Source organism: Beta vulgaris, chromosome 8 (genome assembly GCF_026745355.1).
Source record: "Beta vulgaris subsp. vulgaris cultivar EL10 chromosome 8, EL10.2, whole genome shotgun sequence".
Taxonomy (NCBI): domain Eukaryota; kingdom Viridiplantae; phylum Streptophyta; class Magnoliopsida; order Caryophyllales; family Amaranthaceae; genus Beta; species Beta vulgaris.
The window spans coordinates 3,746,678-3,802,879 of record NC_079209.1 but is presented as its reverse complement, the minus strand read 5'-3'; the positions used below and the strand labels follow the sequence as shown (position 1 = coordinate 3,802,879).

At 36.5% G+C, this 56,202-nt stretch overlaps 6 protein-coding genes and 1 non-coding gene across 15 annotated transcripts; 5 read left to right on the top strand and 2 right to left on the bottom strand.

Moving 5' to 3' along the window:
• The first annotated feature begins 5,180 nt into the window (after positions 1-5,180).
• Positions 5,181-14,211, top strand: LOC104900704 (CASP-like protein 1C1). Its single transcript, XM_010688196.4, has 3 exons — positions 5,181-5,618; positions 12,156-12,258; positions 13,822-14,211. The coding sequence occupies exons 1-3, from the start codon at positions 5,464-5,466 to the stop codon at positions 14,053-14,055; spliced, it is 492 nt and encodes a 163-aa protein (XP_010686498.1). The 5' UTR covers positions 5,181-5,463; the 3' UTR covers positions 14,056-14,211.
• A 3,028-nt stretch (positions 14,212-17,239) lies between these two features.
• Positions 17,240-20,915, top strand: LOC104900835 (probable 2-carboxy-D-arabinitol-1-phosphatase). The gene is made up of 7 exons (XM_019251127.3): positions 17,240-17,614; positions 18,756-18,907; positions 19,070-19,189; positions 19,283-19,382; positions 19,680-19,819; positions 20,237-20,316; positions 20,419-20,915. Exons 1-7 carry the CDS (start codon positions 17,461-17,463, stop codon positions 20,543-20,545), a joined length of 873 nt encoding a protein of 290 aa, XP_019106672.1. The 5' UTR covers positions 17,240-17,460; the 3' UTR covers positions 20,546-20,915.
• Positions 20,916-23,007: 2,092 nt separating this feature from the next.
• On the top strand, positions 23,008-32,123 carry LOC104900703 (callose synthase 11). Of its 7 annotated transcripts, none has more exons than XR_008967380.1 (4): positions 23,008-28,547; positions 28,759-28,842; positions 30,742-30,829; positions 31,840-32,123. XR_008967380.1 is itself a non-coding variant. In XM_057391280.1 (2 exons), exon 1 carries the CDS (start codon positions 23,194-23,196, stop codon positions 28,516-28,518), a length of 5,325 nt encoding a protein of 1,774 aa, XP_057247263.1. In that variant the 5' UTR covers positions 23,008-23,193; the 3' UTR covers positions 28,519-28,547; positions 28,759-29,229. The 7 variants fall into 7 exon arrangements, 1 of the variants encoding a protein (XP_057247263.1); XR_008967379.1 differs by having other exon boundaries at positions 30,603-30,829; XR_008967377.1 differs by having other exon boundaries at positions 30,590-30,829.
• Positions 26,162-26,241, top strand: LOC125493025 (small nucleolar RNA J33). Its single transcript, XR_007269406.1, has one exon. It is a non-coding gene; the product is annotated as a small nucleolar RNA J33 (small nucleolar RNA).
• A 2,801-nt stretch (positions 32,124-34,924) lies between the features above and the next one.
• LOC109135686 (pentatricopeptide repeat-containing protein At2g33760) lies at positions 34,925-37,192 on the top strand. Its single transcript, XM_019251119.3, has one exon. The coding sequence runs from the start codon at positions 34,995-34,997 to the stop codon at positions 36,759-36,761; it is 1,767 nt and encodes a 588-aa protein (XP_019106664.1). The 5' UTR covers positions 34,925-34,994; the 3' UTR covers positions 36,762-37,192.
• Positions 37,193-38,760: 1,568 nt separating this feature from the next.
• LOC104900701 (hypothetical protein) lies at positions 38,761-42,026 on the bottom strand. Its single transcript, XM_010688194.4, has one exon. The coding sequence runs from the start codon at positions 41,931-41,933 to the stop codon at positions 39,129-39,131; it is 2,805 nt and encodes a 934-aa protein (XP_010686496.1). The 5' UTR covers positions 41,934-42,026; the 3' UTR covers positions 38,761-39,128.
• Positions 42,027-44,346: 2,320 nt separating this feature from the next.
• LOC104900700 (probable ubiquitin-conjugating enzyme E2 24) lies at positions 44,347-53,511 on the bottom strand. 3 transcript variants are annotated; one of them, XM_010688193.4, is made up of 9 exons: positions 53,147-53,511; positions 50,974-52,024; positions 49,356-50,732; positions 48,669-48,800; positions 46,547-46,972; positions 46,396-46,459; positions 46,090-46,229; positions 45,175-45,486; positions 44,347-44,888 (listed from the first exon to the last, which is right to left on the bottom strand). In XM_010688193.4, the coding sequence occupies exons 3-9, from the start codon at positions 50,709-50,711 to the stop codon at positions 44,658-44,660; spliced, it is 2,661 nt and encodes an 886-aa protein (XP_010686495.1). In that variant the 5' UTR covers positions 50,712-50,732; positions 50,974-52,024; positions 53,147-53,511; the 3' UTR covers positions 44,347-44,657. The 3 variants fall into 3 exon arrangements, with proteins under 3 accessions (XP_010686495.1, XP_048490934.1, XP_048490933.1); XM_048634977.2 differs by having other exon boundaries at positions 50,974-52,020; XM_048634976.2 differs by lacking the exon at positions 53,147-53,511 and adding an exon at positions 52,559-52,715.
• Positions 53,512-56,202: the final 2,691 nt, after the last annotated feature.

The window sequence follows — 56,202 nt, the reverse complement described above, 5'->3', positions numbered from 1 at the left end:
GAGCGAAAAAACAATAATAAATATGAACAATAAGTTATTGGTACTGATTAAATTCGAAATAGAGTTTTGTTGGACTTATTCGTGGGAAGCTATGTTATTATATGAGAAATGAACTAGATAATAACTGCAAATTTTTTTATGTTATACCAGAGTCGTTTAAATTGATTATTTAAGAAGGTTAATTTTTGTATCCACACTTCTAGTAACCTCGTTTAATCATATGAGTCCGCTAATTTTTCACAAAAGTAATCTCATTTATTGATATGTGTAACCCCATTTCTTCATATAAGTAATCTCATTAGTTCATAAGTGTAATCTACTAACCTCATTTAATCATACGAGTAATCCCGATTGTTCATATACGAGTAACCTCATTCGTTCATAAAAGTAACCTCACTTCCTCATACGACGACTCTATTTAATCATATGAGTAACCCTAATTATTCACAAAAGTAACCACATTTATTCATACGAGTAACTTTGATTATTCACAAAAGTAACATCATTTATTCTGACCTTATGTAATTTATATAATTAACCCCCAATTTTTCACAAAAGTAACCCCCATTTCTTCATACAAGTAACCTCATCCGTTCATAAGAGTAAACTGATTAGTGATCCCTTCTGTTATAAAAGTAACCACATTTGTTTGTAAGAGTAACACCCTTTTATTGTTAAGAGTAACCACATATTCATACAAGTAACTCCATTTGCTCATAAGAGTATAACTCCATTTGTTCATAAGGGTTTTTGCACAAGGGTAAACTTCGAAATGCTATATATTATAAACATTCAATATCTTGGAAAGATTCGAGTTAGAGATGAAATTATGGTTCAATAGTTTTCCAATGTCTTGTAAAAAATTCAATTTCGATGAGAAACGAGTGAGATATGACATTTTAAAAATGAGCTAGCGTGCTGATACATGAGTGCGCATGTTGATACCTGCACTAAATTAAAAGCGAGGTCGACCGTAGGCTAGACGCTTTTGTATTTTCACATGAATTCCTTTTTGTATCTGCTTTTGTATCACTTCTCTTTGCATGACTTTATCAAAAGGTGACGCAGTCGGAAAGTAAGCAAACGCTAATCTCGATCAAGAACAGACAGATTTACAAGCGATAAATCTGTTAAACTCCGGAATCCACCAGAAAAAGTATGAACTCTGTGATATTATTAAAAGTCAAAAACTGCCTTCAAACATTGACCTAATAATGTTTAAATACGTAAAACAAAACCCTAATACGTAATTAAGGAAATAATAAAATTCGAAAATAATTTAAAATGCCTATTTCGGGCCTTAAACGAACTCGGATGGCTTAAAAAGCCTATACGTCACAGCATAGCAGTGTGTTTGACTCGTTGGCCCGTTCCGCTTCCGAAAAGGTATCACAATAGGCAATCGGACTCCGTTGGCCCGATTAGTGCAAATCATTTCAGGCTTTTTGTCGCGCTTCCTTATCGAACTTTTCCGCCAATCTTCCTACGTCAGTGTGGTATCCTTATATATTGCAATTGTTAATATAAAATTAAAAAAGCATCATAACTCCAATCAAAACAAGTCTTAATAACATGGAACTAGTAGATTATACTATTTAGGATGTGTAAAATTGTATGCATAATGTCTCTAATTACATGGTTCCATGAAAATAGGATTCATTACATTCTACATATTAGAGAAGCAATTATTTATCGCGAAATAGATTATTAAGATAGTTGTCCAAGGTGCATCGATCATTTTGATTTCATAATATCTTGTTAACTTGAGGGAAATAAGATTGACCGGTAAGAGTGGAGATACTCAATTCTATAGTCTTTTTTTATACTATCTTATTTCTCAATATTAGTTATAGTCATGACCCATCAAATGTATATCTTTCGTTTATAGTTTTGCCATAAATAAATGTTATATATACTTAGAATTTCCGATCCTCTGCAACATCAATTTTGACTTATCTTACGACACTTACTAGGAGATTAGTTTCGTTAATTTCTCATAGGTTAAGAACAATCTTATTACACACAATGTTTGAGGTGTTTGATACAATTTTTTACTAGTAGACAAAGCTTTGTTATGTAATTAATAGATAATTGATTATGTGTAGCATATTGATATCACCTATGCAAATTAAGTAATTTTGAAAAATCATGTAATCAAAGAGTAGTAAATAGAATAATGATCGATCCATGGTCCCATTTGTGTTTTCACAAACTCACATCAATTAAGTTTTCATTAAACACGTTATAGTATAAATTAAATAATAACCATAATTATAATTCTAGCTAAGACTTGAGTTGGTGAAAGTGATAACAAATGGTTGCATCCCATGTGTTTATGACATGTTAAACAAACTAGCTAACAGAAATATAACTTGCTCCAATTTATATTAGTACCTCGTTCTCAAGTTTGGTGATGGGTCATTCTTTGACTCTTTGTAGAATATAGTACTTGAGTATTCCATACCCTTACGCAACCATTGTTTCCTAAGCTTTTTATGCATCAGTAAATTACTTTTACAATCTCTAAACATATAAGTGCTGAACATAAAGTTAAATTAACTTTACTTCATGAAAGCACATGTCCATTACACTTATATTGAACAAGTAGTAGAAATTTGGATATGGAGAAGAAACATTAATACATTTTTGTAAACCATAAATCAAGTACACAAATTATTAGAATAGGCAATCTAATTTTAATATAAAATTAGACGAATTTAAGACTGAATTTTGCTAACAAGCCCGTTACATTTCACTCTAACCCAACACTATCCTAATAATCCCTTTTCTTCTCCTTTTTTTTTTCTTGATTATCGAATTACAATAGATAATTTCAAAAAAAACAACTCGGTAATTTTATTGAACGGATGAAACTAGTCACTAAATGGATTAAACTAGTCACTGGATGAATTGAAGAATGTCATTACTGAATAGATTAAACCGGTTACAAAATAAATTAATCTGGTCCCTAAATAGATTAAACTAGTCACTATATTAAAAAAAAAAAGTGACATGTTCTCCTCTTTAATATTGGGTTTGAGTCATGCCTAATTTTAAATTAAAATTAAACGATCTCTTACAAGACCAACTGAATTCCCTTATCCTTCACCCTATAATATACTCAACTATTCTCCAATCCCCATCTCTTAACAAAAAATGAGTCATGCTTAATTTAAATTAAAATTAAAGGACGATCTCTTATAAGACTAACTAAATTCCCTTATCCTTCACGGCTTCACCCTATAATGTACTCAACTATTCTCGAATCCCCATCTCTTAACATATAAATGAGGTGCAATTACATAAGCACCGTGACGAATTTATTGTGCTGTGCTAAAAATGGGAGTCCTTGGCAATTTACAATTTTGAATTCTGGTACTACTCTTGAGTCTTTAGTAGTGGTAGCTCACCTGAAAAATTTATGCAAAGACTTGTCGAATTTTTAGCCGATGCGTCCGGTCCGATGGTTGTGCATGGATTTTCATGATACCGACCTACGAATTTCACATTCAAGTCACACTCAATCCGCAAATGACAAAATCATGGCCCATCAAGGTTTATTTTCTCCAAATCATCTAACTAAAGCTTTGCAACAACAAAAAAAGAATCTAACCCAAGCTAAATTGAGAAACAACGATACAAATATCATACAATCAATTACTATTGACAACGTATGTACCAATATTTTCTACCTAAGTATATTATCATGTTAAGCATATTTTGACTCTTTAAAGTTGTTTTTTTCTTTAATCCATCTAATTGGAACCAAAATCAAGTAAAAGAAGTACGAAGAGAAGCGAATCAAATTGCAAACTTCGTTTTGGCTTTGCCTATGATAGATTACTATTTTTGATAGACAATATATTAACCGCATATCTATTTTTTCTTTAACTCATCATCTAATCGGAGCCAAATTAACTAATAAAGATATGAAACGAATTGAATCTAAATCTGTTTTCGATATTGGTCATGCTATATTATTACTCGTATATAATATATTATATTATCAGTTTTACCATGTGCATGTTACATCCAAGGCTATAAACTATATGTTATTTTCATTGGCTTATTTGAAACTCTCCCCATTAAGCTTCTTATTGCTAGCTTACTTGAAACCCTTTAATTAATTAAATAGACGAGCACTTTACACTAGGTAATCCAGATGCACTATGTAATTAATTGTAACTCTCAGACGAGAGATGATAATAAGGAAGTTTGACTTTCAAATCACATGTATAATCATGTTTTTACATTTGAAAGAAGTATTTGAAAATTATGATCTCTATTAATGGACAACAAAATATTAAAAATTTTGGATCAATTAGTTATCAATTAACTAGGAAAGAGAGTTCAACTCCATTGTTGTTCAATTGTAAAATTGAAAGATCATATGCTAAAGTCCATCTCATCTCATATGATTATTAAGGTGATAATAAAGATCAAATTGCTCACATGCCATCTAAGTTTGCCTGAGTTAAATTGTGGTCATAAACTTCACTCAAGTGAATTTGACACCTTAGTCCTTTACTCAATCTACATATACTTATAAGGAACTTAACTTCTTTATGGAGATCTATCGATCTCTTGGATTTAACTTCTCAAACAAGTCTTATAAACATATTATTGTATAATAGGTTTTAAATTAAAAAGCGAAGTCATGAATGGCAGATTCAGAATATGTATTAAGTAGGATCGAAATAATAAATAAAACTATTTTCTAGTGGGTTTAAACAATAAATTTTACAAGAAAATTTCCGAAAAATCTCAAATTGTAAAGAAAAATTTCCAAAATTTCCAGATTTAAGTAAGATCAACTAACCCTACTAAATCAAACATACATCCACTCCTGACTGTCACTACTCCACCACCTAAAGTAAAAAATAACATGTATTCTTCTCAGCCTCATTTACTAAAATAGTAATTTCATTATCGCCTATTCTAGCAAAACCGCCCATTAGAGTCATTGTTAACCATTGGTCGTTAAAGCGTACTCTTAAAATCCCTATATCTACCGTTGTGACAATCGAGGTTATCACTAGGAATCAAAAAAAAACTTTTTCTTGCTCTTCTCTAAACAAGCATACAAAAATTGGGTATAGACAAAATTGGTTAATGAGAATAATACTAAAGAGGTTGCTAGGTAACCTAAGTAATACTAATCCCTTTTTAAAGGCCGAAAAGCGGGAGTTGGACAAATTTGCTCCACCTTTTATCTGCCTTACCTACCTAACTTAATTCATTCTCATTTCACTTCTTCCTCTTTCTTACACTCTCTCTCTTCTAAACTTACATTAAAACATACATACATAATACATTACCTAAATAAATACTTCTATATATTTTGAAGCAGTTGAAACTCAGCAAAAATCTCTCAACTATTCATCACGCAAAAAACAGAGAATAAAACTGGTGGAACAAAAAAAATAGTCTTAATTTATCATAAGGTTTGATGATTAAGCTAATATGACCAAGATTAAAGGTATAATCATCTTTGTTCTTAGGCTTATAGCTTTGGCAGCTACTGTTATATCAACCATTGTAATGGGTACAGCCCATGATTCTGCTTCAGTCTTAAACTTCAAATTTGAAGCTAAATTCACTAATTCTCCTTCATTCAAGTAAGTACTTTTTTGTTTTTTTATAACTTTTTTGTGTTTTGTTAGTAATTTATACTCCTTTAAAAGTTCATTTACTTATTTATAGATTGATAGAAGTTCAGGAATTGTTTCTTATGTTTTTTTCCCATTAAGGTGTCGTTTGGTTCACATGGGAAGTAATTTCCCATGGGAATTTACATTTCATGGGAAATTATTTCCCTTGTTAATTTTCTAGGAATTAGACAAAACTGTTTGGTTGCCACCATAGGAAATTGTATTTCCTAGGAAATTACTCACCAAGGGGGCTTGGTGAGTGATTTCCCATGTTTCATGGGAAATTCTATTTCCCTTGAAATTTGTATTTCCTATGCTTCTCACATTTCCCTCCAACCAAACACAACACTCATAATATATTTTCTAGGAATTTGTATTTCCAAGGGAAATAGCTTCCAACCAAACAACACTAAGTTATTAGATGTCAATCCTTAATATAAACATGCTCAGTATAAAGGCTGGTTTGGTTGAAGTTGGGAAATATGACTTCTCATAAATTTGTATTGCCCATGAATTTTTATTTCCTAGGAAGTACATTTTTTTGTTTGGTTGAACACGGGAAATTCTATTTTCCATTGGAAGTTCTACTTACCTAGGGGGCCTCGGTAAGTTATTTTCTCCATTTTGTAGGAAATAGAACTTCCTAGGAAGTTCTACTTCTCATGTTTTTGCCAACCAAACAACAACACATATATTTACTTCTTAGGAATTCTAATTTCCCATATATTTGAAGGTTAACCAAATAAGCTCTAAGTGTGATTAAGTTTAAGTTCATACGTTTCGAATCCATCTTACAATATGGGGTTAAAAAGCCAAAATTAGTGATTTTAGTCCTTATAAAAAGAAAACTTATTCTCGAACCCCTTTTATAGGTACTGTAGAAGAAAAAACTGTAAAATTCAATCCAATTTATCGTAATTCATTAGTTAATATGTTGGTTAATCGTATTATGAAACACGGAAAAATAATAATTGGGTTATCAAATTCTCTATCGAGTCGTGAAAAAGATTCAACAAAAGATAGAAAGAATCAAAGAAATCCACTATCTGTTTTACATCATGATGACATTGTTAAACATGTCATAAAGCTCAATCAACCATGAATGCAAGTATATCTCTCTCTAAGGTTGTTCTCACCTTTCTTCATTACTTTCTGTTGTGTTTCTTACAATCACCTTCAGTCACTATTTATGTGACGGCACAAAATGAGGATCCCTAGGTCATTATCACTAGACCAATAAGTAAAGGACACCTGGACCATAACAAGACAACATACATGATCATAAACAGACAACAGACTACAGACTCCACTACCATTCACCAGAAATAGCAGCCACTACTAATTACAGCATCATTGTACTATCCTCATTGTACTATCTACTTACTGAGGTTACATATCCCTTCTCAACACTCCCCCTCAAGCTGAGAGTGAGGAGAGTTCTGAACTCCCAGCTTGTGAAGTAGATAGTGATGTTGAGCTGTTGGAAGAAGCTTTGTAAATACATCAGCCAGCTGCTGTTTAGATGAGATGTAGGTAGGTTTGATCACTCCTTCTTCTGTTTTGTCTCGAATGAAGTGACAATCAATGTCAACATGCTTTGTTCTTTCATGGTGCATTGGGTTAGCTGCAATAGCCAAGGCAGCTTGGTTGTCACAGTGCACTGAAGTTGTCCCAACTGATTTGATCCCCAGATCCCTCAGCAATTGTTTGAGCCACATGACTTCACAAATGGCAAGAGCCATTGACCTGTATTCAGCCTCTGCACTACTTCGAGCAACCACAGTTTGCCTCTTAGCTTTCCAGGAGATAGGAGACCTTCCAAGGAAAATACAAAAACCTGATGTAGACCTTCTTGTGGAAGCACACCCTCCCCAATCACTGTCATAATAAGCTTGGAGTTGGGCAGTTGAGTTGTTTGCAAGCAGAATACCTTGCCTAGGACTCCCTGCTAGATATCTCAGCACCCTTTTAGCAGCTTGCATATGTATGCTAGTAGGTTTGTGCATAAATTTGCTGAGAACATGGACAGTAAAGGCTATGTCAGGCCTTGTAAGGGTTAGGTATATTAACTTTCCCACCAGCTTCTGATAAGGTTCAGCATGAGGCATAGGAGTACCTTCCCCACTAGTGAGCTTTACATGAGAGTCCATGGGAAGCTTGAGAGATCTACACTGCACCATCCCATAGTCTTTCAGCAAGTCCATGATGTACTTCCTTTGAGATAGGAAGATTCCATCTTCACATTGATCAACCTCTATTCCAAGAAAGTATCTAAGTACTCCCATATCTTTCATATGAAAGTGATTACTTAGGAGAGCTTTCGTGTCTTGAATAGCTTGAAGGTTAGGTCCAGCAAGGATTAAGTCATCCACATACACCAGCACTACAAGAAGATTTTCACCACTTCCTTTAACAAACATTGAATAGTCTGACTTGGACTGAGTAAAGTGATGGCTTTTAAGTGTGGTGCTGAGCTTAGTAAACCACTGTCTGGGTGTTTGTTTGAGCCCATACAGTGACTTGTTGAGCTTACACACTTTATCACTCAATGTTGTATGTTTACTCTCACCATTCGTATGCACTTGAAGCCTATGTCCTGCACCATGGTATCCTGGAGGAAGCTTCATGTACACATTTTCCTGTAAATCACCATGTAGAAAGGCATTTTTAACATCCATTTGATGTAAATGCCAATTCTGAATTGAAGCAACAGCAAGTAAGGACCTCACTGTAGCCATTTTAGCTACAGGAGCAAAAGTTTGCTCATAATCTATCCCATACTTTTGTCTATTTCCCATAATGACTAATCTAGCTTTGTGTCTATTCACACTTCCATCACTGTGATATTTTATTTTATACAGCCATTTGCATCCAATGGCTTGTTTTCCATGAGGCAAATTTGTGATACTCCATGTGTTATTCTCCTCTAGGGCACTCAGTTCTTCATTCATGGCCTCCACCCACTTGGGATCAGTGATGGCTTGGTTGTAGTGTTTAGGTTCATTGTTATGGCTAGTTTGAGAGAAAAAACATGAGAAGACAGGGCTGGTGTTAATAGAGATTTTGTTGTGAACTAGGCTAGGTTCTGTGTTTGAGGAAGTGATTGTATTGGCAGTTATGTAGTCTTGGTGCCAAGCTGGGGTTTTATGAGGTCTACTAGATCTCCTGACTTCAGGGTGAGGTCCTGGAGCAGTTTCAGTTCCTGGTTCCACACCTTCTTCACCATTTTCTTCACTCATCTCCTCAACATCACAAGTAGCATGTATATTCACATCATTCACTGGTTCTATTGACTTGCTTTTATGAAACAACTTGTATGGGAATATTGTTTCATAGAATTTTACATCTCTACTGACAAATATCACATTATTAGTGAGATTAAGCAATTTGTATCCCTTTTGCAGCTGAGGGTATCCTAAGAATACACATGGTACACCCCTTGCAGTGAATTTATCCTTCTTTCTACTAGGATTATAGGCAAGAGCTAAGCAACCAAAAGTTTTCAAGTGAGTGTAAGAAGGAGAGGTTTGATAAAGTACCTCATAGGGAGTTTTGTCACCCAAGACTTTGCTAGGCAGCCTATTAGTGATATGAACAGCACACATAGCACAGTCACCCCAGTATTGTAGGGGCAAGCCACTCTGGAACCTTAGAGCTCTAGCCATCTCCAGTATGTTCCTGTGTTTCCTCTCTGCTCTTCCATTTTGCTCAGGTCTATCTACACATGATGTTTGATGAGCAATGCCAAGTTTGCTAAAAAATGGTCTGCATTGCTTGTCATCAAATTCCATAGCATTATCTGACCTAAACACCTTCACTTGCTTTCCATACTGAGTTCTACTCATGCTCACAAAGTTTTCAATGGCAGCAAAGGCATCAGATTTGTGTTTGAGCAGGTGTATCCATGCTCTGATCATCTACTAGAGTGAGAAAGTATCTATGATTCATCCTGGTGGCCACCTTGTAAGGTCCCCAGATGTCCATGTGAATCATTCACATATCAAAGCTCTCTGCCATTCTAGACTTACTCATACTGAATGGGAGCCTTGTGAACTTTGCTAGAGGACAGGTGATGCACACATCATCTGATTCATCCTTGTATCCTTTCAACCCCTTGATCTTCTCAATTCTCTTCATAGGAGCATGACCAAGCCTCCAGTGCCACAGTGTGTTTGTCTTGACACTAGGTACATTCTCAAGAGTTGCTGGAATTTCACATCCAGCATTCACATTCGCTGCCAATTTTTTTTCAACTCCCCCTGTCTTCATTGTACCCATGTCACTCATTCTTTTCCACTCATTTATCACTTTGCTCATAGGCAGGTTTATTAAGTAGTATAGCCCATGTAATGTTCTTCCAACACCATAAATTTTCTTGCTTTCTTTTTCTTGCAACACACAAAATTCTGAGTGAAACTCGATCTTTATATTGTGATCCTTAGAAAGTTTTTGAACTGAATGAAGATTGTGTTTGAAGCTAGGAATGTATAACACATTCTTCACATTTCCACTGTGAGAGATAAGAGATGTCTCACCAGTGGGGAGGTTTATCTTCTGCTCTTTGAAGCATTCCACAACATCAGTCATAATTTCCATGCATCCAGTCATGTGATCTGATGCACCTGAGTCTATAATCCACTCATTTCCCTCTGTTTCAGCAAAATTACAGCTTACCATCCCAGCATAACTGTACTCCATTTCATCTTCAGTATCAGAGGATGCACCCTTGGATGGTGTGGGAAGCATTCTCATTAGCTGTTCTAGCTGTTGAGCAGTAAAGGTGCTTCCACTAGCACTGCTGCTTTCACCACTGCTTCTCACATTTGCAGCTATTCTTCCACCTCTACTGTTTCTTCCTCCTCTATTCCACCTTCCTCCTCTGGTGTTACTCCCACTCTCTCTAAATTTCTCCCTCTGCTCTTTCTGAGCCTTTGGGTGTCTGGGTGGATAACCAATTATTCTCCAGCACTTTTCTTTGTTGTGCCCAATTTTCCCACACTCACCACATGTTACATCACTTGTTCCCTTGCTCATCATAGCAGCTGACTCCATTTCTTCCTTCACAGGTTTTAACACATCTCTCTGGCTCTCTTCCTGATGCAGGTAACTACAAGCAATGTTAAGAGTTGGGAGAGGGTCCATCATGAGCAAGTGACTTCTCTGGACAGCATATCCCTCATCAAGTCCATTAAGGAACTGAAATAGCTTCAGTTCCTCCTGCTGATCATTGAGTGCTTTCAGGAATGCACCTATTTCACTGTTTACAGTGGTTATGGGAGGAAGTTCCTTCAAATTTTCTAACTCTTCCCACAGCCCATTCATATCTGTGTAATAGTCAGTGATACTTCTTCCTTCTTGCTTCTTTTCATACAACTCTTTATTGAGCTTATATTTCCTAGACCCATTTGCAACTGTGAATCTTTGTTCTAACTGACTCCATATGAGTGTTGCAGTATTTAAGAACATAATGGATCTTTTAATTGATTCACTTACACTCCCTAGTATCCATGATATCACCATATTATTGCAAGTGTCCCATGCCTCCTGTTTTACAGCATCCGATGCATCTCTCTTCACTACCCCAGTCACAAATCCCAGCTTCCTTTTGGAAGCCAGACCTATCTCCATAGATCTCTTCCAGGGTCTGTAGTTGGAAGCTCCTTCTAGTTTTTCCACACTAACTGAGTTACTTCCATCAGATGGGTGAAGATATAAGGGATTACTTGAGTCTATCCCAGGAACCATCTTGTTTGACACTAGAGAGTTATCTTACAGAATAATCTAGTATTTCACTAAAGACACAACCTTTTAACCACTAAAGATTCAAGCTTTAACAGTTTAAGCTACGAGAGATAATATTACTTACCAAGGAAGTAATTATATGATTGACTGAGTAAAGGACTCCACACTAACCTGTGCTCTGATACCATGATGACATTGTTAAACATGTCATAAAGCTCAATCAACCATGAATGCAAGTATATCTCTCTCTAAGGTTGTTCTCACCTTTCTTCATTACTTTCTGTTGTGTTTCTTACAATCACCTTCAGTCACTATTTATGTGACGGCACAAAATGAGGATCCCTATGTCATTATCACTAGACCAATAAGTAAAGGACACCTGGACCATAACAAGACAACAAACATGATCATAAACAGACAACAGACTACAGACTCCACTACCATTCACCAGAAATAGCAGCCACTACTAATTACAGCATCATTGTACTATCCTCATTGTACTATCTACCTACTGAGGTTACATATCCCTTCTCAACACATCAAGCAATGCGTGGTGAGATTATATGATTTTGAAAATCTTTAAATCAAAAATAAAGTATATTGAACAGACAATTTAAGCGGTTCTTTGCCTAGGTATTCCTAAGTTTTACGAAAATACATAGTGCGTCCTCGAACTTTTCAATAATATACTAGGTGTCCCTGTATAAAATTACATCTAGTTCTTTTTTTTGTGCTTAATTGAATATGAATGTAAAAATGTAGGTACTACGTGATTATATATGCAATTGTAAGCTGCTATTCTCTGGCAGTTCTTTTGCTTCCGTCTAAGAGCTTGCTATGGCGCTTCATTCTGGTTCTAGACATGGTAACACACTTCTATTTCTCTCTCTGTTTTGCTTGTTTTGCTACATTACTCTGTTTTCGTGAAAATTTTACTAGTTTCTTCTTTCTTGTACAAGTTTTCTTATTAGAAAAAAAGTTAGGACATGGATTAAAATTAGGAAAAATTGTTTTTAATAAGTCAATTTTTGGTTAATAAAAAGTTTTAGTAATTCTGATTCTAGAAAAAGTATTATATTAATAAATGAACTTTTTCTTACCCGGGGCATAGCCCGGACCTAATAACTAGTTACTATCTCTCAAAAGTAGAGGCAAAATTTATTTGGATAAAACACGAAATCTAGTTTGATTTAAACTTAAATAGCAATTTGATGAATTAGACTCCATCTCTCTTCACATTGGATTTGAATTGAGATTTTTTGAAAATTTAGAGTTTTGGATTGGTTTGGACTAAGGGTGATTGGATCCAAAAATACAAATTAACTGAAATTCCTATACAAAACGTATAAGCATGGGTCTGACTTATCTAGTCATCTATAAACGACGAAATGAAAAAAATAGCTCAAATGAATCACTCAATATATATTATATAAGACTAAATTTATGGTATTGTAAGAATTATTAATCGTTATTCCAAATTTTGTGTGGGAATGTATAAATTACTTTCACTAACGAATCACTTTGTTATGATATTCGCCTAATTTAAAATATGGAAAGAAATTTTTTTAGAAAATTCGGATATTTTGATTGGATCCAATCTAACATATGGAAATTTAGATTGGTTTAGATCCGACTTAAATCATGATTGGTCTGGATTTAGACGGAAATATAGAAATCCAAATTTTGTTTGTATTGGTTTGAACTAGGCCTAAGTCCAAGTCGTAGACCGAACTTTCACCCCTTCTTAATTGTTAGATAGATGTTTTTTTTTCTTTTTGAAGGGAATTATTAGATGTTAGGGTTAGGGTTATGGTCCCTACTTTATATGATTGCCTATTTTTTTCGACCATCTTTGAAATATATCAAGGGGATGATATAGAGTTAGAAGATCCAAAACCCACCACTTATCAATCGGATGAATAAGATATACTTCCACAATCATTCTATACCAATTAATCTAGTATGAAGTCTTTAGTAGGATTAAATCTAACAAATAGACCTTGCGGCTCGTTTGATAAGAGCTCATAATGGTAGGAAAGGTAATGCATTACAGTGTAAATTTGTACTAGAGATTCAATGTCATTAGGTGTGGTAATGCTACTTCATCCCAAGATATCAATTTTCTTCCTAAAATCTAATTACTATCTATTAACACTTGAGAATGTGGTATTGAGTGGTAATAGAAATTTATAAAGAGAAATCCATGTTTTGTGATAAATTTTCATTCGCATTGTTATGGATATGATAACTTTTTTACAAATTTACACTAGATTACATAACTATTACCACTATTTATAACCACTAACCAAACGGGCTGTTAGACCGATAAAGAAAACTAAGGTTAACAGACAGTAGTATACATTCTGTTAATACTTACTACAAACAACCTCACATATATTGAAGTTACATTTATTATGGAAATGTACAGGTGATGACACTACTTATGACTTCAAGTTTATCAGCATCAATGGCAGTTGCATATATTGGAAAGAAAGGGAATAGCCATGCAGGGTGGTTCCCAATTTGTGGGCAAGTCCCCAAGTTCTGTGATCAGACCACAGGTGCCCTCGCCGCCGGCTTCGTCGCTGCTATCATCTACCTTGTGCTCCTTTTCTACTCCCTTCATGCTGCTCTTAGTCCTCTTTTTCCTGTAAACACCTAAGACATATATAGCTAGCTAGATTTAGTTCATGTAATCGTGTAGTATGCATGCATGTTTAGTAACTTACTTTGAGTTATTAATTAGATACTCCCACATTTTCATGTAATTTTGACTATGGTAGATATTTTGTTGGAAGAGATTATATTAATAATCCGTAGTTTGGGATAGTATCTTAAATTAATCCATCTTTTGATTTATTTCTCCAACTAAATTAGTTTTAGAGCCAAATGATATTTCGAGATTGCGAGTTTCTTTTATATATATATGATGAAAATGAGTATTTAATCTTACTATCTTTTTTTTTTGATCCATATGAGCCACGAAGGCGGTACAAAGTACAAAGAAGGGGACGGGGATTCGAACCTGTGACCTTTCGTTCACAGCACCTCAATCTTAACCACTAGGCCAAGACATCCTTGATATTTAATCTTACTATCTTATGGCAAAGAATTGCTTATACTGAATTAATGAACAAATAAGGATGGCATAAGTGACCAAGGGAAAAAAAAATAGTCTTAAAGTTGCAAGTAAGATGTGCACTGTGGACAAAATTTTTCCAATGATTTGGGGTTGGTGATAACATATGCATTAACAAATGAATTATGAAGGTGATGGAAAGTGCATCATGTTGAAGAGAATGGTCGGGTCCAATTTATGTCGATCCAATTTGAAGTCCAGATCTAGTTCTATAGAATATAACCCTAAATTTTGGTAGTAAATGTACGTGTATTATTAAATTTTATAGCACATGTTCCTCACTTTAAATTCTACTAGTCATATATGCATGTGAAAGCAAATAAATAGCTCAATTGTGTAATAGTATGTACGAAAAATTATTGGTAACTTTTACTTTTTGTACAAGATTTCATCTTACCTTTAAAAAACAATTACCAAGCAAGGCTTAACTTAGTGGTAAAGATTTGACCTCAAAACTTAAGGTCATGGAATCAAACCCCACTAGGGGAGTCACGAATTCTCTAGAGTGTTAACAAAACTCTACAAGACAGAGTTTTATGTGAACCATATATTTTAGAATCAAGGGCTCATATTGGTGGAAGGGGTAAATTAGAGGGTGGATTTTGATGAGAAAAAAATAAGGGGATTTTGGAAAGATAATATATGAGCCCTTGATTTTTTATTCAATGGTTGATATTGTTCAAACTCTATCTTCTTTTTAGGTGAAAAAATCAGCCAAATTATATTAAAAAATTTAAAATATCCTTACAATCCATAGCGTACGAATCCATGCAATAACTGGGGAGAGAGAAATATCCTAGTTACAATACTACTACAATCCATAGTACTTACGTGCTTAGCTAGCGCATCCGCCACATTGTTGTACTTCCTACTACAATACTCAATCCTCACTTCCACATCTGACTCCCCAGCTTTCTGCAAGGTACACGATACTCGAATATTTGTTAGTGCTACCATTAGAAAAGCAAAGCATGTTAATGGCAACTCAACAATCAGAGATGGTGCGCTCTAGTCCACTGGTGACTTAACGCAACACAAAGCCCATTATACAAAGCATAGATGTCAAAGATGATCAAGACGTCGATGGCAAATCATTTCTTTTCGTACCCTAGGATCCATCTACCACTAGAATCCCTAATCACTCCCACAAGGCCCAGAGGTCTAAGGTCATTAGCAAAGGAGGTGTCGACATGTATGTATAAGAAGCATATGCGGGTTAGGAGTGAAATTAGGCTCGACGGTTACCCGTTGGGTTGATTGGGCTTTGAAGCTACGAATCCAATTCCGTAGCCAACTTATGGGCTTGGTTGAGAATAAACTTGGGGTTCGCAAGCTTAAATTTGTGAAAGGAAACATTTTCTCTATTCTTCCACAATTTGTGGCAAATGTACGGGAATACCACCCTCCACTCCAGGCTCTTATACTGAAAATCAAGGTCCAACTTCATTTTGAGCCACTCAGGGAGACTAACATTAGAGACTATCCTAGGTGAACCTCATTCCAAATTTTAAGGGAATTCGGGCAACCTTTAACATGGTTTGAATTGTCGAACGGGTGGAGGCATCTAGGGCACCATGAGTCGGGAACAATATGACGAATGGTCAAGAGGGATTTGTGGGGGATATGATCCCACCACAGCAGCCACAAGAAAAACTTAAGTTTAGGTTCTAGTTTTTTTGATTCCAAATCCATCAACATCTACCACGAGAAGAGAAATGAGGGTTTTATAGGCTTGTCCTAGGGAGAAGTCGTTCTAGGTAACGAATAAGTTAGAGACATGATGTCCTCTTGTGATTCATCGGGATGAGGGGAGGAGCTAAGGATCTGATCCCTAATAGTGTTAGGGAGTTGACAGGAGAGATGCCTAAGGTCCCAAGTCCCTTCATAGACCACTTCATTCACCGTTATACTCAAATCTGCCCCTATTGAATGTCCCTGAATGAACTCTCTGATAGACCCAATGCCTAGCTAGTTATCCAACCAAAACTTAATTTTATGACCATTACCAAGGGTCCAAGCACTATTTTCTATAAGGATATTCCACCCTCGCCCAATATTTTTCCAAATGTGCGATCCATTTTCAAATTTAGTAGCATGGCCTACATGAATATATTTCGATCTAATACACTCCTGGGGCAGGTTTGACGGGCCTTGAGAGACCTTCCATCCTAGTTTCGTCATATAAGCTTGATTAATAAGCTTCTAGGAACGAATTCCTAGCCCCCCCCCCCCCCATTTTCTTTAGGGACAAAGGTCTTATCTTTTCCTACAAGATGAAGTTTCCTATGTTCTCGAGAATCACCTCCACAGGAAGTTATTGCAAATAGTATCAAATCCTTATTGGTGCTGCCGGGAAAAAACAAGCTTACATATAATAGGTAGGGATGGTAGACAAAGCTGATTTAACGAGGCACAAGTGGCCCACCTTAGTTAGAAACTTTGTCTTTCACATAGCGAGTTTTTGGAGCACCTTGTCAACAGCAAGCTGAACCCGAGTTCTAGACGTATGTTTGTAGAGTTATCTTAGAATTCTAGAGGATCCGAACACCCACTAGAATCTCTTTAAGGATGATGTTTCTCTTTAATCCCTTTAAAATGAGGAACTTATATTGTTGGTCGCTTTACACGTCCTCTTATACGACCTACCTAGAGGGTGCCCCTAATAAAATGTCTTACATTACACGAAGCCAGAAAATTAAAAGAATGTTCTGGCCAAGAAGGAGCATATCCACCACAATAGCGACAGAGATCACTAGATCAGATAATGACCACCAGTAATCTCTTAACCTTTTGAATATATTGCACAACAGGTGGTTCATAATTCACAAAATTGTTGTCAAACAAGGAAAAGAAGAGTGGAAGAATTGGCTTCTGCAACACTGAAAATCTCACATTTTTTCTGGGTTTGAAAACTCTCTATCTCTGAAAATGGGTGCTGGAATAATTCTAACAACAACCCACTTGAATTTTCCTTCAATTACTGATTTCACCCACATCTCCAAACTAAATAATCCCCTTAATGCAAGAAGAAGAATTGGGATTCAATGTTCATCATCAACTCCTGATCTCTCTATAATTACTGGTAAAATTTTACTAATTTTTTGCTGTTGAATTTTTTTTGAAGTTCTATTTTGAAATTCAGAATTCAACTTCATGCTTTGTGGATAATAACTCTTCTAATTAATACCAAAATCTAACCTTTGAATTTGTGGACTTCAGTAATATATGAAACTTTGGTAGATTTTACTTAAGAATGTACTTATATTATTTAGGAATTAGAATCCTTGTAGTTAGAACCATCTAATTTTAGCATCTTCTTAAGTTTGGATTTATTCTGGATTTTCCTCTTTATTTTTTTTGTAATTTTGGTGGGTTATATATGTTGCAATGTTAACAAAAGTAAGCATTGTTTATTACTTATGCTCAACTGTCAAGAGGTTACTGATTAGTGTGGGATTTTAACATGTTTAGGTATGTAAAGGAACTAACCACTGGAAATTGGTGCAATTTATATTATACTATATTTTGGAAATGTTGGAAATGGGAACTATATTTTGGGACGGAGGGAGTGTAACAAATAAATCCTACACTAATCAGTGTATAGTTTCGAATCTGTAGAGTTTCGAATGAGCAAAAAGTTTTAAACATAACCTCCAAAAGGATGCTAATACCATAATCTGAAATCAATTTGGCATAATTTTGATCTCATGAATATGATTTCATTCATAATCAAGATATATTTCTTAGTAAAACCTCTACAGAATGGGAGAAGATGGTTGCACTCAATTAGAAGCCTAATAAATTCATATTACATATTCTCTAGTGAGTTCGGAAGTACAACATTATGGTTCCTAACTTTATGTTCGGAGGCAACAGAGGCGCCGAGTCATGTACCCTAAACTAGTGATGGAATTGCAACTATTATTATTTATAGGTGTGGATGTGTGGTTACCCCAAGAAGTGCGCAAGTAGCTATGTCGAGGGCACTAAGATCAATATCCCTACAGGGTGATCTAATGTTAAATTTCATGGTATTGTTATGATTGATTCCATTATGTCCAGACTCCCGAAAAGAAGTTGGTGTAGTCTTACCATGGAATCTCCCTTCTATCTTTACCACTTCTTTTTTAAGTGTCTTGTATGAAGATTTTTCTAAAGACGTGGACTGAATGTTATAGCTTGTTCCAGATGAGAAATGAAAAAATAATTTGTCTCTTGAGCAGAAAATAATGGGGATGTTATGTCTCTTACTGGTGGTGCGTTGGATTTTCGGAAAGCAACGACCTCTCTTTCTCCTCATCGACTATCTTCGCCAAAGAAGATAACTATTGTCAGACATGGCCTTAGCTCCTGGAATGCTGAAAGTAGGGTTCAGGTTTGCTACTTTTTTGCTCTCTCTTTTACCATTTCAAACCTGCTAGATTCAAGATAATGATATCCTATGTAGTATGTATGTACTGCAATCTGCATATGTGGAGTAAATGATGTAAATGTTGTTGCTTCATAAGATTGACCCAGTTTTAATGTGCATGTGCAGGGAAGTTCAGACTTATCTGTCCTGACAGATGCAGGAGCAAAGCAAGCTGAAAGATGTAGGGAAGCATTAGCAAATATACATTTTGATAGATGTTTCTCAAGTCCAATTTCACGTGCTAAGGTTTGAAATATCATGACTTATTTCCATTGTTTACGTAAAAACTTAAAGTAGCTCTCTATCAGTTTCTGATTCATCTGTGCCAATCTATTGCAGTCTACTGCTGAAATTTTGTGGCAAGGAAAAAAAGAACCATTAATTTTCCTTGATTCTTTGAAGGAGGCTCATCTGTTTTTCCTGGAAGGCATGAGAAATGGTCAGTTACTCTATTCCCATTGCTAAGTTACAGCTTGTGCTTATTATAACGGCTATTTAGGTTCTTCCATGTAGCACTGTTCCTTGCATACAAATTTAGCACTTCCCTGATGAGAGCCGAGCAATTCATGCCTAAAGGAAATTGAACACTCTTGTTAATAAAATCAAAATCTTAGTTCTCATAATACTTACATGAGAGCCAAGCAAACATGCCTTGATTAATATAATTTAAGACTATGAACTGAATTTGTATCGGACAAAAGAGAAATTCTAAATCATGTTCAGCATTTGGAGGCAGAGGATGCTAAGCAGAGATTTCCAAAGGAATACACTACATGGAGAGAAGATCCAATCAACTTCAACGTGAATGGTAACTATCCTATAAGGGACTTGTGGGGGACAGCAGCTGAAGCATGGAGAGAAATCTTGTCAAATCCTGTAAGCCTTTGCATCATGAACATTGTAGGCTTGCACATGTATTTAATTTATATTGTGATTTGTAGCTTACGCATGAAGGTGGCATTGAGAGTCTGGGATGGGTTGACGTGATCACACCTGGCCGGTTGGCCCAGCTGAGGCTCTGAGTCACTGGATCAGGCTCTGTCTCGATTCAGATTTCAGAGACAACACGGCCTGGACTGGTCCACCTAGTGTGTGGGTCGAGCTTCTAACCCACTGGCCCACCCTAATACATCTCGGTTAACTCGATTATATTTAAACCAAAAAATTTGATCCACGCAGACCACCCTACCTGCATAGTTTAGTGTGTGGTCCCGTGCCTGATTTTCTTACCATGGCCCCCTCTCCCCCCCAATGGCCACCTATTTTAAGTGCCTATTTTCTTCTTTGTGTTAGGGGGAGAATTTTTTGGTAATTACTCACAAATCAAAACTGAGGGCACTCGTCTGTACAGCTCTAGGGCTAGGCCCCGAAAGGTACGCCATAGAAAATCAGGTCATGAAAAAACTTTTCAGCTCAATATATTTTGGCTGCTTGCCATCTACAAATAACACGCCGATTGTTTGATTATGATTCAGATTTCGTGCAATTGATGTAAACAATGGTGGCATCTGTGTTTTTAACTTCAACAAAAGGGGAGAAGCCATGCTTCAATCCCTGAACATGACTGCTCACATGTACACTGATCACACTTACATGTACTGAATCTTATTGCAACTCCCTGGATGGGAGTTCATGAAAGTATTATCCAATCATAGACAGATCTTTTCTAATTCCTCGGCTGCGACAGCCGGTGAAGCATTGATTTCATTCTTCTGGATGTATTGCTTGAATTGTTTGTATAATATGCTATAACTTGGTTTTAAGGATCTCAATTCTTGCTGCTTGTATATGCTGGGGGTTTAGCATCTGAATATCTGATATAGTACTGTAGTAGTATATACTTCAGTTTGGTTGTAATAATTTATTTAGTTTTCATTAGTTTATATGCTGGAATCCTGCCGAAGTTGTTTTTGTATCAGAGTGACAAACCTCTTTATTTTTATATACCAAGCTGGTAATTCGATGTGGTAATGATACAAACTAATCTAATACATCTATTATTGCAATCCTAAACGGTCACTTTTATGTATTTTGTACTATAAATTATTAAAAGAGACGGTTTAATTTTAATATAAAAGTAGATCTAGTCACTAAATGAATTAAACTAGTCACCAAAATAAATTAATTTAGTCACTATTGGGTTAATTTTCTTTTCGATATAGGGGTTACCAATTACCATTGCTTAATTTTATTTTAAAAAATAGGCGGTCTCTTACAAGACTAACTCATAGAGCTGTAGGACGATTGCATACAACAGGTGTGTTAAGTAACATTTTTTCTAGTTTCTTGTTCGAGCAAACATTTTTTTTAGTTGAAACTACTGAAATTGATAATTGTGTCGGATGACGTAGCGTTTTAATGTAACTTTTAGTTGATATAATCGTTTTAAAAAGTGAATGATTACCTTGTACGTCTCTGTTGTATATTGTGTCCCATCTTATAACTTAGTCAAGTAGAAATCCTAGTCGTCTCACTTTTTCTTTCTGATAACCTTACCCAACTCGAGGCTGCCACCATCATTTTCGATGGTGGTAAGCCCCAATTCAAATTTTATTTACTTATTTTTTCAGTTTTCGTTAATAATAATAATCCTTTTTCCTCTCTCTTAAAGAGTAGTCTATCCCATTATTGGGTTTTTTGTAGCCTCTAGTGAGAGTTTTTAGTTTGATTTGTAGTCTCCCCTTGTGGAAGTTTGAAGTTTAATTTTTGTAGTTTATTGCAAGATGGAGTTCATTGATAGTTTATTGTACAATTTTGCATTCAGTATTTGATTTATGTATGCTTTCTACACGATCCAATAAATAAAATCTTCTCAAAACTATGTTAAATGGATAAACGCTCTCATGTAAGGCTAAATGATTCAGCTTACAAACAGAGGCTATGATATATTGTTAGATCTAGTTCATTATTATCAGAGTTAAATTGTTGAATAGCTTTATTTGATCAAGTTAGATTGTGTTTGTTTTTTCTTTAATATGAATGATAGATGCAATATGACCATCTATTAACAAAATATCTAATTCCCTTACAATAAACTAGATTGAATATCAATTATTCCTTAGTTAATAAAAATGTAAAATCTTAAAGTAGTACCTAAAACCTGAAATTAGATTATATCTTCATCACTGCACTTATATCACTCATTTATTTACACTAACAAACCTTCATTTTGAACTTACAATTAGGGGTGTACCGTGTACACCAGTCCAAAATCGGACCGAACCGGTGGATCAGAATTTAATTTTTTTTGGACCGGGATCGGGCTGAAATTTTCCCGATCCTGTCCGATTTTGGACCGGTTGCACCAGAATTTGTGTTTTTCATTAAAAAAAAAAACTATTTTTACTAAGGTTTAAACATATTAATAAATTCGATAGATTAAAACTAATAATACTAAAAGTAATACATCTTAAAGGCAATAAAGGTAAGGTTTTAATTTTTATAAATTTTAAACTTTTTTTAAATGTTCAAACCTATTTTAACAAAAAAAATCCGATCCATTCCGGTCCGGACCGGACCGAAAACCCAAAATTTTAAGTTTTCATGGACCGAAAACCGAAACGAAATTTTCCGATCTGATCGGGACCCGATTCGAATTCCGATCCCGGACGAAAACTGCACACTCTGCCTACAATCTCCAATTCTCCATTCATTGTTTCAAGTTTCCACTTTCAAATGCCCAACTAGAACGGCCAAATTTAAAAAGTACTTTCTACCTTACTACGCTACAACAATAATGGCCTAAAGTAACTCGAAATCTAGAATGGCAGAGGTTGTTTCTAGTACGCTACAATAACGGACCTGCCAATATTCGAATCTTGATTCCACTTCCCACTACTACCGTTACTCCGTTACAACTACTGTACTTTTTACACTCTACTCCTCGATATACTAAATATAGCTCTCGTAATCTCAAAAAAACAGTACAAACAAAACTTTCAAACCCTTTTTTTTTAAAAAAATACACACACATGACATGACACATCACATACCACAAAAGCACAAACCCATCAAATTACACAACATAACACACACGACTTCTCTACTAAACAAAGTAACAACAACAACAACAACAGTCATTCTTCAGTCTTCCACTTTTCTCTTCATCCACTTCCCCCACTTTCCATCTTTTTTTCTCTATCCTCCATTTCTTCCCCCACTCTCCCATCACCAATAACTAAGTATTAATACCATTTTACGATAATTTATGGTAAGACGTGGGTAACTTGTTTTTTTCCGATTCTAAAATAATGAATCGGAGGCCGAGGGCGAACCCAACTCGCCCATACCCTCACGCACCACCACCACCCACAACAACACACCAACCTTTCAACATAATCCCAATCCATGACATCCTAAGTAACCACCCTTCCACGCGCTACCCTGAAGTACGCGCCGCCTCTTCTTCCTTACGCGCCGTCGAAGACCTCCGCAAACCACCTTTTCACACGTGGCATGATAACTATGACCTCCTTGATTGGTTGGGTCTTTTCTTTGGTTTTCAAAACGACAACGTTCGTAACCAAAGAGAGCATCTTGTACTTCACTTAGCAAACTCTCAAATGAGGCTTACTCCACCTCCTCAAAACGCTGCCGTTTTGGAATTTGATCTTGTCAGAAAGTTCAGGAAGAAGCTTTTAACGAATTACAGTCGTTGGTGTTCTTATGTTGGTAAAAAGTCACGGGTTCGAATCCACAGGTTGAGGAAAAACACAGATGAATTTCGAAGGGAGTTGTTGTATGTTTCTTTATACTTGCTTATTTGGGGTGAGTCTGCTAATTTAAGGTTTATGCCTGAATGTATTTGTTATATTTACCATCATATGGCACATGAGCTTAATTTGATACTTGATGATCGTGATGACCCAGAAACTGGTAGACCTTATTTGCCTGTAATAAGTGGTGAGAATGGATTTTTGAACTATGTTGTGAAACCCCTTTATGATACTATTAAAGATGAGGTTGGTTTTAGTAAGGGTGGGAGTAAGCCGCATTCAGCGTGGCGGAATTATGATGATTTGAACGAGTTTTTTTGGAGTAGGAGGTGTTTTAGGTCGCTTAAGTGGCCTTTAGATTTGAGTAGTACCTATTTTTCGAGTGCTAGTAAGGGGACGAGGGTTGGGAAGACGGGGTTTGTGGAGCAAAGGTCGTTTTGGAATGTGTTTCGGAGTTTCGATAGGATGTGGGTGTTTTTGTTGTTGTTCTTGCAGGCTATGTTGATTGTGGCATTGGAGGGGACTAAGTGGCCGTGGGAAGCAGTGGGGAGGAGGGATGTTCAGGTGAAGTTGCTTACGGTTTTTATCACTTGGGCGGGGCTTAGGCTTTTGCAGTCTGTTCTTGATGCAGGGACGCAGTATAGTTTGGTGACTCGAGAGACGTGGTTGCTTGGGGTGAGGATGGTGCTTAAGTGCATGGTGGCTATGGCTTGGATTGTTGTGTTCTCTGTGTTCTATGCTAGGATTTGGAGTCAGAATGAGAGAGATCGTGGGAGGTGGTTATACCAGGGAGAACAAAGGATACTCATGTTTCTTAAGGCGGTTTTTGTGTTTGTCATCCCGGAATTGTTGGCCGTGGTCCTTTTTCTACTTCCTTGGCTTAGGAACTTTCTAGAGGAGGTCAATTTCCCTCTCTTCCACTTGCTTACCTGGTGGTTTCATAGGCGGATTTTTGTGGGTCGTGGTGTCAGGGAAGGGCTGCTTAACAATGTAAAGTACAGCTCATTTTGGGTTACAGTTTTGGTTTCGAAATTTGCATTTAGCTACTTTTTTCAGATCAAACCCTTGATTGATCCAACAAGGGCCCTTTTGAGATTGAGGAATGTAGAGTATAACTGGCACGAATTTTTCAGTAACACAAACAGAATAGCGGTTGTCATGCTGTGGCTTCCTGTCATTATAATCTATCTCGTGGATCTGCAGATATGGTATTCTATTTACTCCTCGGTTGTTGGTGCCTATGTTGGATTATTCTCACATTTGGGTGAGATTCGAAATATTTGGCAGCTCAGGCTCAGGTTTCAATTCTTCGCTAGTGCCATGCAGTTTAATCTGATGCCAGAGGAGCAGTTGCCCACTGTGCCAGTGATTAATGTCGTGCACAAGCTTAGGGATGCGGTGAAGAGACTGAAGCTGCGTTATGGACTGGGGCAGCCCTACAAGAAGATAGAATCTAGCCAGGTGGAGGCAACACGTTTTGCCTTGTTGTGGAATGAGATAATGAAATATATGAGGGAAGAAGATCTTCTTAGTGATAGAGAAGTGGAACTTTTGGAGCTTCCACCCAACTGTTGGAATATTAGGGTTGTTCGCTGGCCGTGTATTCTGCTATGTAATGAACTTCTTCTCTCTGTCTGCCAGGCAGAAGCGACGGCCAATGTTCATGACAGGTCGCTCTGGTATAAGATATGCAATAGCGAGTACAGGAGGTGTGCAATCATAGAGGCCTATGATAGCATCAAACACTTGCTTCTTGAGCAGGTTGTTAAATATAATACCGAAGAGCATGCTATCGTCACTAGAGCTTTCCTTGAGATGGAACACTACATGGAGATCGAGAAGTTCACTGCATTCTATAATCTTACTCTGCTACCGCGGATTCACAAGAAATTGTTAACTCTTATAGAGCTCCTGCAAAGAGCAGAGAAGGATACTAATGGGATAATTAATGTCTTACAGGCGCTATATGAGCTCTGTGTTCGCGAATTTCCAAGAATTAAGAGGACGATGGTGGAGTTGAGGGAGCAGGGTTTGGCACTTAAAAATCCCGCAGGATTTCTTTTTGCGAATGCTGTTGAATTTCCTGATGAAGAGGATGTGTTCTATTACAGACAGCTGCGCCGCTTGCATACACTAATGACTTCTAGGGATTCTATGCACAATGTACCAATGAATCGGGAGGCTCGGAGACGTATTGCCTTCTTCAGCAACTCTGTGTTCATGAACATGCCTCACGCTCCTCAAGTGGAAAAGATGTTGGCCTTCAGTGTATTGACTCCTTATTATGATGAGGACGTAATATATGGGACTAGCAAACTCCAGAGCGCAAATGAGGATGGCATCTCCATCTTGTTCTATCTGCAGAAAATTTATGAGGATGAGTGGAATAATTTCATGGAGCGGATGCGGAGGGAAGGTTTAGAAGATGAGAGAGAAATTTGGACAACAAAGGTCAAGGAATTGCGTCTTTGGGCATCATACCGGGGCCAGACTCTCTCCCGCACCGTGAGGGGAATGATGTATTATTATCATGCTCTCAAGATGCTCGCCTTTCTGGATTCAGCATCAGAAGTAGACATAAGGACCGGTTGTCAACAAATTGCCTCGCATGGCTCATTGAGTCTGAGCAATAATTGGGATGGCTTAGGCTCCATCAGAGTTCCATCTTCACGGAACCTTGGAAGAACACCTAGTGGCGTGAACATCCTATACAAAGGTAACGAGTTTGGGACTGCTATGATGAAGTTCACTTATGTGGTAACCTGTCAGGTTTATGGGATCCACAAAATGGCAGGGGATTCCCGTGCTGAGGAGATTTTGTATTTGATGAAAAATAATGAGGCTCTTCGTGTTGCTTATGTTGATGAGGTACACCTCGGAAGGGATGAGGTAGAGTACTTTTCGGTTCTTGTCAAGTACGATCAGCAGCTGCAGAGAGAGGTGGAGATCTACAGGATCAAGCTGCCTGGTCCTGTGAAACTGGGAGAAGGAAAGCCCGAGAACCAGAATCATGCCATCGTTTTTACTCGAGGTGACGCTCTTCAGACAATCGACATGAATCAAGACAATTATTTTGAGGAAGCTCTTAAGATACGAAACCTCTTGGAGGAATTTAACAGGAACTATGGGATTCGGAAACCAACTATTCTTGGAGTTCGAGAAAACATTTTCACGGGGTCTGTGTCCTCCCTTGCTTGGTTTATGTCTGCTCAGGAGACGAGTTTTGTCACTCTTGGCCAACGTGTTCTGGCAAATCCTCTCAAAGTGCGAATGCACTACGGTCACCCAGATGTATTTGATAGGTTTTGGTTTCTTACTCGTGGTGGAGTGAGCAAGGCTTCTAAATTGATCAACTTGAGTGAAGATATATTTGCTGGTTTCAACTGCACGCTTCGAAGTGGCGATGTAACACATCATGAGTACATACAGGTGGGTAAAGGAAGGGATGTTGGGTTAAATCAAATTGCCATGTTCGAAGCTAAGGTTGCTAGTGGAAATGGGGAGCAGGTTCTCAGCAGGGACGTGTATAGGTTGGGCCATCGACTGGACTTCTTCCGGATGCTTTCAGTCTTCTATACCACTGTGGGTTTCTGTTTTAATACAATGATGGTGGTGATGTCTATCTATATGTTTTTGTGGGGCCGCCTATATCTTGCTCTTAGTGGTGTTGAGCGTCACGCTCTTAGATTTAGAAATACCAGCAATAATGCAGCCTTAGGTGCTATTGTGAATCAGCAGTTCATCATCCAAATTGGCCTTTTTACTGCTCTCCCGATGATTGTGGAGAATTCTCTGGAGCATGGTTTCCTTCCAGCAATATGGGACTTCTTGAAAATGCAGCTGCAGCTAGCATCGGTGTTTTACACCTTCTCTATGGGAACTAGATCCCATTATTTTGGCCGAACAATTCTTCACGGAGGTGCCAAATACAGACCTACTGGACGTGGGTTCGTTGTGCAGCATAAAAAATTTGCAGAGAATTACAGGCTTTATTCCCGTAGCCATTTTGTGAAGGCAATTGAACTTGGGGTAATCCTGACTGTGTATGCTTCTCATAGCCCACTGGCCACAAATACATTCGTGTACATAGCCATGTCGGTCTCTAGCTGGTTCCTTGTATTTTCTTGGATAATGGCTCCATTTATTTTCAATCCATCTGGCTTCGATTGGTTGAAGACTGTGTACGATTTTGATGATTTTATAACCTGGATATGGTACGGTAGTGGAGTGTCCACGAAGGCAGAGCGGAGCTGGGAAACCTGGTGGTATGAAGAGCAGGAACATCTCAAAACTACTGGTTTGTGGGGGAAGCTATTGGAGATTATATTGGATCTACGCTTCTTCTTCTTCCAGTACAGTATTGTGTACCAGCTGAATATAACGGCTAACAGGACCAGTATTGGTGTGTATTTTATCTCTTGGCTCTACTTCTTTGGACTTGTTGGGATATGTGTGATCGTAGCATATGCCCGGGACAAGTATGGTGCTAGAAAGCATATCTACTTCCGGATTATTCAGTCCTCTGTCATATCACTTACTGTATTGGTGATTATCATATTGTTGAGATTCACCAGGTTTCAAGTTATGGATCTTTTGACTAGTGCATTGGCATTGATACCGACGGGCTGGGCCATGATTCTAATTGCTCAGGTGCTCCGTCCCTTTCTGCAAACATCAGTAGTCTGGGATACTGTGGTGTCCTTGGCTCGACTCTATGATTTGACATTTGGCATTATAGTTATGGCTCCTGTGGCTTTCTTATCATGGATGCCTGGATTCCAGTCAATGCAAACTAGGATTCTTTTCAATGAAGGTTTCAGCCGGGGCCTCCAAATTTCACAACTTCTTACTGCCAAATGATAAGTGCAACCTTTTGAATGTGAATAGAGGTAATGTTCTTCTCATAACTGACGTCTTCTATTTTACTAGGGAACATAGATTGGAGGAAGATTTTGAGAAGGTGGCCTGAGGTTTTATTGAGATTTAACTTGTAATTGATTCATAGCCCAGGCTGACTGATGATTCAAATACAAAGTATACAAGGCCATTTCTTATGTTTCTCATCTAACTGTGATGTTTTCTTTTTCTATTTCTCCTCAGATTTTGCGTCATCAGTATTGTGTGGAAATGGTTGCAAATAGACTTGCAACATATATATCTGATCAAGGAAGCTGCTGTACGCCTGTACGTATCACATGATTTTCCCTTCATCGCTAACCTAGATGTGAGATGAAGGAAATTAAATTGATTTTGGTCAGCTTAACTATATCTGCTGTTCCTTTTGTGCAGTGATATGCTGTATCTTTTCTATTGGTTTTAGTTATATTTTCATTTTTCTCTTCAGATATCGATGTTCTGATGTCGCAGTTATGTTAGGCATTTATAGTTAGAATATTGCCTTGCCACATTTTGTCAAGCTTGTGGCCGATTTTTTGTATATACGTTGTCCATGTTTTCAATTTTTAGGCCAATAAAGGCAGCAATATTAACAATCGCAATTCGGTTGAACCAAAGGCAAGTCTATGTAACTGCAGTTATGATTATGAATCCAAGAATCAAATTGATGTATAATTGTCATGAAGGGGAGGAAAAAACGAGTTACCTTACAGTATTAACTATTGCAATGCATATATATATATGTATTGACTTTCTGGTATCTTTTCCAATATTACTAGCTCTTGCCAATTCTATCAATACATTATGATATGGCTGCATGAGTGGTTCCCTGTCCATCTAATGTTCTTTGGACATCACTTCCTTGAGATGTGATACATCTCTGTTACTTGCACTTTCTAACTCAGTTTTGGATTCCAAGCTGGAAATAAATTCTATTTGAAGTCTGATTGTAGAATTCAAGGGTAATTTAGCTGAAGGGTAGCTGCTAATAGTGTTAAAATGCTTCTACGTTGTACTATATGTTCAATATCATCATCTTACCTTAGTAGCTTTTCTCAGAAATACACACATGTACACATTGCTCCATAGATCTGCTATAGTTGTCAGAGGTTTGTAAGTATGCAATGGGGAAAAGAAAAACGCCTTCCATATAGTTCTATTTGCTACATATACCATGATGGACGTTCCAAATTATCTGCTACATTTCCTTTTTTGGCATGTTTGTCCCCATATTATTCCTGCCTAATTTTACTCATCCTTTTGTCATCTACCAATGTTATTTCTACCTATTTTACCCTTGACCTTGTGGCAAAGAGAAACATGCAAATAAAAAAGAAACGGAGAGAGTTTTTATTCTAACTTTCACATTGCTTCAGCAGCTCTCAATTTTCTCCTTATTCTTTCTTTATGTCTCTGGGTGTGTTTGCATCGAGTAACTTTGATAAGAGATACCGTAACTGGATGTTTTCACTTATGCTAGTGTTGGATTTGCTTAAGCATCATTTTGCTTCCTCTGTCCACTCAACTGAATGAAAGCCCTTGATTATAGAAACCTGTGTTTTCCAATCAGTCCCACCAACAAAACAATTTGGAGATGTTGAAGCAATGTGGCTCTTATTACTGCCAATTAGGTTAAAAACTCTAGTCGTCCTCTTTATCTCATTGTATTGAAATAGTCTGAATTCTTATTTTATACATCACAATTGGTGTATTTATAAACCATCTGTAGCAGCTTGATTCGCACAATCTCTCTGGCATTCACAGTTTAGAATTTGTTTGGTTTAAATGCCTAATTTGTCCTGTTTCCTCTGCAATAGCTTGCTATGAAGATTGGGGGTTTAATTTGATATCTTGTTTGCTTTTGCTGCTGCTTAGAACTGTTAATACGCATGCACTTAGCAAAGAAGGGAAGATGCCTGCTTAGATTCTCATGTAAACCTTGATAGTAGCGACTTATCGACTTTAACTAATATGAAGTTGGTTTAGCAGATATTCTTTGTTTCTTCTGTCATTTAATGACTAACTTAAGCCATAGAATGATGTAACAGACAAGCAGCAGTTGTAAGAAAGCCTGTTCTTAGGCCATTACTTGAAGGCAAATGAGGTTGTTTCAATGTGAAGTTGGTTGAGACAATAAGAGTTTACTGACAGGTATCAGAAACTTTTCTGCTTTTCATTGCACTGCAGCAGCAATTACTAGTCGAAGAAAGCAAACCTGGATATCAATTGGCAAGCAAGGTCTTCTAATAGCATGCAGTCATGCACTTAAAACAGGGTGAGTATACTTTCTTACTATTTGTTTGTTTTAGAGTAAGCAGATATGGTTTCATGGGCTTGATTCTGTTTAACACTTGCCTTTTCGCGGATGTTAGGAAATAAATGCAATCACTTTACTTTGCAAATTTTACACTGACAAATACCAATCATAACCTACTTGGCTACTTTACCCGCATGACCAACAGCATTTAATCCACTGGAGTAATTATACCTCCCAGTACTGCACCTACTCCAATCCTCGACGTCTCGCTCTTCTCTACCCCCTAGTCAGGAATTCAGGATCACACACCTCCCTCCCCTCTGGATCCCAATCCCCATGCCGCTACATTCACAACTCCACTAGTCCACCATCTGCCATCCTCACTGCAACTCAATGCTTCGTTCTTCTTCTTCCTCTCCTTTTGCTTGAACCCTAGATCATGTTTATTGATGGTCAGGAAAAGGGAAGGCTAGTAGCATGCCGAAGATGGGGAAGGGGAGGAAAATACGGTATTACTGTTGGAGCTGCCAAAAAAGGGATCGAAGGTAGTGCCAGGATCAGATTAGGGTGGTCAGGAAGGGGTGAAGGGGGCTGGTTTTCGGACAGTGTGGGGTTTTTGGTTAGGGCTCGGAGGGGATAGCTTGGTGGTTAGGAATGGGTAATTACGGCTGGGTGGGTAATTGAGGGTTTGTTTGGCTGGGTGGGTAATTGAGGGTTTGTTTGGCTGGATGGAAAACATTTCCGATGGAAAGTGGGTGGGTAATCAAGTGGTACATATCGGTTCTCCTTGAGCAAGCATCGTTACATTCCAGTATTCTTCGGTAACCAAATTTATATTTTGTATTCTGAAAGAGATCTAAGAAAAAATGGTATAAGATGATACAAATATGAAAATTTGCAGTAAGATATTAGAATAGTTGCATATACTGGATTTCCGAGGATTGATCATCTATTATCACATACTTATATCTTGTTATTTTTATAGATTCATTAGTAAATACTGATATTGAACAACTCTTTTGTTGCAGAAATGTTACGGCGAAGAATTCGTGTTCTGGTACTGATGGCAAAGTATATAACCGAGAAGCTTATCTAGCAAAGTCTGATATCTGGAAATGTTCAGCAGTTTGCATCAACATGTTGATAAATTTAGTGTTAATGTGTATATGTCGATGAATTTCTCTCGGAAAGGAGTTCGTTTACTTGATCAACTAGCATGTAATCAAAAGAAATACTTTAATAACACGAATCATTTAGCCTATTATTTAATTAATACGTTGTCAAAGCTAATTATTATTTGGGAAATTTGCAATGATACCTTTTTAATTTGAGTGTCTTGTAAGAAATCGCCTACTGTTAAATTAAAATTAGGCGATGGTAAGCATGATATTAAAAAGAGGATTAGTCCAATAGTGACTAAGTTAATTTTTTTCGGTGACTAGTTTAATCCATTTATTAACTAGGTTTACTTTTATATTAAAATTAAACTGTTTTTTTTGATAATTTTTGCTTTAAGTTTTCATTATTGATGATACCATCTTAGTAGGGGCTTTTTTCAAATCTCAATAGTACACCTTTTTTAATTCTCATTCTCAATGATGTCTCCTAGTATTGACTTTGTACTAAAATTCATTATTACATCAATAAATCAATACAAAAATCTATAAAAAAAGTTATAAGAGACAAAGATATGGATATGATCTACTTAGTAAATATTAAATGAAAAGAATCTGTGAAGAAGACATAGTTATGTTATATAATGGTTTATATCTTCTTCACACTTAATCAGACACCAAATTCTTTTCAGTCTTTTCTTTTTTTGTTTCTTGATCAATATTTTGGGGTTGATTATATTCATAAATTTTTAGTAAAAGGTCAATACAAAGAGGGTATTCTTGAGAATGAAAACTTGAGATGGTGTGTACCATTGGAAAAAGTTAATAATACTAATAGGGTACCATTGTGAACGAAGTCATTGAGAAAAGTTGATACTAGGTGCGTATCATTGAGAATTTCCCTTATTATTTATAACAAGTTTCGAACATAAAATTCCATCATAAATCTCGAACTTATGGAGCAGACGAGCAGTGACCTATTGATTTCAGATATATATATATATATATATATATATATATATATATATAGGAATAGGATCTTGTGAAAACCACTTCTAGGCTGAAAACTGAAAACATTCCATCTTGACCGTTCAATACCCCCACCCTTTATAACTCATTACGCGTCACCATCTCTCTCTTCCTTTTTCTCTCTCCTCTTCACCCCGTCACTTACCTTTTTCTTTTTTCTCTCTCCTCTTCACCCCGTCACTTCCTTTTTCTTCTCCTCATTTCTTCCTCCTTCCTCTCACATTGTTCTTCCTTTTACTCTCTCTATACTCTACAAAAACCAAAAAAAAGAACTCAACAAAAAAAGCAAAATTCATGTCTGATCAAATTTGTAGGAGAGAAAGAGAAAAATGGCAAATTTCGTCATGATTTCCCGATTTACCCCTGATTTTCCGGTGTATTTCATCTTCTATTCATCTTTTTCCGGTCGTTCTCTCGTCGGCGCTAACCACACCTCCTCCAGATTTTGCTCTCGTTAGAATTTTGTTTCTCTCTTTAACTTTTTATTTCTCTTCAACTGCACAGCAAGCAAAAACACTGATTATTGGTTGAATAGAAGATTTTGTCATCGGAAGTGTTTTTTTCGGCGAATAATTCGTCTTCGAGATTTTCGGAACATGTTAAGATTTCTTTTCCGGATTTATCAGATGAGTTACTTTCGCGGGAGGATTTGCGAAGGTGTGATAATGATAACGTTTCCGACAAGGAAAACGAAGTGAGGACTAAAGAGGAGAGATGAAATACGCCGGAGAATTCAACAGCGGTAGGAAAATACGAAGAAGTGAAGGAAATTGAGTAAGAGATGAGCGAAATTGCGATGACGATTTCAAGAGTTCGAACAAGTTAGCAATTTTTTTGAAATTATTGTGTCGTTGCATCGCTTTTTGTTTCTCTATTTTAATGGTGTCGATTTCATGGTAAGAATCCATTGTTAAACTGTGAAATTTTTGTTTCTGGTTGCGAAATTCATCGAATGTTATTGCAAGTGTTGATAAATCGAGTTATTGTTGTTCTGATATTTTTTTGATAGTTACCTAAGAAGTGGAAGAAACTCTTATAGCATATAAAGTTACCCTAAAGGTACTAAAAGTTACCCTAAAAGTTCTAAAAGTTACCCTTGATATATATATAAAATTTTCCTAAAATTGTTAAAAGTTACCCTAAAAATGGTAAAAGTTGTCCTAAAAATGGTAATAGTTACTCTTATAATAAATAAAGTTATCCTTGAAATATATAGAACTACTCTTAATATAATAAAGTTACCCCAAAAGTGTTAAAAGTTACCCTAAAAGTGTTAAAAGTTACCCTAAAAGTGGTAAAAGTTACCCTTGTTTTCAGTTTTCAGCCTAAGAACTGTTTTCAGCGGATCCTACCCCTATATATATATATATATATATATATATATATATATATATATATATATATATATATATATATATTATAATAATTATATATATATATATATATATATATATATATACACATTGGTATTAACTAAAAATACTATCTCACTCTCATAGATTAAAGTTTTCTATAAACATAAAATAGTATATAATTTGGGTTTATTACAAAAAAGAAAAATACTACTTATATGTTATTGACTTATTGTATACATATCCTATAGTTTGATTTAGTTACCGCCATTTTTCCCAATTGGAAGATGGTGGACTCGTGTCTAACATCGATAGTAGACACGGGCCAATACGTAGATCAAAAAACATAAAATGTGCGAAATCGATGAATATCAACTATTCTCCAATGAACATTAAGTGTACCGTGAAACCAATGAACATCAACTGTTTCCAATGAACATCGATCATATATTTCCTCTTATGTTTATATTTTTTGTTCTTGTTGTTTATTGCTGATTCAGATGTTTATTGAGTCTCATATGTTTTTCTTTTGTTCTACTTTCAACTTCGTGTTGCTTCGTTTGTTTATTTATTTATTGTATTACAATGCGAAACAACAATCGTATAGAATGGTACGCACCATTCTCATAGTAAGACTCGTGTCTACCATCTAATTTGCGCATTTCTCCCTTCCATGGCGGATTGTCCATGGACGAGCCAAACCACTCTAAACCATCACCATCTTCATCACCTTCATCAGCCTATCAAGCTCTGGTACGAGCGGGCCCACGTCTGAAACAGCTTCAACAAGTGCACGCTCACCTTATCACCAATGGAACTCATCTCACTTTATCTCTCCTCACTAAACTCGCCATTTTAGCGTATTCATCCAATTCCTCCATAACTTACGCCAGAAAATTTTCTCTCTCCATCAAAAACCCAGATTCTTATCTCTTCAACTCCCTCATTAGAATCTCCTCCAAGCTTGGTCTGTTATACGACGCCATTTCATTGTACCGACGTATGCTTTTCTCTCTCATACCACCTTCAAGTTACACTTTTACCTCTGTAATTAAGTCTTGTGCTGATGTTTCAGCCTTTAAATTGGGGAAAATTGTACATTCACATGTTGTGGTTAATGGGTTTGGTTTAGATTCTTTTGTTCAGGCTTCTTTGGTTGCTTTTTATGCCAAATGTGGTGAGATTGTGTTTGCACGCAAAGTGTTCGATAAAATGACTGAGAGAAGTGTTGTTGCTTGGAATGCTATGATTTCTGGGTACGAGCAAAATGGGTTTTCTAAAGACGCTATTGACTTGTTTGATTTGTTGATGGCGTCGTCCTGTGTTCGTCCTGATTCGGCTACTTTTGTTGGGGTTTTATCTGCTTGTGCTCAGTTGGGTGCACTTGAATTAGGTTGTTGGACTCATGATTATATTACTGATCATGGGTTTAAGGTGAATGTTGTTCTTGGGACAGCTTTGATTAACATGTATGCTAGATGTGGAGATGTCAGAAAAGCGAGGGAAGTTTTTGATGTAATGAGGGAGAAGAATGTTGTTGCTTGGACCGCGATGATATCAGGATATGGAATTCATGGCTATGGTAAAGAAGCTCTGGACGTATATAATTTAATGCGACGTTATGGAGTGTCACCTAATGAGGTTACTTTTGTGGCTGTGCTATCAGCTTGCGCTCATTCTGTGATGGTGGATGAAGGGCGGGCATTATTTTCGAGCATGAGAAAGAATCATGGCGTGGTGCCTGGAATGGAACATCATGTTTGTATGGTTGATTTGCTTGGAAGAGCCGGGTTGCTCAACGAGGCATATGATTATATTAGGGGTCTGAAAAAGCCAAGCCCTGCGATTTGGACTGCAATGCTTGGAGCTTGCAAGATGCACAAGAATTTTGATCTAGGAGTTGAAGCTGCGGAAAAGCTCTTAGCTATGGAGCCCGAAAATCCAGGGCATTATGTTATGTTATCGAATGTATATGCATTGGCTGGTAACATGGAGAGAGTGGAAAAGGTTAGGAATGTGATGATAAAGAAACGCTTAAAGAAGCATGTTGGGTATAGCACAATAGAGGTTGATCAAAGGACTTACTTGTTTAGCATGGGAGATAAATCTCACCCTGAGACCAATGAGATATATAGTTACTTGGATGAGCTGATGAGAAAGATATGTGAAGTTGGTTATGTCTCAGCACGAGAGTCGGTGCTTCACGAGTTGGAAGAAGAGGAGCAAGAGTTTGCTCTTAGATATCACAGTGAAAAGCTTGCGTTAGCGTTTGGGTTGATGAAGGCTAAGAGTGAGTCTGCAATTAGAATTGTGAAGAATTTGCGGATGTGTGAGGATTGTCATTTGGCAATCAAGTTTATCTCTAGCATTACTAATAGAGAGATTATAGTTAGAGATAAGCTTCGTTTTCACCATTTTAAAGATGGACTATGCTCTTGTGCTGATTGTTGGTAATTCTAGGAAAGTTCTCGAAGTTTCCGACTCGGCTATTTTGTAGAAAAAAGACAAGTTATTTAGTTTAAAATGAAGTACCCAAGTGAAGTGTCATTTCGGACACGACACGACACCCGATTTTTAAGGTAAATGAAATTGTCGGAGTGACATAGCTTTGTGGTATCATCAATTGGAAATGTTGTTGATCAAGCAAGCACTAAGTTTGTTGGATGGTACCATCAGGTTATACATTGATTACTCTTATTAGGAGCTGTTCAGTGGAGTCAATCTATACTATTGATTGATGTTTTGACCCTCCAATTGAACCAGCAATTTCACCAGGTTCAGTTGTCAAACCCAAAAGGAAACCTTAGCCATTTAGACATAACTGAGAATGTTATTTTGAAGGAAACCATCATAATAATTAATACCCGAAGCTCGGAGATGGAATCTCCACATTGATAAAATTAGCATATTTTTTTGCATGATATGCGTGCGTATTATATTAAATTATTATTTTTTTAATTAGCTATTCATCAGTGTTACAAAAAATTGATTCGAATAGATGTTTATAATTATTTTTACCTTTTTAAATATATTTTCTTAAATTAATGTTTCGTTGGTTTTTTTAGTTATTTGTTTCTTTATTCAAATATAGTACTAAGAGGATATATAAAGCAGAAGAAAGTTCGGGCTCAAATAAAGTGGAAGAATTTGTTATCAAGTTCAATCGTTGAATATTAATGAAAGAATTTGATTTATATAATAAAGGTTACCAAACAATAATCAACAATTAGGTTTTAAATCTAGTTATTAGGCCTGGGCTATGCCTCGGGTAAGAAAAATTTTCATTTATTAATATTGTATTTTGATATAATAACACTAAATATAACTTGGTCTAGTGGTTAAAACTTTAGTACATGAACCTTGAGGTCATGGGATCAAAACCTATACTATGCAATTTCTAATTTTTTTTATTGTACATGGATTACATGAACTAAAACTCTCTAGGGAGAGCGCCACGTGACACCGTTCCTCGTTCACGCACACCTTTTAATATATTAGTATAGATATTATTAGTATAATAATTGATATGAAATTCAAGTTTTTATTTTTTATTCTGATTGTGTCAATCAAGTTATATCATCAATTTAATTTTTTATCAGAGGTTTAGTTTAATTTTAATTAAATCAGTTAAATCAAAAGAGAGTCTTTCAATGTAAGAAGAGAAAATCATTCTCCTTAATTTAAAATATAATTGAAATTTCAAATTCAATTCCATTGTTAACTTGTTCAATATATATGTCAAGTAGAATGAAAAAAAATATTTTTAATATATATGGCAATATAAATTAATTAAAGATATATGAGACTTTTGGTACGGGGACACCATTTTCCTCCCCCCCTTCACTTATATAATAGAGATTTACCATAATAGCTTAGCACTGAGTTCGTTCATCATACACCTAGGTATACCATGAGCATTGTACTAAGTAACACTAGTTTAGGACTGAAACCGGTTGGACCGGAATTTGAGAATTTTTTTGGACCGAGACCGGAATTTGTGCGATCTTTTTTCGATCCAATTCGATTTTGAACCTATTGGACCAGAATCTTTATTTTTTTTATTTTTTTTATTTGATCTACAGATATTTATAAATCAAATACATTAACATTTAATAATTTTAATAACAGTTTTCCTAAAGATAATAGTTAACATATTTTTAAGTTTCTAACTTTTAAAGTTTTTTTAACATATAAACCTATTTTTCACTTAAAAAGCCAGAAATTCTAGTTCACCGACCCAGACCAAATTTCCTGGGTTTGGACCGGACCGGACTGGACCAGAAACTCGGAATTGGGATTTTCCGTGGACCGAGGACCGAAATCTTCAGTTCGATCTGACCCTGTTATTTGCACAGCCTTGCTGACCCAAGACTATTTGCTCATTTAATGAGCAAAACAATCCAGGTTTATGATAAAATTTTTGCTCAACACCTCATTCAGGAAAAAAAAGACAGACCAACAAAAGCCTAACCACAGGAACAAGAACCTAAACACTTTGTACAATGACTATCTGATATAAATCTCTACTTCAAGTAGTCAACAAATGCTCCTGGTACAGCAAATACGTGTTCCGTGAGATTGCCTCACACTAATTTTAAGACATTGAGAATCACCTCAAAATCGCAAGAAAGTTTATCCCAAAAAATGGAATTCACCGCTCCAGTCTCACATTATGTATATGTTATAGTGAAGCAGTTTTATACCAGACTTTGCCTTGGTATTCAGGACTGTAGTATTCAAAGTGGTCTGAATATTCCCCAGCAACAGGGGCCGAAAAAGTTCCACGAAACATGCTAAGCTTAATGTGTTATGAACATTGCTTCATATCACTTGTTCCCCCATCTGCAATTCGGTAGGCACTTTTTCATATTGGACAATTTTGCTAAATCTCTTTGGAAGTACCCACCGCCCACCAAGCCACTGCTGCAAGAATATAACGGTGACAAACAGCAAACCAAAACAGGAAATGAGGATATCCCATGTAGTGGAGTAGAAATTCATCCTTGGGTCTGCATATATGTACCATGGATCAAAGCTTGACGTTGAGCTATGAGTCCTGAACATATCATAAGCATGTGGCAGCAGCCGAACAACTGTTGTCCCTATATAGTAAGGAACAGCAAGAGCCCTTTCCTTTGAGTCAGAGAATACATTGAACATTATCTGGGGGAGAAGATAGGCATCAAGAATGAAACCAGCATATGACTTCATATCATGCCAGAATGGAAGGGAGGGGTTTGAGTTTATACTGAGATGCCGCAATGGTGCATTTGATGAACCCCTCAATAGTTGTATAAACCAAGCAACCAGAGCCCCAAATGCATATAGGGGTAAAGTGTAATATATAACCTTCTTTTCACATTCCCACAAGGATTTCGTGCTATCATCATCACCACCTCTTGCAGACCATGTCAATTGTAGGAGACGAACCTCTAGAAGAAATACAACCATTGTGATGACCCTGACTAAAACTTCATTTACTTCAAGCCATCCACCACTTCCAAAAAGCATGGTTCTCTTGCTCGGACTAGACAAGAAAACTGCTTCCATATTCAAAAGCAAGGGAATCATATGTCCTAAGGTGATTACAACGAGCATTACAACTGAAATAAATGGAAGAGCACCCGGATTCCTTTTCACATGAAATAGCTGCAACCCAACAAAGATGCATGCTAGGGTGTTAGAAATCAAAACCATAGTAATCTCGAAATCCATCCTCCAAAAAGCACGGTCTACTTGGATTGTTGTAAGTGAAGTTGCGGAAAGATCCAGATGGTCAAAGTACAAAGGGTCTGAATTTTCACGTTTGCTTTCAATAGTCCCCTTTACTACTTCTTTAGCCTTCGAATCACGGGGAGGGAAATGAATATTGACAAAAGTATCACAATCAAGTTTACTCGTATTCAGGGCTGCATTTTCATCATTTTTAAGATTCCAACAGCCTACCATACAAAGGTGTCCATCTTCAGTATCATATATCCCTTCAGCAGATATCTGTAATGTTTCATTACTTGAGAATGATCTACCACCCACCTTAAATTCATCTTTAGGAGAAAAACTTATCCGATAGGCAACATTTAGAGAGCCATGGTAAGTATTATTCACAGAAGGTTTAGGACTCGGTAACAGTCGAGAATGGTAATATGGATATATATCCTGCACAAAACGATCGCCAACAAACACAGGGTAGGCCTTTCCCCAGGCTCGCTTTCCCTTGCTATTTTTCACTTCCATGTCAAATTTCATATCTGAAGAGTAGGGATCAGGGTAACTCTTTCCTTTCTGTTTACTGCCTCTCTTTTCTTCACAAATTTTTTTCGCTCTCTCGATCTCAGTATACTTGTATTTCATGTCTGGAAGAGCTGCTCTCCTAGATCCAGAAGCCTGAATTTCGATTTTATCAAAGTAACCAGGTTCATCTACACTCTTGATGCTCCAAATATGCCCAGTTATCACACTCGAATCTCTAATGGACAAAGAATCAGCAATTGTAAAATTTATCCTAACCGAGCAATCACCAATAGTAGCATTCAATGGATTCTTTGTAAAATTCAAGATCCGGCAAGCAACAAAGAAAAGCTGATTCTTTCCTGCATTCCATGCTCCCTCAGCAACCAATGTCCTATAAGGATCCAATGGCTGGCGAAAACCATTACGAATATCACTAGCATTCGAAAAACCAAATGAAACCCGGACCATCTTATGCCCCGAACAATCGATCTCATTCAACGACATAAATCTCGGCAAAAACTCAAGAACCCCATCAATCCAACTACAATTCCTACCATCACAATCCATCTTATACCCTAACTCAAAATAGTCCTCTAAGTTCGAAAATTGATAACAACTTCCAGACCTTCCCATCACATTAACCAAAGAAGTATCAACATTATTATCATCCACACTATCAACTTCACCTTGAATCTCCTTCTTAATCAATGTATATTCATAATTAATCTTAGCAAAACTCATAACTGAAATAGGCTTAAAATAACCCTCACTACCCTCAGAATTCAAGCTCTCCATAGTTCCAGTAATCAAACTAGAATTAATAACAGTAGTACTAGGATAAATAGACTTAAAAACAACATCAAAATGCAAAATCTTACCAGCAACCCTTCTATTAGTCCCTGATCCCACCAAACAAAGTTGCCCAGATAATGAATTCCAATACCCAGAAAGCTGAAACCTCATACTCCTGGGAAAACCCCGAAACCGGGTGCCGCCACGAACATTGAACAAATTCCTTCGATTCCGATACCAGGACCAATTAATTCTGAAAGACATTGAAGCTTGGAGTCTGAAGACCCCAATTGAGGAGGTGTTGAAAACATTCTGAGGGATGAGATTTGCAGTGGTTTGGGAATTGGGTCCGAGAAATTGATCGCCATTGATGACGTAAGCGCTGTAAAAGGAAGGAATTTGGGAGGTGAAGAAAGGGTGAGTGGGCGTTGACTCAGGGATGATGTGAGCGCAGTGTTGAGAGTAAGATGATGAGAAGGGGAAAGAAGGGAAGATGCTGCGAGAAGAAGTTGGGGTGAAGAAGAAGTTGGAGAAAGAGATAATGAGGAGAGAGAAATAAACCCTTCTTCTGCTGGAGAAGAAGAAGAATGGAGGAGTTTTCATTGTTGGTTTGTGAGTTGTTTGAGCGACAGAAATGGAGGGTTTTGGCGTATCTGGTAAGTAGTGACTATTGTATTGGTTTTGACCAGGAAAATACTTGTTTACAGGTATGTTCTGAGTACAGATTTGTATTGTAATTAGGGATGGCATTTCAATTTGAATCTGATCCCATTTTTAAAGTATGAATCCGACTCGAAGGAGGGTTGGAGTCGAATCTCATAAAGTAATTCGGCATTTGAATTCAACTTCGATTATAAGGTAGTTAATCTTTTTATTTATTTATACTATCTATGTATTATGTACACTAACTCTGACTTTGAGGCCATCATTATAATATATAAGATACCAAGGCTACTAGCCTGTGCTGGTAAAACATGCAAAGCATGCTAAGGAAATAGCCCAACATAATGCTGGGGGTAAGGATCGAACCCCTGACCTCAAGGATCAGAGGGGAGTGCTCTACCACATGAGCTAGCTCCTCATCCTTGAAAAAATTCTTGTTTAAAATAATAGTAATGTTTATTTTCTATATAATTATTAAAAAATAGTAATAATTAGATTATTTGTATTATAGAATATTAGGATTTTAAGTCGGATCAAACTCGAAATTTCAGAGTTGGATGTTGGAGTTGGAGTCAGAGTCAGATTTATAATAACTTGTGTTAGCATCGCTAAGTTTTAAATGATTAGACTTAGCTTTTGATTTCCAATGTTCATCCTGAAAACGTAAAGTTTATTTTGTTTAGTTAAAAATTTAACTTGCATTTCTATTAATCTCGGCGAATTCTCATCCATTTCCAATCTTTTTTTGATTGTCTTAAAATTTTCTTCAACTATTCTTAATTGGCAAAAAAATATTCCCAAATCGAGTGGTAGACCATATCTTAGCCTTTTCTTTTAGAAGTTTACATTTTTGAGTTCGATAATACATACGCGAGCCTTGGAACCGATTGCTCCATTTTTTTTTTACTAAACAACCATATTCGTTTAAATGACTTGAAAGCCCAAATTTCTAGGTTTCTACTCACACTCACTCACTTTTAATGGAATAATCAATTAAACGAGTTGTCTAACTAAAAATAGTCTTTCCTTTAGAAGACGAAATATGGGTGAGATTCCGTATTCCCATGATCTACAATATCGAAAAACCTTTTAAATAAAAAAAGGACACAATGATCAATTCGGTTCTAGGAAAAGTCATGGGCTATCACCATGTACTCCAACTCATACTTGTCCAACACTTCAGACATGCACAAGTCTAAAGCTATTGCTATATCCATGTTTCACTTTACATGATTAACAATTTATTACTTGTTATGACTCACAAGCAATATAGATTATACAATCATCAAACAATCGTACACTTTCACTTTTATCTAAGATTAGATAAGTGATCAAACAACTTAACAACCCAAGATTAATTCCAACTTTAATCCAATCTTCCTTATATGTTGAAACTAGCCAACAACCAACCAACCTTTCAAAGGTATAAAATATTAAAATATCAACTTATCAAATAAGGCCCTCGGTATATATATCAACTTACAAAAGCGGAGTGTAAGTGAACCCGGCTCGGCACGGTGTTTGATCAAGTCTAAAACTACTTGAGGGTGTTCAAAAAAACCCGACCCGTCAACCTGCTTGGAAAAAACCTGGTAATTTTTCAAAAATATCTGATTTTGACGGGCCGCATACCCGATCCGGAAAAAGCAAACAAATTTCTTTCTTTTGCATGCTGGGCCTGGCCCATTCACGGTTTATTTCCAGTTTTGAGTTCACTGTCTATTCTCAGTACTTTCATTTTTCGGTTCTCTTACTGTATTCCATTTTCATGTCTTCTATTTTTTTGGATTTTGCTTGACAATTGACATACGAGGCTTCGATTACAGTGGCAAGTGAATGGCAAGTTGGTAACTTTGGATTTTGGAAGGTAGTAGTGGCACTGCTGCACTAGGCACAGTGGCACTGTACCATGGTGTTTGTTGCATAATGCAAGTCTTCAAGTTACAGTGGCAGACACGGATTTTCAGCAACCCGCCTTTACGGTACCCACATATCTGGGTACTCGAAAAATCGGATACCCGGTTATAAACACCCCTAATTCATGCATAGGTATGTTGTGATCAATAGGAAACTTTCAACGTGACAAGTTAAACTGGAGAAATATCTTGTATCTTCAATGTATAAAAAAAGTGCTACAAAAAATGATGCATCACCAACAAGAGTTGGCTCAAGTGGTAAGCAGCTTGATGTCGCTTAAGGGAGGTCTCGAGTTCGAGCCTCACCGTATGCAGAAACTCTTGTTGGGAGACTCACCCACCAAAGCCAGGTGTGCGACCCGGGTCGGACTCGGATGTAGTCGGGGCAAAGCTCCGGTGAACCGGGTGGGCAACCAAAAAAAATGATGCATCAAGACTAGTAAATCTGTAAATCATACAGCAATTTTCTTTTATTTCAAACATATCAGTTCATATATTACAATTCAATCATAGCAACACATTCTACCAACAAGCGGATAGTATGCGTAAAACAATACAGACGCTTCCCAAACAGAATATTATACATTTCACAATGCACAACTGCACAAGGACAAAGTAAATTTCTTCCCAAACACAACCAATAGACAACACCAACAATAAATTTCTATTTCACATATTGTACAAAACGACTTCAACATCGTTAGATATTGTCACCAGCACAGGAAAGTGCGATATGGTAACATATCTTTCATTCCTCTGGCTCAATAAACTGGCTGCAATCGATTCCTTTGACTGAAAACGCTTGCACGAGCTTGGGAAAGAGCTTAGCTAGCATAATCTTGAACCCCATGGAATTTCCCTTTTCATGTTCTCCTTTGGTTAAGAAACCAATAGGTGCCCCATTCATATAAGCTTTGCAAGCTGCTAGTATATGCTTAGCACGTCTGTCAAAGTGTTCCTCGACCAACTCTTCAAAATGCTGCTTAATAGCAATACAACAATCAATGATCTAAGTTCTACAAATAAGATAGAAAATTACCCTTGCATCCCAAAAAAATTGAAATAACATGAGGTTCTAACAAAATCAAAATAGATTAAGAAGGCATGAATGAATTTCTATCTGCAAGCCGTTTCCCCAAATATTACCAACATGTAAAAACTTTTAGATGAACTCATATAATTTGATGTTAAATAAACACAGGATGCAATGAGTAACTTTTCCCCAAAATAAATGAGCAACTTGGAACTTAGAAGTAATATCATACCTTGGGTGGCTTTCGCAGTAGGTACAGCATACATTTGCAAGTACCGAGATAAGCATTTTCGTTGTAGCTTATGGAGTTGTTCTCTCCCTCTGCTCTTCCTATCTGTTCATCATAGCCTGCCTCGTTGAAATAGGGCTTTTCATTAAGGACAAGGGCCTGAAGAGAGAGAAGAACTTGAAGAATAGTTGAGCTTCCTGGATTCCACACTTCAGATCCTGTGCCAGTCCAAGTGTTAAGGAGGCTGAGGCACACCCTTCCTGACTCGTAAAGATTTGGATTGAGACGCAAACCACCAGAGTGGTAATGCACTAGCTGTATCAGATTAAGCAAAACAAAACTGTCTCAATTTCCCTTCATATCATAAATATTATATGCAAAAAGATAATTGCCTTATATTATCCCTTTTTTTTTCTTTTTCTGATGTATACAAGATTTAATCTATTGGGTACCACCTCCAGACCTTAACCAAGTAAGCTAAAAAAAAGAAAAAATTCCTTCTTTTAACTTTTCATTATCATACATATACTATATTCCTTCATTCCTTCTCTTTCCTTCTCTTTTCCGAGGTGAAACTTAAATGAAGTTATTGACCCTTGGAATTCTTTACGAGTAAGTTGAAGTAACTACCCCCTTATTGAACTTATCAGGTGTCAAACTTCGTAACTTATTCAGGTGATAAAAACAGGGCCGCCTTAGATGGAAATGCTATTTCCGTTTGCTAAATATCTCGTTAGGCATGTCCAATTGCATGGTGCCACAGTAACACCCAATACGTTGCACATCACTCAAATTCGCAAATTCTATTGGGTTCAATTTTCTCATCCATACAAAGCGACATGTTCAAAGTCCAAACATAGAAAACAGACTTTGGGATAGTGTGCCAGTAATTAAAGGATGAAAGAAATCAACACTCACAGGTGGTACATGAGGATAATCAGGGGGGAGCAATATATCAAAGAAGAAAAGGCCATCATGGTAGGGTGTTCCAGGAGCACCAACAATTGCTGCACGAACCAAATCCATTCTCTCCTCATAAATTCGAACATAGATTGTTTCTGCTTTTGTAAAATAGAATTTTGTTAGTCCAAGAGCAGGGATAGAAGAATGTACAAATGTTATGCCAAAATAATCATTACATTAGCTAGAGTTTTATGGCAAAAATAAGAGACGGCCTTTTATATAGCATAAAAAAAAATCAATAAGAAAACAATATGCTCTTACCCGGAAGGTCTTTCTCTAGAATGCTCCATTCCTGCTGAACTTTCTTCAACCAACCTTTTTTAATCTGCAAAAAGCATATTAAAAAACATGAATTTATAGTAAAACATAATATATTAGCTACTTAAGCTCCAGAAGAAAGCTATGGCCTTGCCTGGGATAATGCTGCTCCCTTGCCATCAGCAAAGTGATGATCAGAGGAATCACCCACTATATCAAACTGTTTGAACCGTCTAAATCCTTTAGTTATAGCTACAGGCAGTGACTCTATATCTTCTGACTTCTTGTCAACTGTCTGCTTCACATTGATGCTCCTATAAGCATCAAAGTCACTGCTTTTCATTGAGTGGATATCTGGGAACACGTCACGAGTTTCAATAATATCTTCTTCATCAAGATTTCCCATTTGGCTTTCATCAATTGCATGGGAACATGACATGTGGTGTGATAGGGACGTCGAACCATGTGATTTGAATAAATTTCCAGCAATACTAGCAAAGAAGCCCATAGCAGCTTGAGAAAAGCTGAATAGAGGATAACTTCTATGATCACTTTGACAATCTACACTGTCTGATAGATCCTGAACATAGACAAGCTTTAAATTATCAATTTTAATCATCAAGGATGATATCTTTATATTACAACTAATGCAGGAAGCAACACATTAATAATTGCCTGACGATTATTTATGAACGCTGCTTTGGAGACTAAGTTAATATATAACAAGCCCTGCAATATATAGGGAATTGGGAAACAACTTGTCATAGTTCACTTGTGTCAGCATATAAACATACATATTATAGAACAAAAAGGGAAAGAAAGTTGTTTGATTCTTGTATATCATGACGTTAACTCACAGACTTTCTTTCTTACAAGTACAATTATATGCTTAAAATCAGCTTATACAGACCAAAATTAAATCAAGAACTCATCACTGATATGAGGATCATGTAAAATCTATCAATAGCACATATACACGGGCCTTTGAATAATCTCTGAACAATTCGTAGTCATTATGATTTAAACAATCTCAAACGAATTCAGAACAAGTAGGCAAGAAGTTTCATATAAATTAGGGTTATCTTGGAAAATTTGCACAACTATTCAAAATATAAAATTGCCACCTTATGAAGAAGTAGTAAACGGATGTATTCTTTTGATGGATGAGAGTACAGATGCTTAACGCTAAACTGGAAAGATGGAAGCAAACATTAGAATTTCAAGTTTTAGGCTAAGTCGGGGCATAATGGAGTACATGGAATGCAATTTTGTAGTGAGAAGTAGTCAATCAAGGATATAGTAATATTGAATGGAGAGGAGTTATTCACCAAGATGTGACTCATAGGATACAATCAGGTGGCTCAAATGGAGAGGACCAATTGGACTTTGTGCAACCGTAGCATAGCTCAAAATTAAAAGGAGAATTTTCTAGGTAGACTTTTAGATTACCATTGGGCAATTAGAAAGGATCATATAAGGAAGATGGAGGTAGCATAGATGCGCATGTTGAGATGGTTGTCTGGTAGCTGGTAATCTATTATATAAGTGAAGAGGGGAGGACTTGGTGTCCACCCTCTTTTGCAATTATACCCTCAACTAACAAAAAACAAATACAACTTCTCCAATTCATTGTTTTTTTTAATGTAATGAACTTTGTGAACAATTTTTCGTACATTATTACGCAATTGAGCTTATATTTGCTTTTGCACGTATGCGCACATGAGGCTATCCTTAATAGAGCTGGAGTTGCATGATAAGATAAGAGAAAAGATTACGATGGTTCAGGCATGTGAGGCGTTGACTAAATGATGCACCTGTTAGAGTAGTTGATACTTGGTAGTCAAGATATTAGAATCTTTAGAAGAAGTCAGGGAGACCAAAATAACTTGGATAGAGGGTATCAGAAACGATATGTAAAAGTTGCGGTTTAAAATTTCACATTGATAATGATATTGTAATTTAACTTGTCATATCATAAGAGAAAACTGTCCATCTCTGATCAAGAAGATCTCATTCTTCAAATTTGGGTCATAAACAACTAAATCAAAAAAAGATTATGAAATACCTGTGGTTCTTCTTGGTCAAGTAAAACAAAATATTGTCGTCTAGTTTCAACAAGGGTTTAAGGTCACTAGCTTCTTTGTTATCATTTTGAAAATACCAGAGTTACCTACCTACCAACCTATGTAGGAGGCTGAGCCTCTCAGAGGCACTGGGTTGGATGCAGTGTTGATGTATAAATAAAGCTAGAGCGCAAGAGAGACAGGGGGGTTTACCTGATGGTTCTTAGATTGTCTCTCATAATCAGCCATCTCATCTCTGAACACACTAACACTTTCTTCATGGAGAATATGGGTTGCAACTGATCCATCTTCCTTCTCCATACGAAGTATCTTGTAGGGAGCAACCTAAAAATGAGAGAATTTTAGCGAGGTTTGTTATAAAATGTTCATTTGATGGTTTGAAGAACTTACCCTTCTATACATGCAAGTTTAAAGAATTTTTGCAATAATATATTTCCTCTGATAGCAGAATAATAGTTGCCCTTACAAAGAAGTGCATAACCTAATTTATCGTTAAAAAGCAAACAATTTAAGATGAAACAATACTTCAATCATCTAATATAATTTTGTGGGCATTCAAACATTCCTCACATTTTGATCAGCACTCACTCGACATAAGTAAAACACATAGAATGCTCTCGTCTCAGGTTTAGTTAACTTACAATCATCGTAGAAACTGGTAAGAATATTAGGCTAGAATACTTCATAAATGTATACTGCAAGATGATTATAAAGATTAGTATCTCTCAAATTTTTACATTATTTTTAACTCTCTTCATGCATAAGACTTGCCTTCCGTAAGCAGTTATTCTTTACATATATGCTGGTCGATTTAGCTTCTACATTTTAGGATTACAAGTAGCAAACAGTTAATACATAACAGATCCACAGAATGCATACCTTTGTTGTGACTCCACTAGCCCATTCTACCTCAATATCTCCATTTTTAAAGCCAACAACATAGCCGATGCAGGATAAGAAACATCTCTTCTTCGTTTCACTAAAATCATTATCATTGTCCTCACTTCCCAATGTGGTCCTATTCTCCATGCTCATATTCTTCAACTGACCAGCAAAATGGTTCTTATCTGACATGAACACAATGTCGCCAATGCTAAAGGAGAGATCAGGGTGCTCAACTAATTCATAAGCACTTACAGTCTCCTCCATTGATTTTCCCTCATCCACATCAATAGAAGTGCTGTCAGTACTTTCCCATTTCACCTTGACAGTCCTCTCATTTGCATCCACACATCTAACCACCCCCCATCTTCGACTTACTGGAGTAACCAAATCATCAGAGCTAGTTTTCTCCAAAACAAATTGTTCAGGGAAAAAGTCATGAGCATTCACAACACTTACTGGGAAGAGAGTATGCGACTCCAGCCCCATTGAGAAACTACCATCTTGCCACATAACATCTACTTTAATCTTTTTCTTTAGAATTGAAAAAATCTCATCGAAATTTGAGTTTAACTGTCTTCTCTGCAATCCAGTTTCTGATGGAAGGATACACCAGTCACCAAGTTGCCAGTTAACATGTGAGAGGTCTGATGATAGCAAGGTCAAGTGATTGGGATCTTGCACACGGGCTGGGGGTGGTAAGCACGTGCTAATGCCAACCATAGCAGAGGAAATCCAGTCAACGTATACAAGACCCACATCAACAGAAGAAACTGTTCCCTCATGATTCTTTTTGGATAACCCACATAGCCATCCAGTTGATTTTGACCCTGTAGGTTGAGTAATTCTTACTCTTTGTCCAGGATGATAGGGATAGAGTGAATCATCAAGTAGATTGGGAGAAAGCGGCAACAACTGTTCTTGATCAGTAGCCATGATTTCACACTTTGTTCCTTCATCAAATATGATACCAACATTGTCAACCACTTTCTCCACTCTTCCAAGCCATGGACCATTGATGACATAATCCCCAACCAAAATGGACCGCATCCTCAACAATTTTCCGGAATTGACATCTTTTATGACTTCACCAAAAACATTTTCCAGATCAACAAACATTTTAAGATCCACTATTTTACCCATTTGTCCAGATGGATTTCCTGTGGAACGTACGATGTCCCCATGCATGAACCCTCTCTCAAACGAGAGAAAATCATCTATTTTTTCGATGCTATCCTCAAGACTGGACAAGATACTCCGAGCATGTCCGCTGTAGATAGAAAAGATATCATCTTGATCATCACTGCTGGTCTCACTGAAACTCTCGATATCAGAATCACCAAAAAATTCCATTTTCGTGATCCTTTTTGCTGTCTGTACACCATTGTAGAATTAGAACACAACAATACATGCACTAGAGGAAACAAGAAATGCAAAAAAAAAAAAAAATCATACAAATAACAAGATTAAGAACTTGTTAAGAGATTACACCTAAATTTAGATCAGTAAATGCTTATATTGCCAAAACCAAAATTTCATATGAAGTTCTCAATTCCATACAAACTTAACATGAGAACTGAGAGATATATCAAAAGATAAACATGAGATGACATACCTCGGAATTCAGTAGGTACTAATCTGCTTGAGTAAATGTTCAGCTGAATGATACTGCACAAAGGATTTGAAAGTGGTATAATTTCCACAAAGTGCCCTGATAAACGTGTATACCAGTTGATTTGCTTAATTGATGGAGAGATAGATAGGTATCTCCAGCTGGAGATAGAATGCCAAAGGAGATTTGCCCCTGGTGTTAATAGGAGACGATTTATGACTCCTAATGCCAAAGGAGATTTGCCCAACAAAATGGACTGAATATTGCCAAAGGAGATTTGCCCAACAAAATGGACTGAATATTGCCAAAGGAGATTTGCCCAACAAAATGGACTGAATATTGCCAAAGGAGATTTGCCCCAGGAATGGACAAGTTTTTTTCTCTCTCTTTTCTTTTGGGTAGAGGGAATAAGTAAATTGTTTATAGTTTAGACTACAATCTACCAAACAACAAAGAAAGAACTAGAGCTGTGATCTTCCACACCAGTTTCACTAAAGATTATAAGGAGAACGATAGAAAGTGACAAAAGTCAATCTGCTTGAAAGCTGGGAATAGAAGACAGGCAAACAGAAAAGAGCAGTAACCAGCAGACGAAGATCTCTTATCTAGAAAAGAGTCACTCAGTGGAATTGCGGATAGTATTTTGCCAAAGGAGATTTGCCCTAAAGAGCTAAGTTTGTTTGTATCAAAGTGCTGAAAGAACAGGGTTTCTTTCGGAGCACAATTTATATTGCCAAAGGAGATTTGCCCGGGAGAGCTAAATCGTTCGATAGATATATTTATAGTAGCTAGAGAACTTAGATATCAATGTTCTGGTTGAAAACCAGAACTATATTGCCAAAGGAGATTTGCCCCAAAAGGAGTCAATATTTCTGCAGAAAAACTATGCTGTCAGAGAAGATCTGCTCACAACCACTTTCCTAGATTAATAAGATGCTCGACTAATAACCGCAGCTTTGCGCTTTTGACTAATTCACTGATGCTTGAGCACTAAACACTCCCACTTGCTTGAAATAGAACAGCCACAGCAACCAGATCAAAATTTCCATTCTACCTGTCAAAAATATTATTCTTAGTTTCTCCGAGAATCTATTAAAGTTACTTGCTAGCTAGAAAGATGCCCAAGTATAGAAAAATTAGCAAAAAGTAGCATACTTTGAGACGAAATTCATAACTCCAATGTTGCACATTATTGTTACCTTTTATACTTCATGAGCAATTTAAACTAGGAGAAGACTAAAACTGCAATTTATAAAATCCATTTTCAAGTTCCAAGATTTCTGGCTATATTAACAAGAAATATGCTGCTTAAAATTGAAAAGCACCAAACAAACACAAAACAATAAAATCAAAATCAACCATAAATGTAACAAGATATCAGCAAATGTATGAAAAGATGAGATCTATATGATTTTTGAGGTTTACAAATGTAGTAAGACAATTAAAGGCAGATTAACAATCAAAAATTTATCAGAACTAAAGTAGCTAAAATCTGATAATTTCTATGCTTCAATTCAATAAAGGACTTTCTTCATTCTATAAATTTTGGGAAAAAAGAAAAAGTTTTCTACTTTCCCAATTAACATACCCAAAGACAATTCTGAAACAAAAACAATAATCTTCCTTCTCTTTTTCTCCCTTTTTTTATAATCTTCTGCTTTTCCCTTCTCTACCACAAGCCACAACTTCATAATCTTTCAATATCCTACAAATAACTTAAAGCTGATTTTAGTTTCAACAACTCAGACTAAAACCTCATAATGGATACCTTTAATTTCAAAAAGAGAACTGTAAAGTTGTTTAATTTTGATTGGGTCTGCATACATAGGCCTTCCATCCGAGGAGAGTTTGACCACATACAAGCCCAGTGGGATTCCATCCTAAACCGCTAAACCGATTGGCAATAGTAGGACCACATACAAGCCTAATGGGGTTCCATTTTAAATCGCTAAACCCGATTGGTAATAGTAGGAGTAGCCCACCAAACTAAGTCATCATACTCCCCCTCTTTTTCCAATGTTTCTCTTAACAAAAACCATTATGTAAAAACCAAAAAAAAACTCCTTAAAACCCTCACAAAATTCCAAGCATAAACTAAAGAAAAAAGTCAAAACCACAGAAAAACTGAATAAAAAAACCAACATACCCATATAAAAATTTGGCAGAAAAAACTTACCAGTTTAAACTTTCATATTTCCAGGAAATTTGCTAGCTGATTGAAGGAAAGAAATTCAGATGCATAAACAGTGGAATTGTCTGCTTGTCCATGAAATATTTCCCTTAAAATTGAACACTTTTTCCTCAAAAAATAATCCAGAGACTAACAAAAAGTAAGAAATTTGGGGGAGTTTAGAGAAGCACATCAGCAGCTCCTCCCCAATTCTCACTCATCATGTCATCATCATTCAACATTTCAGAACTTGCAGATTTCTCCAATTCTTCTTCTTTCTTCCTCTTATTCTCTCTCTGTATATTTGTTTGTGAGTGTAATAATGTGCTAGTGTTTAGAAATGGAAGCTAAATAGTACGAGGAGTAAACTAATCGTTATCATATCGCTTTTTTTTTTTTTTGTAAAACTTTAAAATAGATGTATATCTTCCTTTATTTATTTATTTTAAGGTGAGGGAAAATCTTGACGAGTCGATCTCAATATATTGTGGAATTTGAAGGAAAGCTCTAATCAATAGGCTAAACCTCATACTCATTAGTCTCATGTATGTAATGTTATTGTTTACTCGATTTTTTAATTTAGTATTACAGTTTTGTATATAATATATATTTGTTAATATGAACATATTTTATCTGCTTTAATATTATTGTAACACTTGTCGTTTTTTAGTAATTTTTCAATTAATGCATTGCTTGTATACATGGAAAAAAAGATATATATACATGCACATGGGACCAAATTTTTTCTCTTTCCTTATTTTAACATATATGTTTTTTTTTAAAGAGAAATTTCATTAATTGAAGGTCAAACGGCATCTACAATAGATATTAAAGAAAAACAAGATATAATTAAACAAGGTTAAATCAAATTCGTCTTCGAAGAAACTATAATGAACTAGATCGAGCAATACAGCGCAGCCCCTTTGTATTTGCTAAATCAAACAACTATTGATGAGGAAGTCTATCATTCTGACATAGTTTGGGAAGAGCATTCTTGATCGAGCCATGTTAACCGCATCCGAGATTCCAATACCTTCATGTAGAGTCTTGAACTTCAACCAATAAGAACAATTTCTCATACCTAAAAACAAAACAACCACACTCACAACTCCCATAGGGGAGAAGGAGATCTCCACAACAGAGACTAAAAACCTCATAACAGGGTTTGAAGAAATCTCATAAAGAGATACTAATTTATTCAACAAAACAAAAAATAAATTAAAAACTGAAAATAAAAGGGAAAAGGAGGCTTACCATGGATGAAATCATCCATGGCAGCCCCTAATTGATGAAGAAAGAGTAGGGGAGGCTAGGATTTTAAAGAGAAAAAGAGAGAGGGGAAGGCTATTTTAGATTTTTAGTTAAAACATGTTAGTAATACAATAAACTTTGACCTATTTTAACATATATGTTAACGCAATAATATCGCATGCACTTTCAACTCTCTCTTAAATCTTCATAGTAAAGGTAAGCAACTAAGCGTTGCATTAATTTTGGAGCAAATGAAGTTTGAATTTTTTCCTTGGATAATGCAAAAGTGGGTTTTAATTCCCAAAATATGCCCAAAAATATTAAAATTCCCTGCGTACCGTCCACGTAGGACGGCACGCGAGAATTTTTTTTTTTAGTAAAACCGCTACTCGGAGTAGCGGTTTATAAGTGTCGAGAATTTTCTTTTTTTTCAACTTAGGTAAAACCGCTACTCGGAGTAGCGGTTTATTAAAAAAAAAAAAAAAAAAAATTTTTTTTTTTTTTTATAAACCGCTACTCCGAGTAGCGGTTTATTATGAAAACTGATATCTGTTTACCATATTTTTGCGCAGGTAAACCGCTACTCAGAGTAGCGGTTTATATTTATAAACCGCTACTCAGAGTAGCGGTTTATATTTGTAAACCGCTACTCAGAGTAGCGGTTTTTATTTGTAAACCGCTACTCCGAGTAGCGGTTTATTTTAAAATTAAACCGCTACTCTGAGTAGCGGTTTCTGTGGGTTAAAACAAAAAAAAAAAAATTTCTCGCGTGCCGTCCTACGTGGACGGTACGCAGGGAATTTTGATTTTTTTGGGCATATTTTGGGAATTAAAACCCACTTTTGCATTATTCAAGGAAAAAATTCAATGAAGTTTATATTAATAGATTTCTAATCTTTTTTTTTGAGCGTTAGCATGTTATAAATCCTATGTAAATCATTAAATATATTGTTCTCCAATTTTACAATTTTTATTGTTATGTATTTACCTCTTTTATTTCCCCTTTAGGTACACATATTATACTTGAGTCTCTTGTATTAAGATTTAAGACCCACTATCTAAAAGCCTAATATACCACCCTTTTCCCCAAAAGGCCAAACTCCTAAACCACCACCACCCCCACCCCTGGGTGAGAATTGAATGCACATATGTTGCACAAGTGGAAAGTGGAAAGTGGAAAGTGAAAACTGAAAAAGCTTACTATCCTTTTACTATTCGATTCTCATACATCTTTTACTTCCTAAATCCTACTTGTACAATTGCTATTTCATACTACAAACGGGTACATGTTTTTTCACATACAAGTTAGGTGGCCTAACATAAAGGCTATTCAAAATGTTGTTTCATGTGAATAAGGTCTTGAGCCTTCATCATTATGGAAAAATGGAAGAACATATTGGACATTTATTATAGTGGTGATTTGATTCATATTATGATTGTTCGGTTTGCTTGGTAATGGTATCGTAACTCGAACAATACGTGGAATATGTTTATGCTATATGGTTGTTGTGGGCATTGCACAACTGGATGAAGGCACAACTTCAGCTCGCACCACGCGAGTGATGTCGCACCTCGTTATTGCTGGCCCAAGCAGGCTCGCACAATGTGGGCTGAGTCGCACCTTGTGACGTAAAGCCTGCAGTAAACTCACTACAGCGTTGTTCGCATCCCCGACTATATACGCACCTCGCGACGAGCATCGTTCCTGATCTCGTGTTGCTTTGCGTTATTTCGCGTGTTTCTAACGGTTACTGTCGGTGTTTTTGAGACGTAATAGCATAATATAAATACGAGGGCACTCATATGATGAA

Bases quoted from the DNA above. Each gene is read 5' to 3' on its own strand.
- LOC104900704 (XM_010688196.4), top strand. From the start codon at position 5,464: ATGACCAAGATTAAAGGTATAATCATCTTTGTTCTTAGGCTTATAGCT. The intron at 5,619-12,155 runs GTAAGTACTTTT...GTAAAAATGTAG, and splicing joins ACTAATTCTCCTTCATTCAA to GTACTACGTGATTATATATG. The intron at 12,259-13,821 runs GTAACACACTTC...GGAAATGTACAG, and splicing joins TCATTCTGGTTCTAGACATG to GTGATGACACTACTTATGAC.
- LOC104900835 (XM_019251127.3), top strand. From the start codon at position 17,461: ATGGGTGCTGGAATAATTCTAACAACAACCCACTTGAATTTTCCTTCA. The intron at 19,820-20,236 runs GTAAGCCTTTGC...TCTTTGTGTTAG, and splicing joins GAGAAATCTTGTCAAATCCT to GGGGAGAATTTTTTGGTAAT. The intron at 20,317-20,418 runs GTACGCCATAGA...ATTATGATTCAG, and splicing joins CTAGGGCTAGGCCCCGAAAG to ATTTCGTGCAATTGATGTAA.
- LOC104900703 (XM_057391280.1), top strand. From the start codon at position 23,194: ATGAATCGGAGGCCGAGGGCGAACCCAACTCGCCCATACCCTCACGCA.
- LOC109135686 (XM_019251119.3), top strand. From the start codon at position 34,995: ATGGACGAGCCAAACCACTCTAAACCATCACCATCTTCATCACCTTCA.
- LOC104900701 (XM_010688194.4), bottom strand. From the start codon at position 41,933: ATGAAAACTCCTCCATTCTTCTTCTTCTCCAGCAGAAGAAGGGTTTAT.
- LOC104900700 (XM_010688193.4), bottom strand. From the start codon at position 50,711: ATGGAATTTTTTGGTGATTCTGATATCGAGAGTTTCAGTGAGACCAGC. The intron at 45,487-46,089 runs GTGAGTGTTGAT...AATCTGATACAG, and splicing joins ATTATCCTCATGTACCACCT to CTAGTGCATTACCACTCTGG. The intron at 44,889-45,174 runs GTATGATATTAC...GCTATTAAGCAG, and splicing joins TACTGCGAAAGCCACCCAAG to CATTTTGAAGAGTTGGTCGA.